General features: G+C 36.3%; 1 protein-coding gene and 6 long non-coding RNA genes across 9 annotated transcripts; 2 read left to right on the top strand and 5 right to left on the bottom strand.

Annotated features, from left to right (window-relative positions):
- Positions 1 to 7,193: 7,193 nt before the first annotated feature.
- On the bottom strand, positions 7,194 to 9,111 carry LOC139783156 (uncharacterized). Its single transcript, XR_011721148.1, has 2 exons — positions 8,206 to 9,111; positions 7,194 to 7,470 (listed from the first exon to the last, which is right to left on the bottom strand). It is a non-coding gene; the product is annotated as an uncharacterized lncRNA (long non-coding RNA).
- A 1,025-nt stretch (positions 9,112 to 10,136) lies between these two features.
- LOC139783155 (uncharacterized) lies at positions 10,137 to 12,689 on the bottom strand. 3 transcript variants are annotated; one of them, XR_011721146.1, is made up of 7 exons: positions 12,125 to 12,687; positions 11,858 to 11,996; positions 11,631 to 11,753; positions 11,149 to 11,363; positions 10,853 to 11,056; positions 10,570 to 10,727; positions 10,137 to 10,479 (listed from the first exon to the last, which is right to left on the bottom strand). It is a non-coding gene; the product is annotated as an uncharacterized lncRNA (long non-coding RNA). The 3 variants fall into 3 exon arrangements; XR_011721147.1 differs by having other exon boundaries at positions 10,566 to 10,727; positions 11,631 to 11,996; positions 12,125 to 12,689; XR_011721145.1 differs by having other exon boundaries at positions 11,631 to 11,996.
- Positions 12,690 to 20,772: 8,083 nt separating this feature from the next.
- On the bottom strand, positions 20,773 to 22,231 carry LOC139783161 (uncharacterized). Its single transcript, XR_011721152.1, has 2 exons — positions 21,188 to 22,231; positions 20,773 to 21,000 (listed from the first exon to the last, which is right to left on the bottom strand). It is a non-coding gene; the product is annotated as an uncharacterized lncRNA (long non-coding RNA).
- Positions 22,232 to 24,103: 1,872 nt separating this feature from the next.
- Positions 24,104 to 26,541, bottom strand: LOC139783160 (uncharacterized). Its single transcript, XR_011721151.1, has 4 exons — positions 26,193 to 26,541; positions 25,634 to 25,720; positions 25,311 to 25,414; positions 24,104 to 24,291 (listed from the first exon to the last, which is right to left on the bottom strand). It is a non-coding gene; the product is annotated as an uncharacterized lncRNA (long non-coding RNA).
- An 899-nt stretch (positions 26,542 to 27,440) lies between these two features.
- LOC139783159 (uncharacterized) lies at positions 27,441 to 32,851 on the top strand. The gene is made up of 5 exons (XR_011721150.1): positions 27,441 to 30,513; positions 30,900 to 31,069; positions 31,132 to 31,243; positions 31,320 to 31,452; positions 31,533 to 32,851. It is a non-coding gene; the product is annotated as an uncharacterized lncRNA (long non-coding RNA).
- Positions 32,852 to 34,702: 1,851 nt separating this feature from the next.
- Positions 34,703 to 36,353, bottom strand: LOC139783157 (zinc finger MYM-type protein 1-like). Its single transcript, XM_071722290.1, has 2 exons — positions 35,051 to 36,353; positions 34,703 to 34,707 (listed from the first exon to the last, which is right to left on the bottom strand). Exons 1-2 carry the CDS (start codon positions 36,351 to 36,353, stop codon positions 34,703 to 34,705), a joined length of 1,308 nt encoding a protein of 435 aa, XP_071578391.1.
- A 7,131-nt stretch (positions 36,354 to 43,484) lies between these two features.
- LOC139783158 (uncharacterized) lies at positions 43,485 to 45,148 on the top strand. Its single transcript, XR_011721149.1, has 2 exons — positions 43,485 to 44,107; positions 44,782 to 45,148. It is a non-coding gene; the product is annotated as an uncharacterized lncRNA (long non-coding RNA).
- The last annotated feature ends 21,964 nt before the right edge of the window (positions 45,149 to 67,112 follow it).

Raw genomic sequence — 67,112 nt, 5'->3', positions numbered from 1 at the left:
CCGCCCACCCCAACCCCCTAGGGCAAGGGGAGAGAGGGAGGGAGAGGGAACGCAGATTAAAGACGCCCCGAGAGAGCCCCGCAGCAGCCGAAGAGTTCCCAGGGGGAACGACCAACCGCGGACCGCAGCCACAACGGGACATCCGGAACCCGCTGCCTAGCAGCGGGCCCGGAGCCCCGCGAGCAGCGGTGAGCGGCGGACCCCGGCCGACCGACCCCCCAAGAAACCAACGACCCCCACGACCAAGCCCCCGAGATAGAACCATGATACGCAAAAACGCAACTTATAAAACTATAAAACTATAAAAACTATAACTATAATGCGGGGGTTGCTGAAATATTGAAATATTCGGAAACAATGCAGAAACACTTCATTAACATCTCACTTGCAACTATGCATCTAAAATATTTCAAAAATGTACCTGCACCATGTTTTTTGCAATATTGCATTAACAATATGTCTGAAATCTTTCAGAAAGTTGTTTACAATATTTATAAGTTTCTGTAATATTGTAAAAAAAATGTAACAGATGCAATATTTCAGAAACATTTCCAAAGCACTACAAAACCACTATTAGGTTTACTTTGCACGAATAATATTTCTGTAACATATCAAACGCAACACCGCATCTAAAATACCTGTGAAAAATCTCCGAAAGATTGCGTCGGTAATGAAAAATTGAATTGCAGGCAGTGAATTTTCTACAATATTGCGGGAGAAATATTGCAGATGCAATGGTTTAGAAACATTTCTGATACATGATAAAACTATTATTACGTTTGCATTGCACGCGTTATATTTTTGAATGTTTTACATACAACATTGCATTTGTAATATTTCCGAAAAGTTGCTGACAGACTTTAGAACTTATAAAAAATTAAATTTATTATTATATAATTATTGCATTTTTTCTCTTTTATTAAGAATTTTCTGATATTCCAAATTTTGTCATATGTCATTTTTCTCCCGACTGCTGCCAACCTTCGGTTGGCGAAGACGAGGGAGTATGCGTTTCACTGGGGCCGAACCTTTGTTATTAATATAAAATATAAAATATTTAATAATATTTAATATAAAATAATATTCGACGCTGACTGGCAAAAAAATTTATTCGTATATCTGTATTGTTAATATTGTTATGCGATAGCTTTATGCTCACCAAAATCTAGCAAGTATAAGAAAGAAAGAAGCGTCAGAGTCAGAGGATCACCATTACCCTGTTCGATCATCGATGTCATGCGACAAGGCGCCGCACAGTGGGGTATTTCGCTTAAAACGTGGCCATAAGTAAGAAAATTGAAACCATAAACAAAACATGTTATGTACATACAATTAATAGAAAACATCCATATGTACGTTTCTGATACATATTTGTCATTTTTATTGTTGCTGTCATTTTTATTATTTATCAAAGCTTAACCTTTAAGCGAACCGTTTATAGCTTTATGTAAGATACGTTGTCACTTCGTATTATGATATATCTCACAATTGAAAGTTTCCCAGATTATTCCAGCATGAAAACGATCATGTCTCCAGGTATTTTAATTATATATTTATATAAATAGTTAAGTTTTACTTCTTATTTTTATAACAAGTAGTACATTGTTTTAATTTGATGTAAACTTCTTACTAGAACATCGGAGATTTTTTAATATTTATTATTGTTCCCGGCATCTCCCGGCTATGAATTTTTTTGTTATTTAATACGTTTATTTGCCTATAATATCGCGAAAGAAAATATTGCGCCTTTGTGTGCTTTTTAAAATTATTTAATATTTTATAACTAGAGTCCAACCGAAATCGAAACCGAAACTTTCATGGAAATCCTAGAAAAGCCATATGTACACACGCTCACATATATGTATATACTATACACTTTTTCTTTATAAATATTATAATATTTAATTACTAAAATAATTATTACACACATTATCACACAATTCTATTATCACAACCTGTAATTTCGGTCGGGCTCTAGGCCAAGTTTCGGTTTTCAGTTTCGGTCGAACTCAATAGGATTGTAATAGTAGGACTGTGATAATATGTGTAATTATTATTTTAATAATTATATATTATATATTGAAAATTATATATTTGTGCTGGTTATGGCACATGTAGACTATATATAACACTTACATCAAATTAAAAAGTAGTCTACCACGTAAGACGGTTGGCTCACGATCCAGAGGTCCCGAGTTCGAATCCCATTAAGGTAAGTGAAGTCGGGTGAATTTCCTCATTAGAGTTCAAATTGACATCGATTCGACATTGTTTCGACATTGATTCGATTGCTATATTTTTCATAAATATCAAATAATTCTTCAAACAAAGAGGTTGGAATCCCTCCGTTTGCAGACTCTATTATGACATCAAAAAACGTTATAAAAGCGCTCTAGTTATCATACGAAATATATCGATTTTTCAAAGATTTCGATGTCGATGAATGCTCGAAACTGTGACCACCTGAATATCGAAATTGATGTGAAGATCGATTTTATGTTGATATCGAGAAAAAATGCTTTTGGTATATGATGTCTTTTTTATCTAAAAGGAACCTATTCACAAAGTTTCAACTAAATCGGAGCACGGACGTTTTCGAAAGAACAGCCATATTTTCAAAATCAGTTTTGACAAGCACTAGTTTTCTTCATCCAGTTTAACGAAAAATTTTTGTTTTTTGTTTCACATGAGAGGGGCCGGAGTTATCTCTGGTATGTGTGTATGTACATACACGGTCGTTTTTACAAACACCGTTCGGGAAAATAGCTGCCAGCACCTCAATTTTTTACCTTTATTTTTTTTATTTAAATTTTTAGGAGATATATTCTCAAAAGACTACTTTACAAGATATGTATTTTCATTTTTTTAAATGTAATTTTACCATAATAAAAAATCGTTAATTTTGACCTATATAGTTTTAGGCCTGTCAAACGTATGTAACCCTTTAATGCTTAGAAAACTAATATCCATTTTTAATATGAAAATATCACATTTGTTGCTTATACAGGATGATTCGAAACAACCCTATTGTACCGCAAATGTCAGATCCTTAAAGCTGCAATTTCATGGATGCTAGAAACCAGCGGCAGCGTCAAGAAAATGTAGTGGGGGAAAAAGTTCAGACCGTCTCAGCTTTTTAGCGTACCGCAAAATTCAACGGAACTTTTTCCCCCACTACATTTTCTTGACGCTGCCGCTGGTTTCTAGCGCCCATGAAATTGCAGCTTTAAGCCTTATCTACAATAGACGCACAGGCCGCGTCGCACGTCGCAATCGCAAGAATTGACCAATCACAGTTCACTATTCTTCGACCGCAAGGAGAACAATAGACTGTGATTGGTCAATTCTTGCGACTGCGACTTGCGACGCGGCCTGTGCGTCTATTGTAGATGAGGCTTTAGGCCCGGTCTACAATGGATGTCGTAACTGTCGTAAGTCGTGAGTCGTAAGAAATTGACCAATCATTAGTTGATTATTCTCTTCAAATTCGATTGTGATTGGTCAATTTCTTACGACTAACGACTTACGACAGTTACGACACCCATTGTAGACCGGGCCTTAAGCTAAGACTCCATAGACTATGTTTACACGGCTCGATTTACGTTGTTCTTATGGGAGCAAATACTTTATCGAATGAAAATTCTTGTTTTGTTCCTCGTAGCTTTCCACTGCAGCTCATTTGCATCTGATCCATCCGATTTACCTACTTCAATACAATCGTCGAATCGTCAATAAGGGTGGCAGTGTGGTCTTGTGGTAAAGCGCCAGACTCGTAATCCCGAGGAACCGAGTTCGAGTCCACCTGATCACAGGAATTTTTATATTCCAAACTGCACCCCCCGCACGAGTGGGGCTCGTGCGGAGAAACTGGGCTATCTTTCGGAGGAGACATTAAATTTGAAATGGTCGTCAAGCTTGGGGAGCTTGGGAGTTTTGGGTCAATAATACTGCTACTGAACTGTCGTTCCATCCGATTTACCTACTTCAATATAAGAGTGATCTTCGCGGATGCTTATATCACACAATCTGTAACAAACAATATTTTCATTTAGATACAGAAATAAAAATATCAAAATAATCTCTTTTATTCCCTTGAATAAAATATATTTTTATTTATAGTAATTGCTGAAAGAAACTCATCAAATTAAGAAAATAATTAAGAAAATGTATTATTAATTTTTTAATTTCCAAATTTAATCTTCTCAAAAACTTTATACAAAATTTTTTAATATACGTTATTTATTATATATTATTATATATTATTTTATATACACTTTTGCAACTACTTTTCAACTGTATTTGCAATCGATTATTTATTTAAAAACACATACAATTAAGAAAAAAAGAATCTATAAAATGAGCAGCAGTGTTATGATATACAATGTAAAATAAATCTCACAAAATTGTCTCACAAAAATTGTCTCACAAAATTGTCTGACAAAAATTGTCTCACAAAATTATTAAATTACAAAATTGTTACTTTATTCAATCCAAGTGATATCTATCTTAACAAAATTATTAAAAACAGAAGTCGTTTTTGTTCGACCCAACTGGCCTAATAATTATTGTAATATATTTAAACTCACAACGTTTCGAAAAATTATCTCACAAAATTGTCTCACAAAAATTGTCTCACAAAATTATTAAATTACAAAATTGTTACTTTATTCAATCCAAGTGATATCTATCTCGAAAAAACCTAAATAACAAGTAGTATCTATTTAAAAAAAATATGTGAAATCTTTTAATACTGCGCCAATTACAAAGAGAGAATATATATATATATATATATATATATATATATACCTTATGACAAAATTATTATTATATCACGAAATTGCGTTACCAAACTCAATCCAAGTGATATATATATTTCAAAAAAATATATAAAATCTTTAAATTACGCCAACTACAAAGAGAATGTATATATTGCTTTGAAAAATAATTGTAGTGCAACTACTCTTAAAAAATAAAACAAAATTGTGTTACCTAACTCAACCCAAGTGGTATGTATCTTTGTATTCCTGAGGATCTTTCTATCAACCCAAGTGGTAGTAGTTTTAATTCTCCTTGATAAAATTATAATATTACAAAGAATCATTTAATCATTTTAATCACAAAGAATTAAAGAGGTAACATTATAAAATAAAAATATTTAATTAAAATAAAATAAAAAAATTTTTCTTGTAAAAAACTTGGCGCTGCTTTTTTAAGGTTAAACCAGACAAACTTGCATAGGTGCATAAGCATATGCATAAAGAGATAGATTGGTCTATTTCCTTTTGCACATATATCTGAACCAATCAATTTCTTACGCTTATGTTTATGCGCGATGCAAATTTGTCTGGATAGACTTTAAAAAAGCAGCGCCAAGTTTTTTACAAGAAAAATTTTTTTATTTTATTTTAATTAAATATTTTTATTTTATAATGTTACCTCTTTAATTCTTTGTGATTAAAATGATTAAATGATTCTTTGTAATATTATAATTTTATCAAGGAGAATTAAAACTACTACCACTTGGGTTGATAGAAAGATCCTCAGGAATACAAAGATACATACCACTTGGGTTGAGTTAGGTAACACAATTTTGTTTTATTTTTTAAGAGTAGTTGCACTACAATTATTTTTCAAAGCAATATATACATTCTCTTTGTAGTTGGCGTAATTTAAAGATTTTATATATTTTTTTGAAATATATATATCACTTGGATTGAGTTTGGTAACGCAATTTCGTGATATAATAATAATTTTGTCATAAGGTATATATATATATATATATATATATATATATTCTCTCTTTGTAATTGGCGCAGTATTAAAAGATTTCACATATTTTTTTTTAAATAGATACTACTTGTTATTTAGGTTTTTTCGAGATAGATATCACTTGGATTGAATAAAGTAACAATTTTGTAATTTAATAATTTTGTGAGACAATTTTTGTGAGACAATTTTGTGAGATAATTTTTCGAAACGTTGTGAGTTTAAATATATTACAATAATTATTAGGCCAGTTGGGTCGAACAAAAACGACTTCTGTTTTTAATAATTTTGTTAAGATAGATATCACTTGGATTGAATAAAGTAACAATTTTGTAATTTAATAATTTTGTGAGACAATTTTTGTCAGACAATTTTGTGAGACAATTTTTGTGAGACAATTTTGTGAGATAAATTAATGATACTACCACTTGGTTTTTTTCCGAGGTAACAACCACGCGTGTACTTGGCGCCCTTTTTTTACCTTTTTTGAAAAAGGTAATTTTGTACTGATATCATGCATTTTGTAGTGTTACGCATCCTCTTCTAACTAGTCTTATAAAGAATATATCTTACAAACAGTATGTACAGATTGTAAAGCTAAAGGTGTTACAGACTATTATTTCTAAGAAAATAGATTTTTTTAAATAACATGTAGACATGATACAAATAAAACAAATTTATTCTTTATGTTTTTTTGTACTTTTAAGTACTCTGCATTTAAAAATAATTTACATTATTTTCATCCATTTGTATCATGTCTATTTGTTATTTTAAAAAATTTGGCAATTATACCGTTCAATAAAGCAAAGTTTCAGCTTTAAGAATCTGTTTTTTGAATTGCAATACGATGATTTTTAAGGAAGTTATGAGCAATCAAAGTCAAAATGCTCATTTCTTATTCAATCCACGATAAAAACTTTCAAAAGTAGAGATTTCAAGCTTTAAAATCCTTTTTTTAAATTTAAATTTTATTCGTTTTTAACAAAGTTACAGCTGCTTGAATTTTGCCTATTTTTAAAGATAAATTTAGTGTTCTTTTAAAATACCTGACACATTGAAGATAATGAAAGTGCTTCTAGCATGCTCGGATTTTAGATTTCGAATATGCAACAAAATCAATATGTAAGTATTTCTTCAGAAAAATGCATCAACATTGGTTAGCGCTTAAACGTTAAATTTTCTTTTCCTGCGTTAAAAACTAAAGCTACGATTTATTTAAACATTATTGGTGCAATAACTAGGTAAAACATCAATTTAAACATACATGTGTAGTTTAGACAGGATATAAATCCAGGTCAGAATTACAAATTTCTTGAATGTACCAGCATTTAATTATACAGTAAATAATAAATTTATTTACAGTTACAATAGATTATACATATTAAATAAAACTTGATTTGGTAAGTATGAAGTAAATAACAATATAATAGTTTTATTAAATGTTTATTTAGCAATTATGTTTTCATGTATGTATAAGAAACGTAGCATATTCACATATTCACTTTGTATGTGTGTGTTCATATGTGTATGGTCAGAGGTACGAATATATAATACTGACGGGTTATATTACTGCTTAAAAATACGGCTTAAAAATAATTATGTTACTGTCTCGGTCTTCTGCCTCGTCTACCCCAATGGTAGTTAGCTGACGACATCTTTCTTCTTGTCGTCGTATCCCCGCGGCTCTGCCTCTTGGTCTTCGAACTGTAAATATGCTCATGTACCATAGCGTTTGGTCCAAAGCGTTTGGTCTGCACTATGCGATCGTGTTCTTCTCTATTATTGACAATGCGATCAAGTGCGATTTTTTGCGCATTTTTATTACAGACGTTCTTCATTACATTAACATAACAAAGTCTATACTTTCAAGGTACATGATGATCGTTTTAAAATGGTGTCTACCTGTGAGATCTTTAAGGATTATGCGCAGTGTTCAAGCTCCCGCACGGAGCACATTAAGCTAAATTAGTCTTCGTTATTTTATTTTTATCTTGCAAATTGTCTTTATTTGTTCTCTCTCTCGCGAGCTTACCGATTATTAATATCGAGTCGCCGCAAGCGCTTGGACACTTCGATAAGATTAAAGCGATCACAGACAGAGGCATTCCGGTAAACGAAACGCCGCGAACACCCCAATAGATACAGAGGCTAATACTTCTTTTCTTTTTTTTTAAGGATTTCTAATGATATCCCCTGGTGGAAATCTTCTCATGGGTAGGCAAAAAAGTCCCAATTCTCCCCATGAGTATCTTCCCTTTTTTGCCTACTTATGAGAAGATTTCCACCAGGGTAATGAAAGATCAATGTGTAATATTGTTTATCGCTGTAGTTTATTTTAATGTGTCTGTTTTGTAATTAATATCTTTATAATGCGTAATTACAAAATAAATTGATAGTGAAGTTACTAATTAAAATATAAAGAATTATAATTTTGCCTACCCTTTTTGCCTACCCATGAGAAGATTTCCACCAGGGTCCGTACCGCACGTAGGGCGTTCCCGTCGTTGCAAAACCGTTTCACGACTCGGAGGCTGCAAATGTAGCGAGTCGAGTTTGTAACGCAAGCTCCGTGTCCCAATTCGTTCTAGATGCGCTCCTCTCTACCTTATGTAATACATTACTCGCGTAAAGTATCGCGCAATTGTAATTGTACGTTATAATATGTAGTACAAATAGAGAATATACCGCGCGCGCGTGATGTAAAATTGTAAGAGTAGACCTAAAAGGTAGTAAAATCGTAAAACGTAAATATCGTAGAAAAGTTTCGCGAAAAAGCAAAGGCTCGTTCCAAAACAATAGCGGAAGGCTTATGAAATAGAATAAGAAAGCATTTATACTTCTAGTAGACCGTCGTGTTATAGTTCTGAAGGCACTGTTCAAAAGTTTATTACATTTCTTGGAATAACGGGTCTTCGCAAAACACCTCTTCGAATGGTGCGACAAGGAGAGTCGTTATAAACATCGACATGACCATTGCACACGCCTCCTTCGGTCTATATCACAAAATTCAAAATAGAGTAGTCTCAACTTGACAGCCTGTGCCACAATGTCAATGCCATATTTGTCGGGTCTGTGATCGCTTAGGAATTATCGTGAGCTAGCAAAAATCGATGGTCAGAATTCAGGCTTATGATACGCAATGGCCGGTGCATTTCCATTAATTATGTCATATCAATATCGTATCATTATATTACACAAACGCTTATTAATTTAGAGGCACATTGCTAAGGGTCTCGGTTTTTTTTCTTTTCAAGTTGCTCCCTACATTAATGAACTTATGACAATTAGCTAATTACGATTATTCAATACGTCAGCGATTTGGCATATATGTATATATATATATATGTATATGTATATGTATATGTATATGTATATATATATATATGTATATATATATATATATATATATATAGAAGAGAGAAGTGTGTGTGACGAACGAACGGTGGATATCTTTCTTGAAAAGAACATTAATGTGTGTCAAGGTAGTTTAAAGACAATATTTGAGCTCGGAATTTCTTAAAATTAAGCGTAAAAAAATGCCATGTGCATAAAAATAATAAGACAACTCTCTACAGATGCTATAACGATCCCGCTATCGGATTTCCTTACCTAAGCAGGAAAACTTTGGCTACTGCTACACGCTATTTGTACTTCGGCGAAAAAGAGCCGAATTTACGATTCTTGCTAAGAACACCGATTGCGCATTTAGAAGAAAAAAGAACGGTACGCAGCACACACAGTACCTAAACCAGCAACAGATCATTTATATGTTCAGGAAGACCTTAACAGTACTATATATGCTCACGCTTTAATAAATCTGAATTCTACGCACAACGATTGTAATGTCAGAGAAGCATTTACTGTACTCAGAGAGTGTACTTTTTGCCGGAATGTTTAAACGTGATATTTCTTTTCTTTTCTTTTCTTTTTATATTCACACACAGCACTGGACTATTTGCGTTATTCGCGCTCATAAATTATTTAAAAGCTCTTAGTCTTTTGAACATTAAAGTCCAGAATGCTGCTCTGAGATATGAATGCTCTACAGAATGTACATAGTAGACAGCAAAAGCGTCTATACCACAGGATGTTCACATTTGCTCTGATGCAAAATATCGTTTTCTTTTTTTTTCTCGAGCTACAAAAATCAGGCTGATGCAATGGCAGATACTATGTAGATATATAAAAGTTAGCTTTACAACATGTAATTAACTTTACAACATGTAAAACCTGATAAAGTTCTTAAAAAATCTAAAGAACATTCCCTGAATAAGATCAATCACACGACAATTCAGTCCTCTCTAAGTATCGTACTTTGATCGTAGAACGCATCAAATAATTTCTTTTAAGGGAATCAAAATTTTCTAAAGTAATATGTATATAATCAATGATATATTCTCATGAATGTGTGGGTCCGTCATGGTACCAGCCTGGATCCGGCCAATCAAATCATGTGATTCCGTAGAGTCTAGACACAGACATTTCTCTTCCGCATTCGTACAGATGAGCCACTTAAGATAGATCACAAAAAGTACGGAGTGGGCATTAGAGGTGGGATTACTCTCTCGGAATCAGGCACTGCCTGGAACAGCACTGGTGATCTCTGATCCACTGTCGTGAACTGCATGATACTAGCTATGTTACCACATCAATAACAATAATTTGGGACCGACCACACTGTGACGAGTTTGTCATTAAACATGTACCTATAACCTGCATGATAAAAATATGCGTCATCAATACATACTTCCGAGATATTTAAAAAAATCTGCGACAGAAATATTTGAGCAAAGACATACCTACCTGAACTAATTGGTGCGCCCTACAGATGAGTTTAAGATCATTCACTTCCATGAACATGTAAGTCACTTTGCTGCCAAACAGCCAGCCTGCACCACGCGGACTTACTGTCCATGTTTCTACATCTTCTGGATCGGACCAGACCAAATCACAGAAAGCACCTGTAATATGGCAATTAAGCAACGATATTTTATTATTATTGTACAATAACAGTAAATATCCAGTCATGTAACTTTTAATTATTATGTAACTTTTGCAATGACATATCACTTTATACAATTAATACCTTTGTGTGGAATCTCTTGATTTCTTTCAATCGTTCTAATTTGATCTAGTGTTCTAATAGCTGGAGACAATCCACCGTGTACACAAAGAACCTGTTCATCAATTAACTAAAACAGAATTTTATTCGAGCGTAATCAAAAGTGGAGTTATACCCTACAACAGTACTTCCACGCATTAGCATTGCCGTACTTGTTTTGGCATTCATCTAGAACAGAAAATGAAGAAACCAATGAAATCAAAGCTTTATTATACACAAATAAAAAAAGCCCAGAAAAGAAAGTATCGTTGCGCACTTACCGTAAAATCCAAATAAACGTGCGTGATTTGTCTAGTTTCGTGATTACCGCGTAGTAACGTTATCCTGTCGGATCCTGTCGGACCATTTAGCTTTAAGTGTGAGCAGACGAGTAAACGTTTCTAAGCTAGCCCCGATCGACAAAATCTCCCAGGAATATGTAATTTGTATCTGGCACGGGGCCACCGTTACGAAACAGTTCCTCTAAATCATAGAACTGTAACAGCACAAAAACATGAACAATCTGATGTATATTAATATCACGATTGTGTACAAATAACTATACAGCTACAGAATATTAAAATCGAAAAGTTGTGAGGCAATAGATAATGGAAGACTAATATTGTTCCGACGCTAATTCGGAAGATTAAAATCCGCTAAAACTTTACGTCGATCCCGTAGCGGTGAGCAAGGATGCTCCGACTTTGAGGTTAGTACAACATTCATCGCACGATACTGTTATAATTGCAAATCGGAAACGTACCTCGAGTCCAGCTCTTCTGCGATCAACGAAGTCGGGATCGAACGTGTCAGTCGTCACTTTCTGCCAAGCGTAGAGAACCTTCTTTTCCGGCAGCGGTGGTAACACGATGTAGGGATACGAAATCTCCAGATAAGCACGAAGCAATTCAAATTCAGTATATCGCCGGCACGATTACGGTGTTACTACCGTTTCGCGTACGCGCGTATGCGCGCGTTGTCGCACCTTACCTCGCGACAGCGTGCGGCTCGTGCAAACGTTAACGTGCGGCCGCAATCGCGCCTCGTGTGAACAGGCTCCTTGATCTCAGTATCAGCTCCCTGCTCCCTGCCGTCAACTCCTTGATTGATTGATCTCAGTATCAGTTCCCTGCCGTCAATATATAATAATATAGTATAGGTTAACCTGTATGTAAACTCTCGCGTAAACGTAGTAAACAGTAAAATAAGTAACAGTAATATATAGAATAGGAGATAATTACATAATAAAACAATTACCTTGAATTAATCGTCGCGTCGCGTAAAGAGTCACGGTCGGTCTCGCTCCGCGCGTACTACCGTGTCTCTCGACGAGATAGGTTAACTGATGAACTGACTGACAGCGCGCTAAACGCACTGTCTGCACTGTACTGCACTGCGCTGCGATATAATTGATGAACTGACTGACAGCGCGCTAAACGCACTGTCTGCACTGCACTGCACTGCGCTGCGATACTAACGCCGTTAGCCGCCAGTGTCGAAAAAGTGAAAGTGACATTTTTCTGTTATATATATGTTATATTGAGATGAGAGCGGTCGACGTAGAAGAAAGTATCTTAAAATAAAATTTTCAACATTTGGACTTTGCGTCGCAATATCTCCGCTCGTAGGGCACGTAGCGGAATATTATAACAGAAACCCCCCCCTAATTCGACCCCAAGCTATCGATCAAGCCTACTTAGAACTTGATCCGTTTACTCGTTATCGAGATCTCAACATCTCGTATACTCGCAACCCGTCGCGTCGCGTAAAAGAGTCACGGTCGGTCTCGCTCCGCGTATACTTGGCGCGAGACACTGCCGTGTCTCTTGATACGAAGACCAACTTGTGTTCTGCAGAAATTGTAAAATACAGTTAAAAAAGTAATCCTATGTAGCTGGGCGGCAGTGTGGTCTAGTGGTAGAGCGCCAGACTCGTAATCTGAGGAACCAGGTTCGAGTCTACTAGAGCCATGGAAAGTTTTTTCCGCAAAACTGCGCCCTCCGTGCAAGATAGGTCTCTTGTGCGGGGCAAACTGGGCTCCGTCTTTCGGAAGAGACGTTAAACCGTTGGTCCAAAGGGTTAAAGTGAGAGGAGATCTCTTCTTCTTGTTTCTTCAAGTCAAAGTGTTATTTGAACTCTCAATCTTTGTTCCTTTGCCTTTCCGATTCTATATCTGTTTTTAACTTAACTGAAGCTCGTTAGATAACGAGTTATTTGAAACCTCAAATTCCCGGGCATTTGTATGTCCATTCACTCGACTGGACTGCTGGAACCCGGCGCTGCCGCTGGCAGCCTCGGTGTCCGACTCCTCGAAAAGAGATTATTTTGATATTTTGATTTGTGTATCTAAATAAAAATATTGTTTGTTACAGATTGTGCAATATAAACTATATTGACGATCGTACCATCGAAATAGATAAATCGGATGGATATTGAACGACAGTTCAGTAGCAGTATTATTGACCCAAAACTCCCAAGCTCCCCACAAGCTTGACGACCAATTTCAAATTTAATGTCTCCTCCGAAAAATAGCCCAGTTTCTCCGCACGAGCCCCACTCGTGCGGGGGGTGCAGTTTGGAATATAAAAATTCCTGTGATCAGGTGGACTCGAACCCGGTTCCTCGGGATTACGAGTCTGGCGCTTTACCACAAGACCACACTGCCACCCTTATTGACGATTCGACGATTGTATTGAAGTAGGTAAATCGGATGGATCAGATGCAAATGAGCTGCAGTGGAAAGCTACGAGGAACAAAACAAGAATTTTCATTCGATAAAGTATTTGCTCCCATAAGAACAACGGCGCGCAAGGAAAAGACTCGATGCTCGATCCTCGATCAGGATCAGATCCCCACCCCCGAGCCTTCTGCATGTGTTATTCTCATCTCGCTCACTCCAATTACTGTCTCGCTCGCTCTTATACCTTCTCGCTCGCTCACATAACGAAAAATCAATAACTTTGCGTTACCGACATTAGCACGGAACGCAACCTAAATCGTGCACGTATGTGTTACCCCGTGGCCCACGTGGACATTGGCTACGTAGTTCATGTGCACGTTTTACATCGTTCCCAGAGGGCGTATCGCGTTCGCGGATCACCTAAAACCGGGCCGTGTCGTCTCTCATTCTTCTCTCTGGTTTAGCTTTGACACTCGACGCTCATTTCAGCCAATCCAGTGGTTAGGTTATATTTCGCGTCCCTCTGAATCTATCACGTGACCAGATTTGACGCTCGAATCCATCGTCGAGCGTCATCGTGAAATCGCACCTTAACGCAGGCGACTTGCGGCAGCCTTCTGATTGGTCAACGCACTCTGCCGCACGGCGTTGCCGCGTCTATGGATCAGCGACATTAGGGTTGGACTAATTAGAGAATTTGTTGGTTACCCAGTTTTTTTAATTTTCCAAAAACTGGGTAACGAACAAATTCTCTAATTAGTCCAACAAATTCCAACAAAATATCAACAATTATTTTGGACAAAAAAAAGTTTATAAAGTCAATGTGGTAGGGCTAACTTCACATAGCTGGTCGATTGTGTATCTTGAAACAAGGTGAAAATTACAAAAGTGAGAGCGTATCTACGATTTTATTTATCAAAATCTAGTAAAATCTGTTCACTTTTGTAATTTTTTCCTTATTTCAAGATACACAATCGACCTCCTGGACACCGAAAATTGGATGCGTTTCGGAAACTCACTCTTCGTCTCTTTCTAAGGGGGACAGTTAAAGGCCTTCACACATAAAATGCCGTAAGGACGTAAAACATAAGCGTAAGAAAATCGATCAATCCCAATCAAGTATTTTCCCCTACTGGGGTTACGGACAGCACAATACTTGTAGCGTTTTTTCTTGGCTGCACTATCGCCCACTAGTGCAACACTAGTGCAACACTAGTGCAACAATATTGCACTAGTGTTGCACTAGTGGGCGGTAGTGCAGCCAAGAAAAACGCTATTGATTGGGATTGGTCGATTTTCTTACGCTTACGTTTTACGTCCTTACGCGATTTTATGTGTGAAGGCCTTAAGCGGGGAGCACACACTTCTGCACACGCATAATGCGTAAGCATAAGAAAATTGATTGGTCCATATACATGTGCATAAGGAAATAGACCAATCAATTTTCTTATGCATATATGCATTATGCGTTATGCAAAAGTCTGTGTTTCCTGTTTTAGAAAGAGACGAAGAGTGAGTTTCCGAAACGCATCCAATTTTCGGTGCCCAGGCATTAAAGGGATGCTGTAGTGGCAGTAATTACCGACATTTTTTTGAACACACTAAACTTTGAATTGACTTTACGGAATTGAAAAAACTTTTTTACAGAATTAAAGTACGCACAAAAACGGAGTGCGCTGCAGTCGATTTTTCATCAAAAACGAAAAAAAATAGAAAAATTATAGTTTTGTTATCGATTTCTGCGGTCGACTCGTGACAACATTTGCTGCACATAAAAATTTAGACTTTGTACGTATAAAATAAGCATACAGCGCACTCGGGGTTACAAAAAAAAACAATGTTGTGCTTTCAGAAATGAGCCTAGAAGCTTTAGTATAAGAGTAAGAAAAAATTTGTCTGAAAATCTCATATGTATGTATCCGTGCGGAGTAGTATTGCGTGTAGCGAGAGATGGCGCAGCAATCGAACAAGGACAGATGTCATTTCGTTAGACAAAGACAGATATAGAGAAAACAAAATTAGAAATGTTGACATTGGCCGCGTTCAGCAGACACAACTGTTGAGTGTCGTCTTATCAACACGCTACGTTGATTTGTTGGGTCTAAAAGTAAGAGCCAATCACGTTTGATTGCTACTGAGCGGTTTGTTCTGCTGAACGCGCCCATTATCGACATCGAGGAAGTTCGGCCGTCACTCCAGCATCCCCTTGGGTGCGTTCCGATTCCCCACCTGGGTGCTGAAAATCTATAGTGCACGTGACGTATATTATAGGATTTTTAGCACTCGGGTGGGAATCCGAACGCAGCCCTTAATGAGCGCGACTGTACAATCTTAAAATGTCATAAACCAATCACAGAGCCGTATTAGCATCTTAAGAAATTACTTAAGACCGGTTCTACATTGGTCGTATCGTAGCATAAATCGTAAGAAATTGACCAATTACAGTCGAATTTGAGGAGAATAATCAACTGTAATTGGTCATCAATTTCTTATTAATGTAATATTACCACAGCACAATTCTATCAAGAAATAAAAAGTATTAAGTAATACCACTTTCTGTCTAAATAATTAATACAAATTAAAAGGTGTGAGAAGAAATCGATTTCCATTTACGATAATCATACCACAAATCAATATAGTAATGTGAGTTAACAAGTACTTCATCGGCTAGTAAAATAAAAAAATAATACAATAATAAAGAAAAAGAAAGAATATAAAACAAAGTACAAAAAAACGTCACGGAATCTCTCTTATATCATTCAACTCGAAGCGCAATGACAAACACCTTTTGATTTATGCTACGATACGACCAATCTCAATCCCAATCCGTAGTCTGATACGGGTCAAGGTCGGTGAATGGCGCGTCGGTAGCGAAGCTACATAAGGTCTTCCGATGGCCGCCATTTTGGATCCAGTGACTGTGTATTAGTGCACGTCGTACAATAGTTGTTACTGTGTGCGTAGTTCGCCATTCGCGCTGATTGTGTACGCTGAGCGTTGTGGTCGCCATTTTGGATCCAAATAGCTCGAAGTGCAGCGGAAGACCTTATGTAACGCGCGCCATTTACCGACCTTGATACGGGTAGAGTCCTATATTAGTAGAGAGATGCAAACTTGTTTCTCCTTCTGATTGGTCGGTTATAGACCAATAGACAGCAGGGCGTACGATCATAAGATGGCGGCGGCGGCAAAGTGGAATCACAGACTTCTATATTGGTTGGTTACAGCCGGTCATGTTAGGCCCGCATTATACAACTGTTGACAGTGTTGACTAAAGTTTATAAATGCATATTATTATTTCTTGTGATCACGATAAGTAGAAATATCTTTTCTGTGTCGTTAAATAACTGCAGAGAACTTTACTGACATTGTGGGTTGCTTATTTGTGCCCTGCACACATATGTGCAGCCTAATCTTTTCATCCGTGTTGGATTCTCATTATAATTCGTTTGTTTGATCTATTTTCGGGCATTTAACAAAAAATATATTTTTGTATAAATTACATTTACATATGAATTAAATTACTGTAACTTCAATATTTTGTAGGGTATCTTTTTGTGCTTCAACTCACTTAAAAACTTAAACACTTAACTTAACTTAACTTAACTTAAAAAAACACTAAAAACACTTAAAAAAACAAAAAATTTCTTAATAAATATACGGATTAATTTTTTTCAAGTATTATGATGTCCGAATATTAATGCGAGGCACTGTATATTACATTATTAATTATAAATATACAATTAGTCCGTTTACAATTACGTTTATAGACAGAACGAGCCCAAAACACTAATACTACGTTTACGAAGAATTCACTCGTTTACGAGGAGTAAATTATCGTAAGTTACTACAAAATCCCGTTTACGCGAAGGAATTATCGTAAGTTACTACAGAAGTAACGCTCGCGTAAACGTAGTACTAGTCGTCGTAGTAGATTAATATCGTACGGGTATACGAGCACAAGATGGCGACGGCACCAAAGTGGGGGTAAAGTTTGCGTCTCTCTACTAATATAGGACTCTAGATACGGGTTTAAGACGGTCTTGAAATAAGAACCGACTATATGAATACCGGCCTAGTACTACGTTTACGCGAGCGTTACTTCTGTAGTAACTTACGATATATCACTCGTTTACGCGGAGTAAATTATCGCAAGTTACTACAAAATCCCGTTTACGCGAAGGAATTATCGTAAGTTACTACAAAAGTAACGCTCGCGTAAACGTAGTATATGTTGCCTTATGTTTTTTATTGTGCAATTTTGTGCTGGCCACACACACTTTCCGTAAGACGTAACAGTAAGGTTTCGACTAATTACGTTGCTCGATTCTTACGACTACGGTTATGGACGGCCGAATCGAGCAACGTTAGAGAGAATTCACATCTTGGCAGAATAGCAGAAAGCAGAAAAGCAGCAGCCAACTGTGCATGCATACTGTAGTATGCTTACTACCAGCGCAAGTCTTGATTGGCTGCTGCTTTCTGCTATTCTGTCACGGTATGAATACTCCCTTACGTTTTACGGAAAGTGTGTGTGGCCACTCTAATGTCGCTGATTCATAGACGCGGCAACGCCGTGCGGCAGAGTGCGTTGACCAATCAGAAGGCTGCCGCAAGTCGCCTGCGTTAATCTGCGGCAAAATCAAAATTTGTTGAATGGTCAACGCACTCTGCCGCACGGCGTTGCCGCGTCTATGGAGTCTTAAGCCCGGTGTCCACGATGCAAGAACTGTGTCCAAGTTTCGGTTTAAGCCAATAAACTTGCAGCTCTTAAGCCTTGTGTACACGACACTAGAAATCGGTCCGAGTTTCGGTTTAAGCCAATCAACATGCAGCTCTTACAGAAAAGCAGCAGTTTCATTGGCTTAAACCGAAACTCGGACACAGTTCTAGCATCGTGGACACAAGGCTTTAGCATTAGAGCACAGTTGACGGAAAGTCGACGGGAAGTCGACTTCTAAAAATGACGGAAAGTCGACTAAAAGTCGACTTCTAAATAGTTGACTTATAAAAGTCGACGGAAAGCCGTCTTCTAAAAAGTCGACTTATAAAAAAACGGAAAACAGTCTAGCAGTCATTTTTATTTTATATTAAGCGGCGCGTCATGCATCATCAATATAGCGGCCACGGTCTTACACACAGGTCTGGAAACTCTAGTAGTGGGGGATGGTCGTCTTAGCGACGAAGAAAATAACTCGCTTTGTGATCGCAAGAGTCGCTGCCATCGGTCAGTGTACTATGTGGTGGGACAAGGACGGAAATAGTAATTAGTAAATTCAAAATCGTGAGTGTCAGATAGGCAATATTTGAAGTTCCAAATGAGGAAAGGAATAATAAATAACGTTGTATTAAGAAAAAACGTTGGAAATCTTTTATTATACGAATGCGCAAATTAATAAATTGATAATTTATTCTTAATTTACAATATTTAAAGATGACGCGGTATGAGAGCGATCGACTTGTATTAATTCTGATTCTTACCTTATGTATGCCTCGGTTTTATAAGATTAATTAGAAAGTTGAAGGCTATGAATAAAAGAAGTAAATAATAACCCGTTTCGAAAATCCATAGTTAATTTACAAGTCACAATATTTACATTCTTATTCTAAGAAATATCAATGCAGTTGTATTACACATAATTAAGGTCGATATCAACCTTTTTACTGTGATTAGTTACAGTTATTTAAAAAAAGAAAATGTCATATAAAAAAAGATTTACAGGAGAAAGATGTTATTTTCAATCCACCCAGTAAACAATTTGTCAGCAAATTGTAACCAATTTGACACCAAATACGCGCAAAACTTGTCGACAAATCCGGTGCGATCTGTGTCTGCAATACGCTTGTGTTTTGCTAGCAAAGCTTGTGTACATGACTTGACACCAAATTGACGCCAAATATCGAGCAGAACAGGGCAGCAAAAGTTCAACGGCAAATTTGCGCCATATTGTAAACAAGGCTTGCCAACAAAAGCTCGACAGCAAATTTGTGCCAAATTGCGAGCAAACCTTGACGAAAAAACTTGACGCCAAATTGACACCAAATACCGAGCAAAGCTTGCCAGCAATCTAACAGCAAATTGTTGACAAATTGCTATCAAAGTTTGTTGACAAAACCCGACGCCAAATTGATATCAAATATCAAACAAGATTTGAGAACAATACTTAACAGCAAATTGGCACCAAATACAGAGCAAATCTTGATGACACAGCTTGACGCCAAATTGCAGCAAGCCTTGTTACGTAGCCATTAATAAATACTAAAATATATTTTTTTAGGAAAAATTAAAAGCATTAAATTATAAAAAGCATATAATTTTTTATTGATTTACAATAAATTATTTTATACATATGTTAAAAGAAATCTTTATATTTATAAAACATTATAAGACATTTATAAAATCTAACGGTGGCAATAAAATAATTAATTATATATTAATTACAGTAAATGTTATACAATGTGAATTTACTGACATATGCAAACATTTAACTTTGTCAACAGCACATACAATATTTGTAAACACTCGAGAATCTTATATAATGCCTGGAACACATACTCCGTGCGCAGATAATGCATTGGCCGGTATAAGAAGGATTTATAGAATCTTACTGAAAACACGAGTATAATTTCTATGAAAATGCATCTAAAACAATATTCTTATAAGCCTAATACTACTAACTTTCCTTTCTTTAATCATACAATAATAACTACCGTGCATATTTAAACAACTAGTTCAAACTTGAAACACGATTTATTATTTGCAAGAATGCAAAATTGAAATAAACAAATGTTCACAATGTGCATAGTTCGTCGATTACGATGGAATAATGCAGTACTGTTGTCAGAAAGAAATAACAAAAGAATAATATACATCATTTAGGTGCAAGCAACCGAAGTGAATTTTGTAGTGTTTGATGTAATAGAAATTAATATACAGCAGAAAAAAACTGTTCAAACAAAACTTTTAAACCGTTCAAACAAAACTTTTAAACTATTCAAACAAAACTTTAAACTTTTACAGATAAAAAAATACACGATATTTCATCAACAGTTCCAAGATTATTTTGAGAAATATTTTAATCAAAGAAAGAATATATGTAAAATTTTTAATATTGCAAGAATATAATAGTTATAAAACTAAAGCATTTCCCTTGTATTTTAAATTGTTTTAAATTGTTTCTATTTCAAACTAATATTACAATTTTGCCTTAATCAGATTCAAACGGCAAGTAGAATGAAACATTTTATTACATAATATTACATATTCTTTATACTCTTATAACTCTTCTTTAAGACTATAAGAGTATAACTCTTTATACTCTTATAACTCTTCTTTATAACTCTTGTTTTCACGAAACATTTCGAATATTTTTTATTCTCATCACTATTCTCGCAGTTTTCAGAATTATCATCGTTGTCATCTGAATGAGCCTCGTTATTGTTGCCGGTGTGTCTGTTAATGTTAAATATATCTCTATAATTATCGTTATTTTCGAAATCAAAGTGTTCAGAGTACTCAAAATGATCAGAATTATTAGAAAATTCAGAATGGTGAGGAAGTTCAGAATGATGAAAAAGTTAAGAATAATGAGAAAGTTCAGATTCTTTTTGATTATGAAGAAAATCTGGTATTACGGAACTTTGGCTTTTAACGGAAGCATGTGCTTGCTGAATATGCGACTGATCGAATTCAATTAAAGAATCTGTTGAATTGAGTTCTTCTACAACTTCAACATTCACTTTCTGCCTTTTAACTTTCTTAGAAAGCTTATGAAACGGTGTTTTTTGGCATGTTCTAAAATAAACTGCAAATAAATTTAAATGTTATGTTTACATAAAATACATAGATTTCAAAATATATACTATCTTTACTTTTTAAAAACATTTATTTTTTCAGATTTTCTACTGCACAATCACTATAACAAATGGAATGTTAATGGAAAAAAATATAACTAAATTAATTAAACTAACAGTACAAAATAAACTTATAGGATGGAAGGCTGGCTGATTTTCTCGAGTTATAAAAAGGTCATCAATTTAAATTTAAAAACAAAATCTCGTTTAATTAAACAAATTTTAAATACAATTAACGTTTTACGTTTCGACTTTATATACTTAGTCTTCTTCAGAAACCTGATACATAAGAGATAATACATAAAAAATAATTAAAAAATAAAAAGAAATAAAATTGCTACAGATAAAAAGGATAGAGAACAAAGCCGCATACTTTGGACTGACTTGCCAGAAATGTAGCTAAGATCTACACTATGACATAGTATAGACCTTAGCCACAATTAATGTATATACGAGTTGTCAAAAATAGAATAAAATAAGTCAAGTAATAAAATTGTTACTATTATCTATACTGTTGTTATTATTATCAAACGATATTATTTATTATTTGACAGTGTAAAATTGTAATGCATATATTAAAATTACATTAGGGCTAGAATATAAACCAGACCCACAAGAATGAGAGCAATTCCAAGATCTCAAGACGAGAATTAACCAGATCTTACAGGGCGGAATTAAGGAGTCTGGATTACTGATTGAAATCAAAGTAAGAAAAGAAAAGAAAAGAAAAGAGAGGGGGGCCTCTGCTTTTGTCTACGAGATCAATTCTAGGGCTAGAATATAAACCAGAGCCACAAGAATGAGAGCAATTCCAAGATCTTAAGACGAGAATTAACCTTGCGGAGCCCCTTGTACTACTACGATCAATGTCGATCTTCCAATATGGCGTCCCAAATGAGAATATCGGAAGGGCCCTGCTCGCTGGACCGGACTCCTCGCCTCAATCCTCCCTCAAGCTCTCCTTTTCCTGGCGGTGAGCTCTCCTTGGGAAGTCGAATCTCGCTCGGTTGGTCTCCAGAATACGTGCCGCTTAGCTCAATCAATTACGAAAGAAGGAAAACGTACTCGTCTCGTCCGAAGAAACGCAGCAAGAGCGGCCATGACACTGAACAAGAGCGAGGAAGGAGGTGGGGGCGCTTTGAAAGTGGCGACTCACGTGTCGCGCCATCTGAATGAAACGATCGGGCGTTTGCAAAACGCGAAGGAATTCAAGCGCAATATCTGAACACACACATACATATATAATACATGTATCAGCTTTATATAGATACGTGACGCGGAAATTTGCCACAAAACAGCATTTATAGAGCAAAACGACAACAGAAAAATAATAAAACACTCTTATAATGAAATAATTAATATAAAATAATATTTGAAGTAAATATTATATTAATATTAAATAAATGTTAAGTAAATGTTTCTTTAAATCATTATTGCAAATAAATAATTAATGTAAAATAAATATTACATTACTGTCGAATAAATGTTAAATAAACGTTGTTTCAAATCATTATTGCAAATGAATAATTAATGTGAAATAAATATGAAATTAATATCGAATAAATGTTACATAAACGTTTTTTTCAAATTATTACAGTAAATAAATAATTAATGTAAAATATATAAATATTAAAATAATGTTAAATAAAATAATGTACATCGATGTAGTAACTTCGTCGTAAAAGTGCGTTTACATGGCATTTAACGTCAGTAGTTATAACATCGATCAAGAGACACGGTAGTGTCTCGCGCCAAGTACACGCGGAGCGAGACCGACCGTGACTCTTTTACGCGACGCGACGAGTTGCGAGTACTCGAGATGTTGAGATCTCGATAACGAGTGAACGGATCAAGTTCTAAGTAGGCTTGATCGATAGCTTGGGGTCGAATTAGGGGGGGGGGGGTTTCTCTTATAATATTTCCGCTACGTGCCCTACGAGCGGAGATATTGCGACGCAAAGTCAAAATGTGAAAATTTATTTTTAAGATACGGAGATACGTCGTCGTCTCTCAATCAATATAACATATATATATCAGAAAATGTCACTTTCACTTTTTCGACACTGGCGGCTAGCGGCGTTAGTATCGCAGTGCAGTGCAGTGCAGACAGTGCGTTTAGCGCGCTGTCATCAGTCAGTTCATCAGTTAACCTATTCTCGAGAGACACGGTAGTACGCGCGGAGCGAGACCGACCGTGACTCTTTACGCGACGCGACGATTAATTCAAGGTAATTGTTTTATGTAATTATCCTATAATTAATTATCTTATTCTATATATTACTGTTACTTATTTTACTGTTTATACTACGTTTACGTGAGTGTTAATAACCCACATAGCACATAATATTTCAGTAATATTGCAGCAATATTATTTTTCCATTGCAATATTACAATGAAATATAACAGAAATATTGCAGTAATATTACTGAGATATCTCGGTAATATTAAAATGTCCGCGCAAATGAATATCAGTAATATTACTGTAATATATATCAGTAATATTACGGTAATATTACTGTAATATTTGCGTGATATTTATACAATATTGCTAGGAATTAAACCATTTTAATAATTTTTATTAAATTTTATTAAATTATTTTTAATAGTATTGTTACATACAATATTAAAATAATATTGATATTGTTAACGCAATAATATTATTTGTGTAATATTAGACAATATTTATTTAATATTGCTAAAAATTAAACCATTTTAATAAATTTTATTAAATTTTATCAAATTGTTATTTTTAATAATAGTATTACATATAATATTAAGAAAATAATATTGATATTATCTTTCTATCTCTTTCTTCTTCAAAACTGCTCCATGCTCTGCACTGCTCTGCTCTGCACTGTATGAATTTCCACTGATAAAGAGTTACGTAACACTATAACATAATACAATAACTGTAATTATTATTTATATCTGATTATACAAGGTGAGTTTTATTTTGTGTGCCAATTATCTCCTAAAGTATTGGTTTATTGGAAAAATGTTTCAGATAAAAGTTGGAGGGTTCATAGAGGAATAATGAATGATCTTAGATTTTGAGTCTGGAACCCATGTTGAGCCCAGTAGGGTCCAAGTCAAATTTTTTAAATAAAAATTCCCATTTTTTATTACATTATCTTTTTCTACTAATTAATATAAACAACTTTTGTCTGAAACATTTTTTATTTGCCTTATACTTTTTGAGATATTCAAGAAAAATTTGGTAATTTTTTTAATATTTAGCTTATGATATCTTGATAAATGCTTGTCGGAGGGAAAAATGATACAAGACTTTTTGACTTAATATGGTCTCAAGAATATGCTATTGCAATAATACCCCAATTTCTTTAAATATTTGTGTATACATTTCCTTGAAGCTTTCATGTGTACACAATTATTTAAAGAAATTAGAATACTATTGCAACAGTATATTCTTGAAACCAAGTTTTCCTTGAATATCTCAAAAAGTATAAGGCAAATAAAAAAATGTTTCAGACAAAAGTTGTTCATATTAATTAGTAGAAAAAGATGATACAATAAAAAAGGGATTTATATTTAAATAATTTGACTTGGATCCTATTAGGCTTAACACAGGTCCCGGACTCAAAATCTAATAAAATTGTCTATTGGTCCTCCTTGAACCCTCCAACTTTTATCCGAAACATTTTTCCAATAAATCAATACTTTCTGAGATAATTAGAGCGGAGATGATTGGCACACGAAATAAATCACCCTGTTTATTTCATACATAATTACATATTCAAACATAAGAGTACGGGGTTAAGTATGACGTGTTCCAATATTCACTGTCTATACTGAAAATCTATGGTTAATGTTATACATACACTTTAGATTTTCAGTACTGGATATTAAAATATTGGAACGCAGTTTATACCAAGTTTAAATTTTTCTTACTTATGTATCTAATAAATAAAGCTGTCGCTCAGAAGAGTTTGATAGAAATCAAACTGCTTGGTACTGCTCTGCGTGAACTTCTACTGATGGAAAGCAACGTAACACTGCAACATAATACAAAAACAGTAATTATTATTTACATCTAATTATATATTTTAAACATAAAAGTAGGTTAAGTATGAATCTGTATTCCGATATTCACTATCTATGTATACTGAAAATCTGTAGTTATAAATGTTACACGTATACTTTGGATTTTCAGTATTGACGATTTTAATATTGGAAAGCATGGTTTATATCAAATTTAACTTTTTCTTACTTACGTATCTAATAAATAAATCTTTTGCTCTTCTATCAAACTACTTGATGCTGCTCTGGACTGCATGAACATCCACTGATGGAAAGCAATACTGTAATATATAGTATAAGAACAATAATTATTATAAAATCACGTAAATAGTTAAATAATCATGGTTAAATCACTTAATTAATGATTAAACTGCTTTTTAGAAGATTTGGGATCGGCATATTTCTATCACGTATCTGCAACTGAGGGCTCCAGTTGGATTAAACTGTTAAAAATTTTGAGGTTAAGTTAGCATCAAGATTTAAGAATAAAGCCGTTAATAAATAATTTCATTAGAGACTCGTTCAATAAGGTTACAAAGGCAAATATATGTATTTTAAGATGGTCATTGAAATGATTTTTATGATATAAACGTGGTTTTTGGTTTTTGCAGACCATGCCACGTAATCTCTATTTTTGGATTTAACGACAAATCGCCAAATATATATGTACAATGTACATATTAGTAATAATTATACGAAAATACTTTTAAAAATATTTGTGTGAACAATATTTATTAAATAAAGAAAAATTACCTGAAATTAAAACGATTGTTTCTGTGCGGTGTCGTACTACGTGATTGCGTGGTCCCACGGAGCCATGCAAGAGACAGCTTCTTCTTCCTATGTAATGATGGCCTTCAAGCAGTAGTGCTGCTCTAAAAACGGCCAGGGCGAACCACTAGTCTTATAAGCCGCAAGCGGCGTAATTACAAAGGTTGTAGGCCTCGAAAGGCGCCGATACAAGGTACTGATAGTTAAACAATGCAGACAGTAACAGTCGCAATACTTTGAAAAAAATTTGCTTTCGGACAAAACACGTCCGAACACGATCGAGCTCGCCAACCGACTCCTGCAAGAGACAGCGAGAGAAGACCGGGAATGGTGGGGGTCGGTGCTGCGACCAAGCGCATAGCCACACACACTAGCGTTCTTCCCTCCACTTACGCACACAGAAACGTTCTGTTTATCCGTGTGACAAACTCGTAATTTGAAAAGTTTAATATTGATTATATAAGAAATATGAATTTTAAATTTTATCCATTTATTTTATTATCAATTTACTTACTGGCTCTTAATTAAAAATTAATTGTATATATAATTACCTTTTATTATTACAAAACAAATAACAAGTTATAAAATTAAATACCACTTATAAAATTTGTCTTAATCACTTTTATTCCCCGAAAGTACAAGTCAGTCTTTTGATTCCATCACATTTTTTGATTCAGATTTTTCTTTCTTTCAGTCCAAAATTTTTTAACTGGTATATATTATCTGTGCAATACGTACGTATGATTGTGTGATACCTTAATAACGTCTTAATGACGTCAATAAGATGTCATTAAAATGTCATTTGACATTATTTTGCTACTTAAAGTATTATATTTCAACAATATATTGCAGCAATATTACTGTAATATTTCAATATTATTTAAAAACGTATAATACATCAGTAATATTTCTGAAATATTTCATTGTAATACGTAATATTTCTACTATATTGCAATATTACTGCAATATTTCTGTAATATTACGTGCTATGTGGGAACCTATTATATTTATTTATATATTGACGGCAGGGAGCTGATACTGAGATCAAGGAGTCAAGGAGCCTGTTCACACGAGGCGTTTCTGCCGCGCGATTGCGGCCGCGCGTTAACGTTTGCACGAGCCGCACGCTGTCGCGAGGTAAGGTGCGACAACACGCGTACGCGAAACGGCAGTAACACCGTAATTGTGCCGGCGATATACTTAAAATTAAATTGCTTCGTGCTTATCTGGAGATTTCGTATCCCTACATCGTATTCCCTTACGGAAAGAAACTACAGCCAGTAAATATTACACTTGTGTAGTTACTACAGGACCACCTGTAGTTATCACAGAAAGGAACACAATAATCTGTAGTTATTACACGCTGTAATTACTTAGTGCGTGAAATCCCTGTAATATGGAATACACGTCTAATCATGAAGGGTGAAATCCACTACACGTGTAATCCACTATATATGTAATATACTACACGTGTGGTAATAAGTGACTTGTGTAGTAGACTACACGTGTAATCCATTATATGTGTAATATACTACACGTGTGGTAAGTGACTTGTGTAGTAGACTACACATGTAATCTACAAAATGTGTAATACACTACTACACATGTGTATTAAACGTAATGCTACCAGTAATCCATAAAATTTGAAATAGCGAGTCTTATCATATATGGAGGGGTAAAAACCACAGTGGTGTAAGTCAAATTTTTAAAAATATTTTCTCGTGTGCATAGATGCAATTTATATATTGTACAGATTGCATCTATGCACACGAGAAAATATTTTTAAAAATTTGAGTTACACCACTGTGGTTTTTACCCCTCCACCTCCATATAGGGGAGACCGGGGCTAAACCGCCAGCGGGGTTGAACCGCCAAATCAAATATCTCGGAACCTGTATATTGTGCGAACTCGCTATTAACATTGTAAACGCTGCTTATGGTACCCATGTGACCAACGGAGTTTCGGCAGGTTACCTGCCGTGTTATGATTTTTACGAGGGCAAACGTGTTTTCGGAAGGTGAAAGTGAAATTTTCTGCGCGTGGAAATATTGTAATATCTGCAATAATATTTGCTCTCCAAATCTCGCGGTACGTGATTATAAAGAGTAATGCATGCTGAACACGAATCCAGTGTAGTTTTTTCATTATCGTTGATGTCTAATATTTCGTGGGCGATCAAACCTGAAACTTATGTTTGGGGCTTATCCGCCAGTAAGCACCCGGGGTTGGTCCGCCAGTCTCGTCACTGTGGCGCGCCGGGCGCACGACTTCAGCTCACGGCGATTTCAGGTTAGGTTTCCCTCGAGCGTGATTCTGTCTTCCCTTGCACGTGCGTCAGTTTGTGTAGGAGGGAAATGGTACGCACGTATCGTCGCAAAACGGGTGTTTTTGGGTGTTTTGGCCGACCGAAAAGATGGCGGACCGTTGTTTTCGAGATCGCTTACGCTCACGGCACGTCGGCGAGGTACGGCGAGGCACGGCACGGCTCTGAGATCCCGCGATTTCCGCGCGAGAGTTGACATGCCGCGCGCGCTGTAGATCGTCCCGACTCCCGGCCGCGGTAAATCGTCGTTGTTGGTCGTTGTGTCAGTGACAGTCGCGCGTGCGACCGCATCGTCCAGCGTTCGCCGCATCGTCTCGGCGTCATTGTCGCCGCCGTTGTAGTGGTGTCGGTGGTGGTCATCGTCGTCGTCGTCGTCGTCGTCGTCGTCGTCGTCGTGGTGGTCGTGGCCGTTGTCGTCGTGGTGGTCGTGGCCGTCGTCGTCGTGGTGGTCGTGGCCGTCGTCGTCGTGGTGGTCATGGCCGTCGTCGTCGTCGTCGTCGGCGCGTCGAGGAATCGGCGCGAGGACGCCGTCGAGTCGGTAAAATGGTCGCGCTCCACCGCGAGCTTTTCTAACCCCCCTGTCGCTATTTATCGCTCCCCCGCGAGAAACGCGGCTTGGTTAGGTTGCTCGAGGGTCCGCGCTGATCCTATGGCACCGGAACGCCGTCACGCGTATTCCCCGTGGTTGCCCGCGTTGACAATGTGACGTGCCGTTGGGGAGTTTACGATTTGGTTAACCTCTGTATTCACGTGCCTAAATTGTTTTATGGAATAGGTAAAACAATTATTTTTTAATGTTTTGCATAAAAATTTTTAATAAATTTTTATATTTTTCTCTTAAAAAACAATTATTAAAATGTATCATATCATTTTTCAGGATTACATGTACGTATATGTATTGAAAATGCAGTGTGGCGGATAAACCCCGGGGGGGTGGCGGTTCAACCCCGGCATTTTTGAGATTTCAATTTTTGCACCGTTGTCGTTTTTGCTCTATACCGGTTAAACAAAGCGACGTAGATAAAAATTTCCTTAATAAATTTTGTAGCTAAAGGTTCACTCTTTACAGTGGTATACCACATTTAACTTCAATTATTTATTTTGTTGTTAAAAATCGGCTCCGAAAAAAAACTGGCGGTTTAGCCCCGGTCTCCCCTATAGTATACTTTTACTTCAATGCAGCTGTATATATATAAATTATTTCTATAAATATTGTTTGAAATTTATTAGATTTAATGTATCACTTTTTAACCACATTTTATTATTTTTTAATTTCATATTTTATAAGTAATTTCATAATGAGCCGGCACTGGTTTCTGACATTCACCCGACTTTAAGAAATATTATATCATATATCCAATTTAAAATTTTATTACTCTTTTTAAACTGAATTTATTTCTTAAGATGATTTTTGAAAAATTATATATTTGTGCTGGTTATGACATGTAGACTATATATAACACTTACATCAAATTAAGAAGTAGTCTATCACGTAAGGCAGTTGGCTCACGATCCAGAGGTCCCGAGGTCCCGAGTTCGAATCCCACCAAGGTAAGTGTGTTTTTCAAATACAAGAAAATATTTATAATCATAGACTGCATCTTAAGAAACAAATTTAGTTATAAAAAAGTAATAAAACTAAGAAAAAAATAATTTTTTTTTATGCCGGGTGAATATCAGAAATCAGTGTCCTCTAGTATTAAGAGGACTGCAATCTTGTAGTCCTGTAATCCTGTAATATTTTCCTGTAATCCGAGCGTATAGTACGAAAATATTACAGTATATTACAATACTTCAGTCTGTAATTTTGTGTAATACTTTTATGTAGTTCCTGTAATATAATTTTCTGTAATCCGCTGTAGTTTCTTTCCGTAAGGGTTACCACCGCTGCCGGAAAAGAAGGTTCTCTACGCTTGGCAGAAAGTGACGACTGCACGTTCGATCCCGACTTCGTTGATCGCAGAAGAGCTGGACTCGAGGTACGTTTCCGATTTGCAATTATAACAGTATCGTGCGATGAATGTTGTACCCAATTATAACCTCAAATGAAGTTGTGCACGTTGCTAGTAACGCTGTCTGTAAAAATTTGCGTGAAAGATTATTGATGTAATATAATAAATTACACAATATGTATGTTTATTGTTCCCGAAACGTGTTACGATCTCATATTCTTCTAAAGCCTACCCTCATGTTCTTTTACTCAAAACCATTTAATCAGCTTGTAAACCGAATTATAAGGCCTGTTTTTTTTATCGGGCTGACACTTTCTTCCTCACTTTTCCCAAATTTTAAATATATATTATTTTTAATGTGATTTAATTAGGATAAAATCTGGAAAGTGATAATGATTATTTTCTATTGACAGGCAAGGATGTGATTGGATTGGCGGAGACTGGATCAGGAAAAACTGCTGCCTTCGCGTTACCTATACTACAAGCGTTATTAGATTAGAGAATTCTCAGAGATACTTTGCGCTAATACTGACACCTACAAGGGAATTGGCATTCCAAATCGCAGAGCAATTTGACGCGTTAGGTAAGAAGAATTTATTTTACTTGTCAAATGTTCCGATTTATATCATATTACAATTATTTTAGGTTCCTGTATGGGTGTGAAATCTGTAGTGCTATTAGGTGGGATGGATATGCATGCATAAGGAATAATACTCGAAAAAAACCTCATATTATCAAGGAGTCATCGCTACACCTGGTAGATTAGTCGACCACTTGGAGAATACAAAAGGCTTCAATTTACGACATTATACTTTGATGTTACTCCTTTGTAGGTAAATGGTCGACAGAAGCTTACAATGTGGTACAAAATTGTTCCTCAAAGGGAGTTGCTGCTCAAGCTCAGATTGAAGGTCGCATTCAAACTAATATTTATGCAAATATTTATTTTATGTACAAAATTATGGGGTAAGTAGTTAATTTTATCCAATCTTCGAGAATCTCTTTGCAGATGCGCAAATTAATTGAAATTAATTGATTTTTTAAAGCTAATTTCCCTTACTGAAGAACTGGTAATGAACGGACATGCTGAACAAGTAGGCATGGGACCAGATGAATGAAGCCAGAAACACTTGAATCCATCTGTACATAAGAGTTGTCAAGAAACTCTACAATTTTCACGCATAATCCGCGATTCTTAGTCAGTATGGACTAGAGTTTAATACAATCGCCATTGATGATCCCCTTTAATCGCGTCAAAATTGATTATTTCGCTTTTTGACTTCGTTCTTTACTCATGTTGTAAAATAGTTTTCCGATTGTGTAGAATATTTTTATTTAGAAAGAAATTTATAAAGATTGTTATATTGATCGTAGAGTAGAGAAAACAATAAAACTTAACATTTTACAAAGTAGTGTCACATTTAAACTAGAACATTGTATCGAATAACTCAGACGAATTAGGAAATTCGTTTCTACGTGACTCATGTCTATTTCTGATTGGAAACGATTCGAGAACTCATTGAAATAATTTAATTTCTTTTCACGTTTAAATTTAGGTCACCGTAGATTAAACTTGTTACCTTAGAAGTTATTGTTAAATGGCGCATTTTATTTAATATTCCGCACTTCACTGTTGTGGCATAAAATTATTTTATGTTTCAAAAGATGGAGACTAAGCTTTCGGATTAATCCAGATGTACGCATATATACTGTATATATTTGATTAATTGTTTACTTAGATATCGATGATTCTTGTGCGATATGCTAATACATTTTTTTCTATGCAAGATTTCAATGCAGTAGAAACTAGTTAACTGAGAAAAAAAGTCTATAAATGATTCGTAACTCGTACAATTGCGCTCAACTGGAAACGTTTGGCAGTTATGAAATGTTAATATTTAATATTGTTGGTAAACATAATATAGAAATATTTTTCTAGGAAATGTATACAAGTAAGGTTACAATCATTAAATCGCTCGCTCACGTACATAACTTTGTCGCGCGCTGCGATTAACTCAATTTATTATAATTTATTATAATTTTTTAACAAAGCGAAAATATAGCGCAATGAACATCGTTACGTAATAATTATTCGTAATTCATTTTCGTGTATATAATAATTTTCGTGTATATAATATGTAGCTGACCGCAATCTTTGGCTCTATTCAAATTTTGTACAACACTTCATTTAGCATTGTATTAATCATTAAGTAGCTTTGAGTACATTTAGTAGCTTTTGTATATTCGTCAGTTTAATCCTTGAAGTTATTAAGACTTGCATGAATTTTTACCGCAAGTTCTCTTACATCTTTTATACGCCTTCTGTAAAATATATAAAAATATATCATAACTGAATTAACTCGCATATCTTGGTCTGTCTTTTTTTTCTCCATTGCTTAACTTCTATTCGCCTCCCGACTTGACGTATACGCTACTATACTCGTCCAAGACGTTATTCGCGACATTTACAAGCTCTCTGTCTTTCTCTTCAATCGCTCTAAAAAAAATGTGTCGTCTTGAAGTGATTGATCTCCCTAAAGGATTTAAAAGTTACGCTTTGCGAAGACATAAGATATACGTTAGCTGGAAAATCGATTCACAGCGGGATTAGAAAAAGACGGAATGTTATGCGGTCGGTTCTTCAACAGTATAACGGCTAGGTTTTGCGACTAGGTTAATCCACTTGCATATCGGTCATTGAGATCTCGCTCTGTACATACTTGACTCATCGTCATGAGATTAGCTCCATTGTTCGCGAAGATACTTTTCTCTTGTTCTCTCTTCTGCTACCCTAAGGCGCGCACGTGTGTGTGTGTGTGTGTGTGTGTGTGTGTGTGTGTGTGTGTGTGTGTGTGTGTGTGTGTGTGTGTGTGTGTGTCAACGTTTTACCTATTATTAACAACTTCAGACACATTACATTTTTATTTTTAAGTAGTAATTTTTTTCTGTGATATACATATGTATAGCATTAACAAGGTGTACAACTAAAAAGGTTACAGATTATTATTTTTAAAAAACTAAGCAAAATATTAAATTGTTGTTTTCTTTAGTCCGTATAGAATAATAGTCCGTAACACCTTTAGCTTCACACCTTGTACATACTGTTTATAAGATTATAAGATATATTGTTTATAAGATTAAGATGCGTAACACTACAAAAAGGCGTGATATCCGTACAAAATTACCTTTTTTAAAAAAAAGGTAAAAAAGGCGCCAAGTACACGCATAGTAGTGTATATGTATTATGTTGTTACCTCGAAAAAAACAAAGTGGTAGTATAATACCTCCAAATAGCTTTACCCTGTACATACTGTTTATAAAATGCGTAATACTACAAAAAGGCGTGATATCCGTACAAAATTACCTTTCTTAAAAAAAAGGTAAAGAAAGGCGCCAAGTACACGTATAGTAGTGTATATGTTGTTACCTCGAAAAAAAAGAAAGTGGTAGTATTATACCTCGAAAAAACCTAAGTAACAAGTGGTAGACGTACTCTTTGTATCTCGAAAAATCTCGAAAAAATCTAAGCAGTAGTATCTTTATTTCCAAAAAATTATAACCCAAGTGATACACATCACAAAATTATGTTACCTTATATCAAAGAAGAGTCGCGCTTCAAGTGATCTATTACAATTACAAAAAAGAAATGATATCTCTTTAAATTACAGCGCCAATTACAGAGAGAACATATATATTGCCTCAAAAAATAATTGTTGCATTACTTTGAAAAATCTTTACATGGTGTCAATTAGAAAAAGAATGTATGATAACAATTTTATAAGATTAAAAAATTTTATTTAAATTTAACAAGGGAATACAAGATATTTAAATACAAAGTTTACATGTGTATTTTTTAGTGGTCACAAAGAATTACAGAGAAACAGTACAAAATAAAAATATTTTATTAAAATATTTAATCCAACGAGGGAATACAAGGTATTTAAATACAAAGTTTATATATGTATTTTTCAATAGAATAAAAGATTTAATCACAAAGAATTACAGAGATAGTACAAAATAAAAATATTTTATTAAAATACATAAATTTTTCTTGTAAAAAAACTTGGCGCTGCTAGACCTCGAAATTTTAAATTTTTTACTCTTTTTAATAGCGAGAAAGAGCGTTCTCCACTGCAGTTTGTGATCATCAAAGATAAATAAATTTTTAATGATGTTTCAACATTTGGAAAGCTTTCGACTACTTTTGCCTCTACGATTACTCTAAATAGCCACAAACATAAACTCTCTTCATCTTTTTGCTTTATTTTAGAGTTTTTCACAAACCTAAGAAACTGCATGAATTCCATCGTGAAATCATCTGGAAAGTCAGTACTATATTTCTCACACAATCGTGTTACACCTTCTCTTACATCAGTCTCCGACATTTCACAAGAGAAGTTACTGAAGATACTGAAAACTTGAAAAATACCATCATAATTTTTAATTCGATTCTTTAAAGACACCTTCAATTTATCTATAACGACATTGAATGTATTGATCCTAAATATGTCTTTTGGAGAATAAGTTTCAGCTATAGAATCACTTTCTTTCCTTTTTCTCTTACGGCTTTGCTCCAGTCTATATTCATTCATTTCAACCATGTTAAATGCTTTTTCTTCATACTCATCATACTTCTCACGTATTTCTTCAAGGACGATTTCAAGACTTTGTAATAAATTAACAGCTGTCGACAAATCTATTTTAGAACTCTGCAGTTGTTTGTTCACTCTATCAAAAGGTTGAAGAATTTCATTCCAAACGTGCAACAATATTCTGGTTTCCAGTAATTTTAGGGAATTAGCCAGGTTTTTCGCAGCTGTTTTGGTTTCTGGTTTTTGAGTAGATTTAGCCTCCAGTTTAGTTAAACTTGCAAGGACATGATTGTATCCTATCAAAATAACAGCTTCAGCGTTAGCACTCCATCGAGTATCTGACTGCCTCTTAGGCATTGAAATTCCCTTGGGCATTTCCTTACTAAGAATCGTCCAGCGATAAGTGGATGCCGAGAAAAATTTGTATACATTTTGGATATTTCCAAAAAAAGAAAAAGCTTCGACGCAACAATCAACTGCCGACTGTCCCACTAAATTTAATGAATGTGCCGCACATGGTATGTATTCAATCAAAGGATTATGCTTTTTCAATATTGCTTGCATTCCCTTATATTGTCCGCTCATATTGCCAGCGTTATCGTAACTTTGTCCACGGCAAAAGTCAATGTCAATTTTGTTTTTTGCAATGAAATCAAGCAAAGATTTTGCAAGATTTTCACCTGTGTGACTATATATGTCTATAAAAGTGACGAATCGTTCAATAGGTCCACTTGGTAAGACATATCGAAATATGACAGTTAATTGATCCACGTGGGATACATCAGGCGTAGAATCAACAGATACAGAATAGTAACCAGCATCTTTAAGCTCATTCACGATGATTTCTAACGTTTTATCAGCTATTATCGTAATTAACTCGTTACATATTGTCTTCGATAAATACGAGGTATGACCTCTACCTCGGTTTGCATGCTCATTGATATGCTGAGCTAGAAACGGATCGAATTTTGCTAGTAATTCTAGAATTCCTAAAAAGTTGCCATTACTTTTTGATCCAACATTATCATCTGAGCCACGAAAAGCCAATCCACGTTCAGCGATAAAAATTATAGTCTCGATTACTCGTTTGAGAATATTCCTCCAGTAGTCTCGCTCTTCCAAATACTGACTTTCTAATTGATGATCGATTCTCGAATCAATATTTCGATACGCTTGATAGTTTGCTATGGCTAATATATGTTGAGGTCCTTTTGCATGACTTGCAATAACATTAGAATTTTTCCAGTCATTAAAGCCGTCACAGAATACTCCCATTTTTTCGGAATTGCAAAATAACTTGCAATAAAAACAATACACTTTATGACTAGACGGTGAATATAGCAGCCATTCTCTATTGCCTACTTCTCTATTGGGCTTTTTGTATTGAAACATGGATTTAGTCAAAGATCGGTTCTGAGTAGAGTACATTCGTTTTGTCAACGAAAATCAGCATCTAAATTCTGGCAGGAGCTTGGTCCTTTTTCTGCCCAAAAAGCAATGAGATTTTTTTTAGATGTATCCCATTTGCCAGGGTCATTTGAAAACACTATTTGGGATGTATCAGAAGTATCAGATAAGTCAGGGATGTCTTTTTCATCAATCCCAATTTCATAAGGAAATTCTTCAGAATCAGAAACATCAGACACCGGTGCTGAAAATGAAAAAGTATAATGAACACTTTATACATAATTGAAGATAATGTTAATTCTATCTTAACGATAATGTTAATTAAATCTATAATAATGAAAATGTTATAAATGCAACTATATAATGTGAATATTTAACATAATAATTAATTATATATATACATTGTAATCTTCTACTTGAAGAGTTATTAGGTGAATCAAAACCGTCTGTTTTGTCAAGTTTTTCTTTAGAATCAGAATTATCAGACTCTGCTGCTAGAAATAAAAATATATATAAATTATTTCATGAACACAATCTACATATTTGAATATAATGTAAACTCTATAATCTATAACAAAATTGTAATACATGCAACTATAAAATTATATTATACAAAGATTTATAATAATAATTATATTTACGTTTAGATCTTTTACTGCAACTTGTAGAACCAAGGGCTTTGGTTGTACTGCAGCATTCTGAAGATTCTAAATCTTCATGTCTTTCAGAATTTTTTTCACTGGATGCTACTGTCGATAGAAAATAGTTTTTGAGAGAAGGAATTCTCTGTAATTCTTTTTCTTCTCTTTCTTTTTTCTTCTTCGAATCTTTTAGTTTTTTCCAACCTCCTGTATTTTTATTCATTTTATATGTATTGTATATACATATATGTCTGAATCAACGAACTCTATGTCAATGAAATTCTTATTATTTCATATTATATTTCTTTTCAACTTTTCGTGGTTTGATTCTTGATTCAGAAAAATTGGTAAAGCCCCGAAGCCCGTTAGTTTCTCTCTTTACTATACACTAGAAAAGGCGAGTTTACATTGCGCGATCATATGTTGCAGTATACTCAAATCCCTATATCAACATACTTTGAGGATGGCAGGCATGGCAGCAGTGCTGTCGCAGAATAGTAGCCACCATTATGAAAATAAATTATGAAACGCGCGAATATTCAAATAAGAACTGAACTGAAATACAGTCATACGTCTCGTAGTTTCCATTTTAGCTTTATATGAAGCTAACTTTTAATAAACAAAGATAAAAAGCTAGTAACTGGATCGACTTTTTTCGTAAATTTATCATATTAAAAAAATGCCTGCCACAAAAGTGGTTGTGGCATTTACACCTATTTTACTGGGATAAGTCGTTTATAATTTTTTCTTTTATTTCTTCCGGGAATCAAAGGGCCGAAAGAATTTAGGGCCTAAGGCTCTAGCCTACTCAGCCTTACTGTTAATCCGGCACTGACTACGTTTACACGGCACCGTTAATCGGGTTTTATAACATCGCCCTTACGTAGTTCTTAGGCCGGTCAATCACAGCTATTCCATTCTTCTGAAGAATGATTACGATTGGTCTTCCTGACAACTACCGATGTTATAAAACCCGATTAACGGTGTCATGTAAACGTAGTCAATGTGCTGTTTTTCTATAAGAGCTAGAAGAAAAAGATTGTGCTTGCTTTCTGTATAGATCAGATGGAAAGAATATCCACATAAAATTTGTCATATAGGACTGAAGAGACTATTGGCGTTTTCGACTGAAGCAGGGTTAACCCATTTCAGGTTCTTTTCTTTTATAACTGACCAATCACGGTTATTCCATTCTTTAGAAGAATAACTGTGATTGTTCAATCCTTGAAGAAAATAACCTGAGTTGGGTTAACCTCGCTCCAGTCGAAAACGCTATATGTCATTTTTGCATTCATTGCAATATTTGTAACATTTTTAGTAACATCTTTGTAATTAATAATTTTATTTACTTTATATTACATTTTATAATAATATATGTCATAAATGTAAAGATTTTTAATATATGTATAAAATGATTTATTTTAAATTAATAAAAAAATTATATTTATTGAATATTCCTTTAAAAAAAATATTTTTCAAAAAGTATTTTGTTATTTATAAATGGTTAGATAACTACAAGATTTGCTGATTTTTGCTGATAATTTGTTGTCTGGCAGTGTTATCACGATTTGCTCTGTATTTGGCACCAATTTGCAGTTAAATATTGTCCCTAAACATCGCTTGGTATTTGGCGTCAATTTGTTCTTAAGTTTTGTTACCAAAATTTGCTCAATATTTGGCATCAATTTGGCGTTAGGTTTAGTCAACAAACTTTAACAGCAATTTGGTGCCAATTTGTTATCAGGTAGTTGCTAAGCTTTGCTCGGTATTTGGCGTCAATTTGTTCTCAAGCTTTGTCACCAAAATTTGCTCAATATTTGGCATTAATTTGGTGTTAGGTTTTGTCAACTAATTTTAGCGGCAATTTGATGCCAATTTGTTATCAGGTACTACTAAGCTTTGCTCGATATTTGGTATCAATTTGGCGTCAATTGAGTACGCATGTTTTGATACGTATTTGCTAGCAGTTTGTCGACAACATTTGATAAAACAAATTTTGATGCAAATTTGTACCATTTCTGAAACCAAAATTTGTAGCAAGTATTTGGCATTATTTGTTCGAACAGATTTGGCTATCTGGGTTTGGCTATCTGGGCAAACAGCAAATTGGCGGTAAAAACCGGGTAAGATTTGCGTCGAGCACTCTGACGATAAATTGGCGACAAAAACCGAGCAAGATCTGCGCAGCGCTATCTGATGACACATTAGCGACAAAATACGCGCAAGGTCTGCGCAGCGCTGTCTAATGATAAATTGGTGCAAAAATCGAGCAAGGTCTGCACAGTGCTGCGTAACGACAAATTGGTGGCAAAAATCGAGCAAGCTTTGTGTAGTGTTGTCTGATGACAAATTGGCGGCAAAAACCGAGCAAGACCTATCACAATTTAACGATATATTGATATTAATTATATATTTTTTAATTCTTATATATATATTTACACAGCACGATATATTGCAGCAACATTGCAGCAGTATTGCACGGCAAGTTTGCAATATTGCATGCAATATTGTTGCAATGTTGCAGCAATCGATTTATGTCCGCCCCAATATAATATTGCAGCAATCTTGGGCAATGTTGCAACAATATTTCTGACAATGTTTCACATATTTTGTAGCAATGTTGCCGAAATATTTTCTAATAATATTGCTCTGCTATTGACAAAAGTAATTCAAAGATTTAAAGTGAAAACACAATGATTCCCGAATAGAACAATAAAACGATAAGAAAACGCAGGACATGTGATATAATGATATAAACGTATTCACTCTATTTATAAGGTCATAATATGAAATGTATATTAATAATATACAGTACAAAATGCTCAAGACTGATTTATTTTACTTGAATTGTGATGATAGGCGAAATAATTGTTTTCTGCTGAAAGATAATTCCATCATTGTAGCTTTAAATATAATACAAACAGAAGGAAATGATATTTATGTTATAGGACGTAAATGTCAGATATTAAAGGAATTATATAAACAACCATGTTCATCGAAACTTTTAAATATTTACATAGTCCGTAATGACATCAGTTACGCGTTATCTCGATGGCTTGTATTTTTTATAGCCAGAAAAATGTTGAGAATTACACAATTAGGTTTATACAGATTATGTAATTCCAATAAGACATGTAACAGATATGTAATTAAATAAATAAAATATATTTTGTTATACTCTTACTACCGTTTTACGTCATTCTAAAATTAATAGACTTGGTCACAAATAATGTATGGATTTTTCAGAAATATTGTTACAATATTTCAATTTTAATATTGCTAAAATGTTGCGTTTAATATATTGCAGCAATGTTTTACTCGCAACATTTAACTGGTAACATTGCTGCAATGTATCTGCAACATTTCACGGTAACTGCAATATGACAATGTGTCTGCAATGTTACTGCAATATATCGTGCTGTGTGGGTATATATATATATATATATACACATATTGCTAGAACGATAAAAAGATTACTGAATATAAAGTATTTTTGAATACTTTTATGCTCATTATACACTGTTCCTCCTTAAACGCATTAAATTAAATGAACATTGAACAGATTAAATAATGAGCACGCGCGGTCATATAGATTAGCTATAACATGGCTATTACACGGCGGCTTAAAATCTGGTTTAATAACTATATATACTTTATATTCTCCAATCCAAAATTTTTTTCTTTTGATTATAATAATTATTTAAATATGAGCCTATTTTGATATTTTAAACATTTGAATAAATCTCTTTTAATATACAGGATGTTTCCTAAGTAAGTGAATAAACTTGAAGGGGATATTTTTTGGCTTATTTTAAGAAGAAAAGGTCCTATGTGTTCTAAACTGGTTCGTTTTAAAAATACAGAGTGTTAAAGTTGTGCAAAATAAAATAAAAATTTCGAAATTCTGGTAACTGTTTAAAAATATTTTATTCGCCTTGCTCGTAAATACGCCTTGCTTGACGAGCATTTCCGTTAGCAAGACCCCCAGATAGCACAAGACGTCCTCAGGATCGTCCTGAATATGTCCAGGATGTCCTCAGGATCGTCCTCAACATGTCCAGCACTGGTTTCTGACATTTACCCGACATTAACAAAAAATTATATTCGTATATCCAATTCAAAATGTTGTTACTCTTTTTAAACTGAATTTGTTTCTTAAGATGATTTTTGAAAAATTATATATTTGCGCTGGTTATGATATATGTAGACTATATATATATAACGCTTACATTAAATTAAGAAGTAGTCTACCACGTAAGGCAGTTGGCTCACGATCCAGAGGTCCCGAGTTCGAATCCCACCAAGGTAAGTGTGTTTTTCAAATACGAGAAAATATTTATAATCATAAACTGCATCTTAAGAAACAAATTTAGTTAAAAACCCGGGTGGAAATGTGTCTGGGCGATCTAAGTTTCTATTTTGGGCCCCGTGGGGAATGTCGTGGCACGCCCGTATCGGAAATCTAGCCAGGCGCTGCCTAGTGTTTCATCTAGGCGCTAGACAGAATTGTGCGGGGGTGCCAAGATGGGAAATCCAGCCGGGGGCTAGCTAGCGCCCGGCCAGTGAGGCAGGATTATAACCCATGTGCGAATGTCGGACTTCTGCCAGAGTTGTCCGCATGGCCCAGAAGTGGCACAATATTGGCTGCCAAGACTTGATGTGTGTGGGTGGTACTGCCCCAGTACGGATAAACCGCTAGATCAGTATTGTGCCAGTCTCGGTGACCAGTACCCCCATGCAACCATATTCTGTTCCGAGGCGAGTCTTGTCTCAGTACTGACCGTGTATAAGGCCAGAAATGATATTGATCTACGGCCGAGAGTCGGCTCAGTACTGGGCATGTATTGGGTCGACTTAGAAAATTTTCGCTTGAGCGGCGCCGGAGGTAACAACCGCGCGAAAGCAACACGCCGCGAGGGGACTTAGAAAACTTTTTGCTCAAGCGGCGCCGCAGGTAACGACCGCGGCACGAAAGCAACAAGTCGCGAGGGAACTTAGAAAGCTTTTTGCTCGAGCGGCGCCGGAGGTAACGACCGCGGCGCGGAAGCAACACGCCGCGAGAGGACTTTTCGTTAGAGCCCACGCCGGAGGTAACGACCGCGTTCGTGCCTCTCGGTTACAAGTACCCCGAATTATGGTGTCATTCGTCTCGCTTTGCGTCAACGTGGCGTATCGTCGACCCCCGAGACTGGCTGCCGGATATCTCGTACGGTAATCGAATTCGCGTCGTCGTCGCTCTCAGCGGTCAAGTCCCGATGGTCTCGATGGTTTCGCCTCCGGCGCCTGTAAGCGACCGTGCGTAAGACCGTGCGTCGCCGATCGCTCGGCCGGCTGGTTGGGTACTATAAGAGGTGCGGTGCGCTCGGCGAGCCGAGCGACACGAGCGATACGTACGGACGTGCAAACGCGTTTTGCTTGGTTCGTACGAATGTGTAAAACGTTTGTGGAATACGCACACGAAAGGGGCACGTACGACGAAGTCGATGCGGGGAGCATCGTTTCCCGTTTGCTCGCGCTCGTAGTCGATCGCTACCGTCGTGTAACTTAAGCCCCTTGCACAATAGGCGATAGCGATAGCGATAGCGACAGCGACAAAGGTGCCGACAAAGCTATACCTTTGTTGGCAACTTTGTCGCTGTCGCTATCGCTATCGCTATCGCTATCGCTATCGCTATCGCTATCGCTATCACTATCGCTATCGCTATCGCCTATTGTTCGTATAAGGGGCTTTATACGAACACAGCATTGCCACGAGTCGGTGTCGAAAGACCGAATTGGACTTGGAGAAATTCTCGCTCGAGCGGCGCCGGAGGTAACAACCGCGCGAAAGCAACACGCCGCGAGGGGATTTAGAAAGCTTTTTGCTCGAGCGGCGCCGGAGGTAACGACCGCGGCACGAAAGCAACACGCCGCGAGTATGATATGGCAATCAGTGTTGTCTTGGGGCAACATTGCTCCGCGAGCCAGGGCCTAGATAGTTTTCCAATATTGGAGCTGGCCATTATTGCCGTTACCACCCAGTACAACCCCAGGCTAGCCTTCCATCATAGCGCCCACATTAACTCGTGGAAAACTAGCCGGAGTCCATACAGCGCCAGGTTGTAATTTCCACCCGGGAAATAGTAATAAAATTTCGAAATAAATATTATATAATTTTTTTTGACAGTGTTGCGCATTCCTTGCACGGTTTTTGAGGACAATTTGTCGTCGGACAGCGCTACGCAATGCTTGCTCGGTTTTTGCCAATTATTTGTCGTCAGACAGCACTACGCAAAGCTTGCTCGGTGTTTGTCGACAATTTGTTGGCAGACAACGCTAGACAACGCTTGCTCGGTATTTGCCGACAGTTTGTTGGCAGACAACGCTACACAAAACTTGCTCGGTTTTTGCTGCCAATTTGCTGTCTGGTTATGTACACAGACTTTGCTAGCAAAACACGAGCTTAAAGATGACACAGATGGCACCGGATTTGACACCAATCTTTGAACGAATTTGATGCCATCTTGGCGACAATTTGCTATCAAATTGCTTACTGGGTATACATGAGAGATATCTCAGATGGATATTTGGGCTAAATTGGAGGACACCTGGATATATGGTGAGAGATGAAGTGGAGAGGGAGAAGATGAGAGGCAGAGCAAGTAAGAGAGCATGGAAATTCGAAAAGAAGCTAGAAGAGGGCAATGGAGGGGGAATAGCGAGGAAATGTCTGGAAGAAATGAAAGAGAGATGGAAGAAGGGGAAGATAATAGGAAGATGGGAGCAAGAAAGAAACCCAGCAAACAAAAAAAGATTGAAAAGAATTAAAACGGGATTGCCAGGAATTCAATTAAGGACTTTCCGAATTCCATTTTGTCCAAAAAAGGGATTGAAATAGTTTCAATATCATGGAATTCCTTATTTTGGAAAGAATTTGTCTTTTTTGAATCCCATCCAATTCCGACACAAAAACGTAACGAAATGAATACCACTGAATGCCAGGTTAGGGATTGGAAAGTTTCGTCATGAATTCCATTGAATACCATTGATTCCGTTAACGAAATGAATACCATTGAATGCCAAACTAGGAATTAAAAATTTCCGTATTGAATTCCATTGAATTCCGTCTATTCTGACAATAAAATGAATACCATTGAATGCCAGGATAGGGATTGAAAAGTGTCCGTGTTGAACTCCATTGAATTCTGACTATTCCGACAATGAAATAAATACCATTGAATCCCAAATTTGGAAATCAATATGTATATATCGAATTCCATTGAATTCCGGCGATATTTACAACAGAACAAATTCCATTTTATTCCAAATTAAGATTGAAAAACGAGTATAATACGTTAAATTCCTAGTTTTATCCCATCGTTATTTGAGTCTATAATATATATTGAATATGTCATTCCCTATCACTTATACAAAATTGAAAGTCATTCTTATGAATTAATTGTAATTTTAAAAGTTCCGTATTAGTTTAATTTTTGGTAACTTTGGGATAAACAGACTAATGTAAAACATTAAATTTTTTAAATATTCAACAGTCGGTATTGTTACATTAAAATAAAACGTTTTATTTACAAAAATCATATTAGAGAATTTTTATTGCAAATATATATACAATTAAGTTGACAATAAAATAAATTATATTATTTTTCGTTTTTCAGCGTACAGCGTGAGCTCGATGAGGAGAATTGTATTCTAATCTACCCTCTCCCAGATAGCACAGAGATTCGAAAAAGAATTCTTTTTTATGTCACTAATTCTGAATTCTTTTTTAGATGCAAAAAGAATTCTTTTTCTAAGAAGAATTCTTTTTGCATCTAAAAAAGAATTCAGAATTGGTGACATACAAAAGAATTCTTTTTCGATTCTCTGTGCTATCTGGATACTCCGAGTAACAAGCACATAAAGTCATATAAGACATAGTGTTTTTTAAAATAATATTAAGTATTATAATACGCATTCTTACAATAAATTACATTATCAATTTTACATAAAATTATCGATTAAAGATAATTTTTAAAAGTAAAAGGTTTTAATTAATCAGCCTCGAATACATTAGGCATTGAATAAACATACATTTGTTCTCCAATGTCTACTAGAACCATCTTTGAAGCAACCTCGATTATCGACACTAAAAATTGATTACTTGTTGTTAGCGATCTTATCTTCCACATATGTGGTATCTCACACGGAGAAAATTGCTACGGTTGTTACAACAACATTCTCTATGATTGAAAAAGAAATGTATGTGAATTCAAGTTAAATTGATATTACATTGAATGTAGCTGTTAAGATTGCTCATTTGTACAGTTTTCATAACCGTAGTTCTTGCGATATGTGACATTCGGTTACAATACCCTCGTATATGGTTGCCTCAACCAAAGAATTATTGCTATCTCTCTTATGTGGTCTGCAGCACAAATATTATGGTTAAGAGATCCATAAGATATAGCTGCACGGTACAGCACTGAATCACTGCATGATTGAGAGGTTAGTTCCATTGCGCGCGCAAAAGAATTTCTGCATAGAATAAAGTGGATTTGATAAGGATGTTTTAACTTTATAAATATACTTTTTTCATAAATATATTTACGAACACAAAATTTCGTAATGAGCCGACACTGGTTTCTGACATTCACCCGACATTAAGAAATATTATATTATATATCCAATTCAAAATTTTATTACTCTTTTTAAACTGAATTTGTTTCTTAAGATGATTTTTGAAAAATTATATATTTGCGCTGGTTATCCCATATGTAGACTATATATAACACTTACATTAAATTAAGAAGTAGTCCACCACGTAAGGCAGTTGGCTCACGATCCAGAGGTCGGGAGTTCGAATCCCACCAAGGTAAGTGTTTTTTTCAAATACGAGAAAATATTTATAATCATAGACTGCATCTTAAGAAACAAATTTAGTTAAAAAATAGTAGTAAAATTTCGAAATAAATAATTTTTTTTATTTCTCCAAGAATTTTGGATTCCATGGGATTGGACCATCTCATTTCGAATCCCATCTAATTTCATCTAATTCCGCCAAAAAAGGGATTCAAAGGTATTAAAAAATTTTAATATCTTTTAATCCTTTTGCGTTTGCTGGGAAGAGTTATCTAGAAGAGTTGGGGGTGAGAGTTGAAGAGGAGGAAGAGTTGGAAGTTGAAAGTTTGGAGAACAGAGAGAAATTGAAAGCAAGAAAGCATAGAAAGAAAGGATAGAAAAGATCGCAGACTCGGGATACAATCGGTGATATAAATTTATAAGGAATGACGGGATTCCGGAATACTTAAAGAAGGACTGGGAGGAAACAAGGTGGAGTAGGATTGCAAGGTTTAGACTCGGTAATGAAATTAGGGAAGGACTATATTGGGAAAAGGAGGAGAACAGAAGGTGTAGGATGTGTGGGAGGAAAGAGGAAACATGGGAACACATATGGGAAGAGTGTACGAGATGGGAGAAGTGGGATGGAGAGGTGTGGCAGGAAGTGGTGGGGAGGTTGCTGGGAGAAAAAGGAGAGGGAGAGGAATGGATGAAAGCGATAGAGGAAATAAGACAGGGTGAAGGGGCGGGTGGAGGGGAGGAAAGGGAAGGGAGGAGGTGTGAGAGAACGGTATGAATGAGGAGGAAGGATGGCAAAGGAAGCGGAAGTCCGATGGGGGGGGGGGAAACGGATTGGGTGTTTTAGAGATAAGGTATTAGATATAAGAGCGAAGATATGCGAATATAAGCGTTGTCACGACTTTTTCACTCCCGGAACGGCCCGGGGCGTGTGCCGGATCAAAAGGGGAAAGGAGAGCGGGATGATAGGCCTCTCCGGTGATTCTCTCGCACCTCCGACACTCCGCGAAACGATTCTAATGTTGGGCGCCAGACGCGTGAATTCGCGTCCGCGAAATCGCGAGAAACCAAAAACGAGACGCAAAACGAAATAAGTCGGTGTGCGAGGGAATGGCTAGCTCGACCTAATAGCAGGGCGGGGTTGATGAAGGGCAGCGTGATATTCGGCGGGGTGACGCAAAACAATTAATGTCGTAACTCAAGCCATTAACAAATAAAGGATAACATTTATTCTGTAATAATCCTCGGGTGAACAGTAAATGCCAATTCGGCTTCCTTTAATCGAACCAAAACAAATAGGTGGTTGATAACACGGGCGTCAGATTTTTAATAACCAAATATGATAACGCGGACGCCAGAAATCAACGAAAAATTACGTTAACTCAGTAAACGCGCGGAAGGCGCCGTTAGTAAGCAAGATAACGCGAGAAGAGAACTAAACTTACAAAATCATCGAGATCATAGAATTTCACAGATAATAACAGTAGAATATGACGCGGATAAATAATATAGAGTATCGGTAAAAATTACGACCGAATACGACGTAACCGGAATAAACGCGAAATAATAGCGTGAAATGCCGCGAAATGATAGTGCGTCACGCTCGGAGCGCGTGAGCGCACAGTCCAAACCCGTGCAGAGATTCTGTCGCCAAATAATCTTATTCTAACGCAAGTAGTAATCTTAATCTAACGCCGGTAATAGTCTTAGTCTAACGCAAAGAATAACGTGACGCGAGTAACGTCCCAACGCAAGAGGAAACGAACGCAACATGTGATATCGCCAAGGACATCCGAACGCGAAGAAGAAGGCGCCGGGGCGCTCGACATAACGCGAAATACTAAACTAACGCGAGAAAATATGCGGAATTACCACGAACAATACTATAACTAACGCGAAATGACCGATTTATCCTAACGCAAGGAACTGAGATTACGCAAGCGATTCTGATCGAACGCAACACCCGCGATCGTCAGCGATCGTCCAACGCGAAAAATGATGCGCCGAGACACTCGGCATAACGCGAAATACTCGAATTAACGCGAGAAGGATTACGGGATTACCGCAAGTAATAACGAGACGCAACGTTAGGTCGACGCGAATGGTAGCTTAAGGCGAACCACATCCTACCGCGAATAATATCTCAACGCAGCCGATATCGCGAGGATAGGCTAAATGTCCGAACGCGAATCGTAAGTAACGCAATTAAACCAACGCGAATATCACTCTGACGCCATTAATTACGCGTGCAGAATCTAAGATTCGACCAGGCGAAATACTACGCATAACGAGACACGCGGTCGTGAACGCGAAGGGCGCGAGAAATGGCGTATTCGCTATATCGAACGTCGTCATCGACGCGCCTACCGCGATCTCCAGAGGTTCGTAGGTTTCGATCGCGATCCCACGGCCACGAGACCATTCCGGTGCCCCTCGCTCTCGCTATCGATCGCTAAATACGCCTTGTCGGCGAATACGCTAATTATCGCGAATATTCCCGAGCGAGAGCGCGACCCGGGGAGCGGTGTCGTGGCTTTACATAAAACGTTACCGAGGCAACCTCACCGTAGGCAGATTCTCTCCCGAGGGTCCTCGCCGTCGTCCCAAGGGTCGTAAAGAGAGCAGCCGGACGTCGTACGCAGCTTCAAAATGCGACTTAATGCGAAGATAAAGTACCGCGACTAAGCTTCTACGTGCGTAGGTTCTCGAGGACGATCCACGAATGCTCCCGAAATTTCGCTCGATGGCGGAATCGATAGCGCACCCCACCCCGGGCGTACGCGGCCCCGCGACGTTGGGGCGCGGACCAATGAGGGGTGAGCTCGCAGGCTCGCGGCGGATTCGTGCGTAGGGCCGTGAATTACGGCTTTCCGCAGGGCGCTAAACGGCCCTTCGCTCGCGCGGCAATTTTTCCGGGATTCTTCCCGGCAGCGGACGGGACGTTTTTGCCTCCGCGTTCCTTCCTGTCGGTTCGGGAATGGTGGCCAACCATCCCGGGATCCGGTCAGTAATGTGAGGAGGGCAGGTGAGCTGATTTCGCCCCGGCGTCCCGGGGCCCTGCCATTATGGGCTCGCCCGCCGCTGTGTCACGCGCCGCGCGCGTGTTTTCCTGCGCTCCGTCGCTCTCGGCGGCCCGCGAGTTGTCGCTTCGATCCGCTTTCCGTCGTCCGATTTCTCGCCTTGTCCTTCTCGTCGACTCCGCTTTCGCGCCCTCTGCATCCTCTCAGGAAACTCCGGTCTTCGGCTCGGTGAGGCGCCACGCAAATGATACAAAATAAAATAAAGGATCAGAATATCGTAACGCAATTATAATATGCCCCTGGAGATCTCGCATCGATTCGTTGAACCGTCCTCGGGCGTGAAAAAGGTCGCGAAACCCGCGCCTTGTGACGGCGGCGGGGCGCTGCAACGATGCAGCGAAACTGCAACGTCACAGCGTATAAGCGAATGGGCGAGCGAGCGAGCGGGCGAGTAAGCGAATAATGCGAAAATAAGGATAAGGACAGGGCGTGCGAGGCATGTATATGTGTGTACAGGAAAACTTGTAAGATTGTTGTGCAGGGTTGGGTACGTCCCTACAAAACGCCCTTTTAGACCCCTTTGGGGTAATAAAATATCCTATCTATCTATCTATCTAATAATTTTATTTTGGTCATCAAAGAGCGCGTCGACGTATGTTGTATACATACATACAAACGTTAAGAACTGACCCACAATCAATCACAAACGATTTACAAACGAAATACACTTAAAAAAAAAATTATCAAATTTAGTCATTTCTGTCGGCTAGCTTTATATAAAGGTTGACCTCTGACCTCTGAAAAGAGTCAATTTAGGCGTACCTCTATAGGCCTGTTTGTTTTAGCTAAACTTGTTGCACAGCTTGTCTTTCCTCTTTTTCTTTTCACGTTGGAGAGAAAAAGAGAAAAGATGAACCGTGCAACAAGTTCAGCTAAAACAAACAGGCCTCATATTGTCGACGCAAAGATTCTCCCCAGCGCGCCTGGCGGCCGCAAGTTAAACTAACGTAAATCAGGCAGATTTAAATTGTGATGTGAAAGCCACAAAATTCGTAAATAATGAATACTAGCTGTGAAGGGTATGTAAAAAAGCGTGTCACGACATTTTGTTGCGAACATTGCCGTACCCAGATAGCCAAATGCTGTGAGTTTGCTGCCATGTTGCCAACAAGCAGCTTGTCGTTAATGCAACTATTTTTGACCGCCGTAGAGTTAGCAGACAAATTGAATATTTTTGAATTATTCTTTTTCATATAATTTGGGAATCATTTAGGGAAGTTTAGGAAAATTGTTTAAACATTTGGGTAATAATATTTTTCTGTTATTAACAAAATTTTATCGAGCGTCAAGTTAGCAGATAGCGACTATGGTTTTATGTTTACTATGAATGGAATCGATTGGAAATTATTTGGGAATGACATCTTTATTGTAATTTTTATTTGGGAAAAGTCGCTTTTTTGTAATTTAAATAAATCTTTGTATTAAAAACAAAAATAAAAAATGCCTTAGGTCTCATGCACCTTCATATTATTTCCCAAGTAGCACATATTAGTTTCATATACGTTTTTTGAACGTATACATAGTTTCATAACCGTAAAGAACCATTAAGAAACGTTTGAACAAAAATGTTTTTAAAACCATGATTTAAGAAACGCATTTTTTACGTTTCTACAGTTAACAAAAATACCTATTTGTTAAATTTTTTCTTTCAAAATTATAATTTGCTTTATCCAAATACATAATAGCTTTAATAGCCTTTTTTAAAACATTTAAATTTATATTGCACTAATTATTGCACAAAACAAATCATTTTATCCATGCACATATATCCACTTATTTACTTAAATTAATTTTGTTCTACCGGTCTTAATATATTTCTCATCAGACAAATCTGAGCTTAGAAAACTTCCAACAGTTGCAAAATAAACGTTTTGCTGAACGTGGAAATTGAAAGAACATTTATACGTGTGTTCCGTTTTGAAGAACTTCCTGAACTGGTGCACATCAGTAATGCAATTAAGTTAGAGTGAGACAAATATATTTTGTTTCACTTTAACTTATTGCACGAATGTGCACCAGCACAGGGATTCTCTAACTCCTTAACGACAAATTTCGGTATCAAAAATTTCATTTTGACCATTTTTCCAAAAAATCGCTCTATAGCAGCTTGAAGGCGATGCTGCTGATTACGATCGAATATCATAGTTAAAATGCAATTTTCTCATTATTTTGGCCGTAATACGGATTTTACGATTCTAGTAATAAATGACTCCTGTCGACTCTTAAGGAGTTAGAGAATCCCCGTACTGTTCAGGAATTTCTTCAAAAAAGAATAGACGTCATAGATGGAATATTCAATGTTAAACCCCGAAACTAATTCAGATTCTCCCTCCACAAAATCTATAGGCCTACGATTTAATTCAGCTAAAACTCTAATAAAAACTATAAATAATGGAAATAATATATCATGCCTAAAGCTTCTAGAACATTCTCACGCATATCTCAAAGACGTCATAAACACGTTCAAAAGACGTGAAAAGTAGGAATTTTAAATGTCTTTATCTAAAATGTCTTTATCATTAAAATAAAACGCTCATAAAACATTTCTGAAACGTGTATGTGCTACCTAGCTTATATTATCAACAGTGTGTATATCTATGGCTACGGTCAACGTGACGCTACAAATGCTTTGGAGCGTTCTTCTTCTCCTTCTTTCTTCATTGAAAGAAAAGAGAAGAGGAATGCTTCGAAGCATTTGTAGCGTCACGTTGACCGTAGCCTATGTATACAGATTAAACATAAAACAGCTTTTTTGCATAAAAAATATGATAAAATTCATCATTCTGATAATAATAATAATAATAATTATTATTATTACAATAAAAGAATATAGTTTTAAATATTTACTAAAAGACGAAGGTGTGGGAATCATTATTGTGTTTAATAATAAAAATATTTATTATTCTGATAATGATAATAATAATAATAATAATAATAATAATAATAATAATAATAATCACATTATAGTTAAATTAACTACTACTAATTAACTACTATTAATTATTTTTTCTATTTAGAATCATACAAATTTGCAATAGCGTTTTCTCTTTCTCGAGTGATACAAATTTGATTGCACTAAAAGCAATTAATGGCATCATAAACTCTGTGCTGGATTACTATAGACTTCAAATGAATTAAGCACTTGATTGATTAAATTAGGGCAACGAATCTTGTGGTTTAAAGCTAAAATAACGTTGAACAGGATAAATTTTATAATATTTATATCATTCAAAATCCATTTTCGGTTGAACATGTGTTTCTCATAAAGCGCTCTCAATGCGATCAAACTTGTATCACTTGAAAACACTGAGGCCGGTATTCATAGTCGGTTCTTATTTCAAGACCGTCTTAAGTAATGTCTTAAGATGCTAATATGGCTCTGTGATTGGTTCATAACATCTTAAGATCGTACTTAAGACGGTCTTAAATATAAGAACCGACTATGAATACCGGCCTGAGTGAAGTAAAGATAAAAATTAATTCTTATAGGTATATAGGATAAATTAATTCAAATGCGTTCCTTTTATCAACATAGTTTTACTCATCGCTGCTCCTCCGAAAAATATGTAATTTTCACACTACTGCCGATAATGGTCTGTTCTTTTTCGCTGCAGCAATAAGTTAACTTGTTGTACTAGTGCAGAAGTGCAGCGAAAAAGAACAGAGACCTAAATTTATTTTTATTTTTATTGTTAATACAAAGATTTATTTAAATTACAAAAAAGCGACTTTTCCCGAATAAAAATTACAATGAAGATGTCATCCCCAAATGATTTCCAATTGATTCCATTCATAGTAAACGTTAAACATAATCGCTATTTGCTAGCTTGACGCTCGATAAAATTTTGTTAATAACAGAAAAATATTATTACCCAAATGTTTAAACAATTTTCCTAAACTTCCCTAAATGATTCCCAAATTATATAAAAAAGAATAATTGAAAAATATTCAATTTGTCTGCTAACTCTACGGCGGTCTAATTTTGACAAACTCGGGACAAGTACTACGTTTACGCGAGCGTTACTTCTGTAGTAACTTACGATAATTCCTTCGCGTAAACGGGATTTTCCTTCGCGTAAACGGGATTTAGTAGTAACTTGCGATAATTTACTCCGCGTAAACGAGTGATATATCGTAAGTTACTACAGAAGTAACGCTCGCGTAAACGTAGTAAAGGTGATACAGCATTATATGCTTGTCGCGTTGAACTCATATGAATTATATTTCTATTAACAGCAAATTGATTGCAACGTGACAGCATCAATTTGTGAGGGATTTGTGACAATTTCATATTGTCAACACTTCGTTAGCAACGAGATACAATTAAAAAACTTCATAGCTTGATGACATATACACAACCCTAAAAGCAAAAAGTCGACTTTAAGTCGACTTGAAGTCGACTTCTACCGAAACTGACTTGGCAGAGAAGTCGACTTTTTTAAGGACGAAAGTCGACTTGAAGTCGACTTGAAGTCGGCGAATGTCTCAAAAACCGCTGATTAAAAGTCGACTTTCCGTCATGACAGGAAGTCGACTTCCTGTCATGACGAAAAGTCGACTTCCCGCCAACTTTTAACGTCGATAAAATAAACCGCCGCATACGTCTGGAGGTCGGTTATGTATCTTGAAACGAGGTGAAAATTACAAAAGTCAACGGGAAGACAATGATGACGAGGACTGTGAATGACGACGACGACGACGACGTTTCGTGGCGGTGGTCGATAGCGCGGCGCTTTACGACGTCTTAAGGTACGTGGAAGCACATAAAATTGCAGGAGCCATGAGCAGAATGCAGAAGCCATATGCGCATGCGCTATGGTGTCTGCATTCTGCCCATGGCTTCTGAATTTTCAATCTACATAAAAATACATAAGCATAGTTTATGTAGATTGAAAATTCAGAAGCCATGGGCAGAATGCAGATACCATAGCGCATGCGCATATGGCTTCTGCATTCTGCTCATGGCTCCTGCAATTTTATGTGCTTCCACCTTTATCGTGTCCTGTCTCGCGGCACGTATTCCTCGCACTCGCGTAAGCTCTGCTCCTCCTCGAGATTCGCCGCCATATTGATGATGCATGACGCGCCGCTTATTAATATAAAATAAAAATGACTGCTAAACTGTTTTCCGTCTTTTTATAAGTCGACTATTTAGAAGTCGACTTTCCGTCGACTTCTATAAGTCGATTATTTAGAAGTCGACTTTCCGTCGACTTTTATAAGTCAACTATTTAGAAGTCGACTTTTAGTCGACTTTCCGTCATTTTTAGAAGTCGCCCATACAGCACAAGTAGATACTGAGAATGCTCGAAGGATAGGGGAGACCGGGGCTAGACCGTTAGTTTTTTTTCGGTGCCGATTTTTAACAACAAAATAAATAATTGTAGTAAAATGTGGTATACCACTGTAAAGAGTGAACCTTTAGCTACAAAATTTATACAGGAAATTTTTATCTACGTCGCTTTGTTTAACCGGTATAGAGCAAAAACGACAACGGTGCAAAAATTGAAATCTTAAAAATGCCGGGGTTGAACCGCCACCCCCCCGGGGTTAATCCGTTACACTGCATTTTCAATACATATACGTACATCTAATCCTGAAAAATGATAGGATACATTTTAATAATTGTTTTTTAAGAAAAAAATAAAAATTTATTTCAAATTTTTATGCGAAACATTAAAAAATAATTGTTTTACCTATTCCATAAAACAATTTAGGCACGTGAATACAGAGGTTAACCAAATCGTAAACTCCCTAACGGCACGTCACATTGTCAACGCGGGCAACTACGGGGAACACGCGTGACGGCGTTCCGGTGCCATAGGATCAGCGCGGACCCTCGAGCAACCTAACCAAGCAGCGTTTCTCGCGGGTGAGCGATAAATAGCGACAGGGGGGTTAGAAAAACTCGCGGTGGAGCGCGACCATTTTACCGACTCGACGGCGTCCTCGCGCCGATTCCTCGACGCGCCGACGACGACGACGGCCACGACCACCACGACGACGACGACGACGACGACGATGACCACCACCACCACGACGACGACGACGACGACGACGACGATGACCACCACGACGACGACGACGACGACAACGATGACCACCACCGACACCACCACAACCACTACAACGGCGGCGACAATGACGCCGAGACGATGCGGCGAACGCTGGACGATGCGGTCGCACGCGCGACTGTCACTGACACAACGACCAACAACGACGATCTACCGCGCGCGCGGCATGTCAACTCTCGCGCGGAAATCGCGGGATCTCAGAGCCGTGCCGTGTCTCGCCGTACCTCGCCGACGTGCCGTGAGCGCGAGCGATCTCGAAAACAACGGTCCGCCACCTTTTCGGTCGGCCAAAACACCCGTTTTGCGACGATACGTGCGTACCATTTCCCTCCTACACAAACTGACGCACGTGCAAGGGAAGACAGAATCACGCTCGAGGGAAACCTAACCTGAAATCGCCGTGAGCTGAAGTCGTGCGCCCGGCGCGCCACAGTGACAAGACTAGCGGACCAGCCCCGGGTGCTTACTAGCGGATAAGCCCCAAACATAAGTTTCAGGTTTGATCGCCCACGAAATATTAGACATTAACGATAATGAAAAAACTACACTGGATTCGTGTTCAGCATGCATTACTCTTTATAATCACGTACCTCGAGATTTGGAGAGCAAATATTATTGCAGATATTACAATATTTCCACGCGCAGAAAATTTCACTTTCACCTTCCGAAAACACGTTTGCCCTCGTAAAAATAATAACACGGCAGGTAATCTGCTGAAACTCCGTTGGTCACATGGGTACCATAAGCAGCGTTTACAATGTTAATAGCGAGTTCGCACAATATACAGGTTCCAAGATATTTGATTTGGCGGATTTACCCCGTTAGCGGTCTAGCCCCGGTCTCCCCTATCTCAGCAGTAGATTGCGTATATTCTCACAACATTCGAGATACGTACCACGATTTTCTGAGAACATACTTAGAACATTCCTATTTCCGCCCCACCTAGTTTATTAGTATCTACTGAGAATATCCCGCAGTAAATACCAAGAATATCTCAGGTATCAATATAGAACCAAGGATAGAATATGCACGGTATATACTTATTACGTTCGATTAGGGTTAAATAATTGGTACTCTTTTATATTTTATAAATTTATATTTATTTATATGTGCATTGTAAATTATTGTCAATGTGTGTACATTATACACTACAAATATTAATACTGACAATTAATACCGCAATAACGCCGAGTTTAATGCTTATGTTACTTCGAGTGTCATACGTGATGAGAGAATTGCTATAGAATAATAGATTACTGCCTGTTTTATGTCACATACGATTTCCTTATAGAATATTGCAGTGCTGTCGAATTTAAATCACATAGTGATTTGAGTACATATGAAGTACATATTTAAAACTAGCGAAAATAATCGTTTTCTTAAAAAGGATTGCACATAAGTAAACCAAAAGGAAATAGAAAAGTATGCATTTTTTACATGTGTCGTGTATCTAATGACGCTTATTTAGAACAAAAGGATAGGAAAATGTATTATAGTCACACGACTTGTTGGAAAGATTTAAAAATCTGAGTCCTCACTCGTAAGTTATCGTTTGTACAGAAAAATGTACTTACAAATTAAGCGTGATTTAAAATTCGAGAACACTGCAATCGTTCAAATATCTCGTGAATACATTTTCAATTGAATAATACATTAATCATTTACATAGTTGCGTAAGTAATTATTATTTTGTTTATCCTATACTAGAGATGGGCGATACAGCCTGAAAGTCGTGGATGAATAATAGATTACTGCCTGTTTTATGTGACATACGATTTCCTTATATTGCAGTGTTCTCGAACTTTAAATCACATAGTGATTTGAGTACATATGAAGAACATATTTAAAACTAGCGAAAATAATCGTTTTCTTAAAAAAAGGATTGCACATAAGTAAACAAAAAAGAAATAGGAAAATATTTAAATAATAATAAGAGAAATAGGATCGACAATATACAATATCAAGAATTAAAAGCCTTGCGATCCAAGCCTAGTTCTTTGACGGCCTTATGTTAGTTTCTGTATATATATATACTATATATATACATATAATTTTTCCAACAAACTGCGCGCCGATTAATGTCGGACTTTAAAACACAGTTATTGTTAGAATTAAAAACCCTTCCCTCCCCGGAATTAAATCGACTCGATTTAATTATCTAAAAACTGTAAAGAATTTTATTGCGAAAAAAATTACCTCAGCCAGGGTTCGAACCTGGAACCTCCCTCATTCCGTGTAGGGCGTCGTACCAATTCGACCACCGAGGCATGTGGTAATGTTTATCGCAATAACCGGTGATAATAGTTTGGAACGTTTTACTCTGGCGACGTGAATAAATAATAATAAGAGAAATAGGATCGACAATATACAATATCAAGAATTAAAAGCCTTGCGATCCAAGCCTAGTTCTTTGACGGCCTTATGTTAGTTTCTGTATATATATATACTATATATATACATATAATTTTTCATATATATATACATATTTACATATAGTCAAAGAACTAGGCTTGGATCGCAAGGCTTTTAATTCTTGATAAAATATTTAAAGTTCGAGAACACTGCAATCGTTCAAATATCTCATGAATAAATTTTCAATTGTATAATACATTAAGACAAACAATTCTTACAGTGCGAACATTTATCTTGTAAGTTATGTCAGACGGTAATCTCGATATTTCGAATAGAAAATAATTAGAATGGACTTTATAACGTAATTGCAGCGCATTTACAGTAAGCGGCAAGTTATAATTGTACGAATGATACATATATATGGCAAGGGAAGGTATCATATTGTCCGTGGATGTTTCAATACGTGTTGTATTATGTTACAAAATTCTTTCCATATACGGACCATCCTTCAGTATACATAGATGTACACACACATATATACATAAGTATACATATATCATGTTACATACGTATGTGCACATGTCTGTACATAATATATTTTTTAAGAAAAAAAACATATATTATGGGATATTCTGTATATATGGAGAACCAATAGAGACGTAATATCGGTGAGCATAGCATTGAAACATCCTCCTCTATAGACAATATGACACTTATTCGCACGACAGCGCATATTATATATAATCCTTTCCGCCGTCACTATTAAAAACCTGACTACATGTCATCCTCTCGACGAAACATACCTATTACAAAACGAGAAGACGAAGCAAAATTCGTTGAGCTGTTGGTATGTATTGCACAAATACACAATTGGTATCACAAATAGACTCCAACGTATGCGAGCCAAACACTTCGTCGTCGCACGCAATCTGTTTTATGGGAACGAGAACCAGCACGCAAAACAGGAGCGATAAATGGAATGCATCTCGCGTTTAGAAAAGTAAACAAATAAGCTGCTCCTCCAGACACAACGTTTTAAATGTTCCGATAATCTAAATGTGAATAATTCTAAATGTAAATATTTTCCGTTCTTTACGAATGTAGAAGTGAACGAAAGGCAAAAGCGAGAGGCTGACGCAACGTTTGAGCAACGTTTTAGGACGACACACGAGATACGTCCGTGTAAGATAAACGGAGGAAACACCGGTCGTCGAGTCTGAAAAATATAATAACAACAGTGACATTAATTTGTGCCGATTCTCACTCGATTCACTATTTACGAATTATGAAAATAAACTTACCAATATTTTCCGTTCTTTACGAATGTAGAAGTGAACGAAAGGCAAAAGCGAGAGGCTGACGCAACGTTTGAGCAACGTTTTAGGACGACACACGAGACACGTATCCGTATACGTGCTGTCGTACGTTGCTGTCGAACGGAGACAGCCGTTTCTCGCACTCGCGGATCGTTTCCTCGCTCGCGTGCACATACGCGAATAATGACCGAATTAATAAAGACGGGGCCAAAGAAGCCGCGGAAGGTTATGTCGACGAGACCGTCGCGCACATGAACAGCCGTTTCTCGCACTCGCGGATCGTTTTCTCGTTCGCGTGCACATACGCGAATAATGACCGAATTAATAAAGACGGGGCCAAAGAAGCCGCGGAAGGTTATGTCGACGAGACCGTCGCGCACATGGACACTATGGACAGCCGTTTCTCGCACTCACGGATCGTTTCTTGTCCTCGCGCGGCTCGCGCGCTTCTCGTTTGCGTACACGTGCGTGCACGACACAACTTCGACAAGATGTCCGACCGCCGACGTCCGACTTCGTGTTCGTGGCTTCGTGCCCGATCGACTCTCATCGGGGCGACTTCGGCTCGCCTAGCGCGCGTATCAACACGCCGCCTTCGGACTTAGCCGATTCGGCGTCGTCGGTGAAAGCGCAACACGCCGCGAGCGGACTTTATCTTCTGATCCGTATTAATTTATATATTCTGAGTAGTATACGGGAATGTGCGAAAAATAATATACTACTGTGAGATATTACAAGTACATCCTGAGAATTTACGAAAAATAATATACTACTGTGAGATATTACAAGTACATCCTGAGAATTTACGAAAAATAATGTACTATTAGAGATGTTATAGAAATGTTCCAGGTATATTATATACGGTACGTATATGTACAGTACGAGTACAGAACATTCGAATGATATCATGTGCTGTATGGGCCATTCGCGCGGGCTCAAAATCTATTCCCCTCTCTTCAAACTCACCCATTAATTATGAGCACCAAATTTGATATTCTTTCTCCTCAAACTCTAACCTACATTTTCGAATTCTTTTTTAATAAATAATAAATAATAGATAATATTATAGATGCAGATTAGCATATTGTCAAATATTTCAAAAATGTAATCCCCTATATTGAAGTCTTTAAATTTTATTTTTGCTCGCGCCTCGCGCGTTTTCACCCTCCGCTGACCCGCCATTATTGACTCTCTTTCATTTTTTTTATTTTCTTTCTGTTCCTCCTTTTTTCTATTTTGTTTAAAAATTCTACCGGGTTTAGTTTTACATTTGCTGCCTTTCTGTTCTAATATCAATTTATTTATTCTTTTTTTTCGCCCGCGCTTCGCACGCTTTCACCCTCTGAAAAATTATCCATTAACTTGGAGGTTCTACAGGTACTCTCTAGTCAGTTTTGAGAGATGAAGAGAAAATCTTCAAATTCATCAATTCTAAGTATTCATAAAATATTTTCATGAATTTTGATGACGTTAGAGCTTATATCATACCCATATTAGTCGAAGCGAGGAATAATTAAAAATATCGTGTAAGTGCTCCTTTGACTTCGGCTTATACATGCGAGAAAATGTGCGGTAACGTCGCGAACTTGAGTCTCGCTGTTCTGCTCATATGACCGTGGTCCTTTTCTAGGCTGCATTCCGATATTCACTGTCAGTACTGCAAATCTATATTTTACGTCACATATACTATAGATTTTCAGTACTGAAAGTTGCTGACAGTGAATATCGGAATGCAGCCCTAGTCAGTGACTGTGTTTACTTTTATAAATTTATAATGACTCCTCCAAGCCCGACCAATTCTTGGAAAAATAAGGATAGAGTCTTTTGATCGATGGCAAGGCTCGAGTCATTACATAAAAAAAAACTGATAGATAAAGTTTATTCCTTGTTTTCTGATAAATAAAGATATAAATTATGTTTTGTTGTTTATTGATAGTTGTTGTTAATTGAGTCAAAACTTGTATTTCACATAATTTTAGAGCGAGTACTCCTTCGTAATTTTTTTTTTTTGAGGTTAGTTCCCTCGGATGAGAGAAAATTAGTGCCTTCAGCTCCGCCCCGGAGCTATATAGCACAACGTTGCTTAACCTTTGTTACTCCTCCGTAAGCGCTCGTGAAGGTTAGGTGCTTAAGGGCCAGCGCACGAACATATATTGCCGTAGCGTCTTACGCCTTACGTAAGAATATTGCGTTACGCGACACGCAAGCCAATCTTACGGCAACGCACGAAGAAAAGCGTAATGTACACGGAGAAAAAGTTACGGTTGCTACAACAGAATAATAATGTTAATTTTCGCCCATCCATACAAAAGGGTTATGGAAACCATAGTACTCTGGAAGTGACCTATATGGTTGCCCTAACCTTAGTGAGGGTAGCTACTATATGGATGTTGCAACCATAATATATGGATGTTACAACCATAATGAACAAATATTCACCCGACAAAAAAAATTATTTATTTCGAAATTTTATTACTATTTTTTAACTAAATTTGTTTCTTAAGATGCAGTCTATGATTATAAATATTTTCTCGTATTTGAAAAAAACACTTACCTTGGTGGGATTCGAACTCGGGACCTCTGGATCGTGAGCCAACTGCCTTACGTGGTAGACTACTTCTTAATTTAATGTGTTATATATAGTCTGCATATGGCATAACCAGCGCAAATATATAATTTTTCAAAAATCATCTTAAGAAACAAATTCAGTTTAAAAAGAGTAATAAAATTTTGAATTGGATATATAATATAATATTTCTTAATGTCGGGTGAATGTCAGAAACCAGTGTCGGCTCATTACGAAATTTTGTGTTCGTAAATATATTTATGAAAAAAGTATATTTATAAAGTTAAAACATCCTTATCAAATCCACTTTATTCTATGCAGAAATTCTTTTGCGCGCGCAATGGAACTAACCTCTCAATCATGCAGTGATTCAGTGCTGTACCGTGCAGCTATATCTTATGGATCTCTCAACCATAATATTTGTGCTGCAGACCACATAAGAGAGATAGCAATAATTCTTTGGTTGAGGCAACCATATACGAGGGTATTGTAACCGAATGTCACGTATCGTAAGAACTACGGTTATGAAAACTGTATAAATGAGCATATCTTAACAGCTGCATTCAATGTAATATCAATTTAACTTGAATTCACATACATTTCTTTTTCAATCATAGAGAATGTTGTTGTAACAACCGTAGAAATTTTCTCCGTGTAACGTACGTAACATAAGACTAATTACGTTACGTTCTTTTTTGTGCGTTGCCATAAGATTGGCTCGCGTGTCGCGTGACGCAATATTCTCACGTAAGGCGTAAGACGCTACGGCAATGTTCGTGCTCTGGCCCTAAGTTTGAGGTGCTGTCATACTGAGGTGCTGTACTGGCTGTACACTTTCCGCGCGGGTGCAGTCGCTGCGACGTTGCTAAATCTCCCTTGTTATTCGAAGCACGCTACGTGAACTGTGATATATGGCCTGTTTCAATAGCCAATATCACAAAATTTTACACGATAACCCTTGTTTTTCTCGATATTTCTGAAAAGCTTCCCAGCGAGAAAGGACCCATCGAATCGACGTCTAATTGACGTCAATTAGACGTCGGTAGACGTCGATTCGATGGGTCATTTCTCGCTGGGTTAGATTAAGATCTATAAGAGCTCTGTTTTTTGAATCTCTGGTAGGCCGCCTTCATATAATTATCTCGTTTCCTGTCTCCAGGAACCCCTTTGCCATAAGAGATCATGTTAAAAACTGTGATTTCAAAATTCATTTTTGCAAATTTTTACACGATAACCGATGCTAAAATTTTTCGAGCACTTTTCTCGCATCTCAATTTATACGTCCATGAAGTTTTTTTTGTCAATTTTTAGATACATCCATTATCTGTAGAACCTCCTTAAGGGGATCCTAAAGACGTCTGTAATACCGACATTTGTTTTAACCTCAACTTGCGAAAACATTCGCTTTATATAAAAATTCTACAATGTATTGTTACAAAAAGACTGTGGCGTGGACAGCGGATTACATCCAAAAATACGATACCGTTGTCAGAATTAACTTTTTTGTTTAAAGTCTAAAACCTAATTCTGACAACGGTATCGTATCATCCCACTCGGCATGTAATATTTCAGAAACATTTCTGCAAAATTCCATTTGAAATATTACATCTTTCATCAATATTTCAGAAATATTTCACGACCGTTTCTGCAACATTTCTGCAATGTTTCAATCGGCATAATTATTTCAAATGCAACTTTGCTGAAAGATTTCGGCAATATTTCTGAAATATTTCTGAAATATATCTACGAAATATTGCAGAAACACTTCAGAAATATTTCAAATACATTTTACACTGAGAAAAATGTTTTGTATTAGCAAACAAAATTTTGTTACTGACGCAAAAACTATTTGTTGATATGTGAAAAATGAAATAATTTGTTACCGGAACAAAAAAAATATATTAAGCTATGTGCGTATAGCCGCCGCGCATTTGTCCGAAGAAATCCGCTCTCTCAGCCGGTCACCCATCCAAGTAGTATACCGGCGCCTTGTTGCTTGACATCGATGATCGAACAGGGTAGTGGTGATCCTCTGACTCTGACGCTTCTTTCTCTCTTATACTTGCTTATTTTGGTGAGCATAAAGCTATCGCATAACAATATTAACAATACAGATATACGAATAAATCTTTTTTGCCAGTCAGCGTCGAATATTATTTTATATTAAATATTATTAAATATTTTATATTTTATATTAAAAATGTCATATGACAAAATTTGGAATATTAGAAAATTCTTAATAAAAGAGAAAAAATGCAATAAAATGCAATATTAAATAATAATAAATTTAATTTTTTATAAGTTCTAAAGTCTGTCAGCAATTTTTCGGAAATATTACAAATGCAATGTTGTATGTGAAACATTCAAAAATATAACGCGTTCAATGTAAACGTAATAATAGTTTTATCATGTATCAGAAATGTTTCTAAACCATTACATCTGCAATATTTCTTCTGCAATATTGTAGAAATTCACTGCCTGCAATTTAATTTTTCATTACCTACGCAATCTTTCAGAAATTTTTCAGAAATATTTTAAATGCAATGTTGCGTTTGATATGTTACAGAAATATTATTCGTGCAATGCAAACAAAATATTACTTTTATAATGTTTCAGAAATATTTCTGAAATATTGCATCTGCTACATTTTTTTGCAATATTACAGAAACTTACAAATATTGTAAACAACTTTCTGAAAGATTTCAGAAATATTGTTATTGCAATATTATAAAAAACATGATGCAGGTACATTTCTGAAATATTTCAGATGCATAGTTACAAATGAAATGTTAACGAAATATTTCTGCACCATTTCCGAATATTTCAATATTTCAGCAACATAACATGCCGAGTGGGATTTTTTGATGTAATCCGCTGTCCACGCCATAGTCTTTTTGTAACAATACATTGTAGAATTTTTATATAAAGCGAATGTTTTCGCAAGTTGAGGTTAGGTTAAAACAAATGTCGGTATTACAGACGGCTTTAGGATCCCCTTAATGAAAAATTAAACTTATCCTCCAAAAATTAAAAAAATTTTGGCACTGGTTTCAAGAAAATCGGTCCACTAATACTTATTATTTCTCGAAAAATTTGAAAAATTTTGAAACCGGTTTCCAAAAAATCGGTAACGAAAAATTATCCATAAAAATTATCCATAAAAAAAAATTTAGCTTGATATCTCAAAATTTGCGGAAATTGGAGCAATCACGTACATTTTTTTGAATAGAAATCGGAAACTCCTTTATTATTAGCAATTTTTCTAATTCTATTACATTCTTTAGTTCTTTCCCCTATTCAGCCTTCGATTCAGTCAATTATTTCCCGAAAAATTGGAAAAATTTCTGAACCGGTTTCCAAAAAGATCGGTAACGAAAAATTAACCACATCATGACACTCCCCGGGAAATTCTACCCCTACTTCATATACAATTCTTTGAAATTCGGTCCATTAACGAATGAGTAGTTCGTGGACAGACAGACAGACAGACAAACAGTCGGGTTTTATATTATAGTATGATATGTGTGTGTGTGTGTGTGTGTGTGCGTGTGTGTGCGTGTGTGCGTGTGTGCGTGTGTGCGTGTGTGCGTGTGTGCGTGTGTGCGTGTGTGCGTGTGTGCGTGTGTGCGTGTGTGCGTGTGTGCGTGTGTGCGTGTGTGCGTGTGTGCGTGTGTGCGTGTGTGCGTGTGTGCGTGTGTGCGTGTGTCGTGTGTGCGTGTGTGCGTGTGTGCGTGTGTGCGTGTGTGCGTGTGTGTGTGTGTGTGTGTGTGTGTGTGTGTGTGTGTGTGTGTGTGTGTGTGTGTGTGTGTGTGTGTGTGCCATTGATACGAACGTGAAAACGGGTTTCCCTGAATTGCACAACAAGAAAAACATTGATGAACCCTCTAAATCGAGATTAGAAGTCTAATATAAGAGTACAGTGTGTATGACGATTCGTGCGTATGTGTGCGTACAATGTAGGTGCTATCCTTGTCTATATCCTTGTCTATACAAGGACAGATATAGGTCGATAACATAGAAAATGGTAATTTTGTCGGTTATACAGACGACTCCAGCATCACCTAGCTTAATTATTTTGAAATAAATTCTTTTTTAATAAGAATATAAGCATAAATAATAAAATCAATAATTATGATGACGTTACTTATAATTTATAATTGTATAAATATTCAGGAATGTAAGACATTAATAATTTGTAAGTAATTGTTAATATTTGTTAAAACAATTAATAAAAAATGTCTTCTTTTCGCAAATTAAGTAAATCATGAAGATGCAAATCAATAAGAACAATGAAAAAGCAATTATAAATATAGATCTTCGGTCATATAATATTTGTATTTTGTAACTGAACTAATGAACTCAGTTAAACTATTGATATTCCGATCTTATTTTTAACTATGTATTTCATTCTGATCTTTGTTTAAGATTTAAATAGATCTTGAGACGCTGTACGGTTATTTCATTGATTGAATGGAATTTTAAAGGCTGTCCATAACCAGACTTTTAAGACGATTTTGAATATAAAATCGAATTAAGAATACTGCTCAAAATCTTAAAACACTTAAATTCTGTTTCGTTAATCAATTCTTGAAAAAAGATTACATAATGTCTATGTATTAATAATGTTGAAAATAGAATAAATATATTATATGTATATTAACAATTTTAGAGCCTGGTAACAGATAAACGTCACATTAGAAAAAAATTGCACCATTTATTAGTGATCCAAAATGATAAAATAACTCGAAAAGTAAATGCATTTAAATAGTGATATATTTAACTTACAAATTATTACCGAAAATATATAATAAAATGTTTGTTTTATACATTTTATAATAAAAAATATCGATATACACATCTATACAAATTAATTAAAAGTATTGCATTTTTAAGTATTTTTTTAGATTGTTATTCTAGATTCATTATTTTGTAACATTTAATTTGATGGACTTTCATGGTTATGTATATAAATATAAAACAAATTTAATTGTTTTGAAAACAAAATTTTGCACGAAAATCTTTTACGGTATGTTCTTGATTTATTCTTTTATATAGAATAGTTTATCTTTGCGCGCTGATAACGGGACACCCTCTATATAAGGCGAATGGTGGGGAGCTTGATAGAAACTCAGAGAGGGAGTTACTTCTGGCTCAGTTTGCTCTTGCACGATCTTATGCGAGGTCACCCTTCGCATCCCCTCTGGTATACGCTAACTCCCTCCGAGACACCCTCCTCTTCAATTTCTTTCTTCGCCTAGTCTCCGTTTCATCTTCATCGTATTTTTTCACTCTAAAAAAATCTCACTGTAAGAATTACTCGTATTGTAAAAGAATTTTATAAAAGCAGAAACCGATTTCCGTGCTATTTTTGGAGTAAATTTAGTAATTTGTTGTGAATGGATGATGATGACGACTACAAGATATTATTGGATGCTGTTAATGTCATTATTGCTGATATTTGGATGCATTTCAGGTTTGTTACGCGTGCAGTTTACGCAATTTATTTATCATATATTCTATATAAGTTAAAAATGTTATTAAAAATATTTAATCGCTTCAGTGACCGATAATCTTTTCCTTTTTTAATGTTTGCCTTTATTTGCTTTAATATAATTAAAGCAAACTTATTTATTACATTAATCTTTTATGTTTCTTTCGAAATCGCCCTATACATTGGAAATCTTATTCCTGTGCACTATTTTTGTCCTAGTAGTTTTGCTTGCTTAATATAACGCTTACGCATTTTATGATACTATTGCACCA

Source organism: Temnothorax nylanderi, unplaced genomic scaffold, assembly GCF_030848795.1.
Source record: "Temnothorax nylanderi isolate EJ_2023f unplaced genomic scaffold, tnyl_v1.0 TNYL_tig0474_pilon, whole genome shotgun sequence".
NCBI classification, from domain to species: Eukaryota; Metazoa; Arthropoda; class Insecta; order Hymenoptera; family Formicidae; genus Temnothorax; species Temnothorax nylanderi.
The sequence above is the reverse complement of the archived record's forward strand: the minus strand, read 5'-3'. Positions and strand labels throughout refer to the sequence as shown.

Coding starts and splice junctions, on each gene's coding strand:
- LOC139783157 (XM_071722290.1), bottom strand. CDS start 36,353: ATGGGAGTATTCTGTGACGGCTTTAATGACTGGAAAAATTCTAATGTT.